The sequence below is a fragment of the Arctopsyche grandis genome, chromosome 3 (assembly GCF_051622035.1).
Source record: "Arctopsyche grandis isolate Sample6627 chromosome 3, ASM5162203v2, whole genome shotgun sequence".
In the NCBI taxonomy this organism is placed as follows: domain Eukaryota; kingdom Metazoa; phylum Arthropoda; class Insecta; order Trichoptera; family Hydropsychidae; genus Arctopsyche; species Arctopsyche grandis.
Window position 1 is genome coordinate 36,625,164 of NC_135357.1, and position 70,372 is coordinate 36,695,535.

Here is a 70,372-nt window from a genome sequence, read left to right on the forward strand (position 1 = left end):
ACATTGATATATATAATTGGAAAGAATGTTGATGTAATGTCTGAGATTTTAAATATAGAATTAAATTATGTGAATGACTGGTTGTGTGAAAATAAATTAAAGTTGAATGTGAATAAAACAAAAATGATGTGGTTGAATGGTAAAAATAAAAATATATTGAATGAAATTAGAATTGATGATAAGTTAATTGAAAAAGTTGAAAATATAAAATACTTAGGTGTATACATAGATTCAGGACTAAATTTTAAAATGCACGCTGACTATATAATAAAAAAAATGGCTAGAAAAGTTGGTGTATTATGTAGATTAAGAAATATTTTAAGTAAAAAAAGTAAAATTTTAGTGTTTAATTCAATTGTCTTGCCACATGTGGTTTATTGTGCCACTGTGCTTAATTTGTTTAGTGGCCAAGATTTAGAAAAAATGCAAAAAATACAGAATAAAGCTATGAGAGCTATTTTGAATGTGAGTAGATTTAAGAGTATTGGAAGTATGTTAGATGAATTAGGATGGATGAGTATTAGAATTAGTCTAAATATTAGTACATTGTCTTTTGTTTATAAGTTAGATCATAAGTTATTACCTAAGTATTTTGATGATTATATAATAAGGAATAGAGATAAACATAGTTTTTATACTAGAAATAAGGACAAACTAGTTGTAAGTAGAGTAAGAAAGAATAAGACGGCTGGGGGTGTTTTTCACAGGGGTGTGCTCATGTATAATGCCCTCCCTGAGTGCGTCAGGTCTGCTAAAAACATGGATGCATTCCTGCGAGGTGCAAAGAGACACCTCTGTGAGGGACAGTACATATAAGTTAATTATAAATTTTAGAGTTAAGTATAATAATTAAGATGTATTTTTAAATTAGCTTGATAGCTAAAATATATATAAATAAATAAATAAATAAATAGAAGGAAAATTAACGATATTTCAGTTCTGTGTGGTCTTCTTAATGGCACTATTAAATGCTCTGACTTGGTGAGTTTAGTGTGCTTCCATGTGCCGGGTAGATCAATTAGATGTAACCATCTTTTTGATATGCCCAGGTTTACCACTAATTACTCATTGAACTCAGCTATGTTGAGACTGCACAGAGTTGGAAACGATTTGTCCATGGTCGATTTATTCATTGTTAGTAAATATAACATGAAATCTATTTTATTTAAATATTTTTTTAATATAATGTAATTTATTTTGTAGTATATGAATGTATGTGTATTTTTCTTTTATATTTCATTTTAATTTTTTTTTTTTTTCTTTTTCTTTCTCTATTTCCAACATGTAAAATGGTCAATTTTTTCTTGACCGTAAAATAAAATAAATAAATAAATATAAAATAATAAATAACATTCATTTTCAGGTGCGTACACAGGATATTTTTCTCGCGGCAGTCAAGTCAAGAGCGAACAGGGTTCTAGTTTATATATCTAGTCACATACTTATGTATATTATAATAGGAAAAATATTAAATTCCTTTTAATGTACATATGTATCTACATTATTTAAATACTGTCTTTTTAAAATTTAAAGCTTCCTCTTATTATCGATATTCCATCAAATGCACAACTTTTTGCTTATTTATTTCTTATTATTTAAGAATGTATAAATTAAGACATAATATAATCAAATTTTTCAAATTACATCAATATTTTTTATACAGCGGTAGCTGTTGATAAGCAATTATATTATAACTAAATTTGTCACTGATGTTAGGTATTTTAAATTTTAAAGTCGAGTCGGACCACAGCTGTCTCTGAGAACTGTCGTTTCCTTTGGACTCCCATCTCTGCTGGTCTTTCCCTGTTCAGTCAAAGCCACCCACTTCACCCCCACGTTACACTGGTGTCAGAAGTGTTTGACCTGAGCCGCAAAAGGAATACACCACGCAAAGATGCCCCCAAAAAGGAGACAGGCATCTCCTCACCAGTTGGACGAACCATCACGTGTGGAACGACTGGAGGAGCAGATGGCGCGACTCGTCGCGCTTCTCGAGAGGGACACCACAACACGCACGCCAGCGATTCCGGCAAGCCCTTCAACGAGGGTCCCAGCAGTTCCGGCGAGCACACTGAGTCCCTCGTCATCAGTATGCAGAAATGACGCTACTCCACGACCTGTCACCGACCCCATGCTAGGAAGCACCATCCACAAGAAACCGACCGAGCTTCCTGTTTTGACGGAACGGATTCATTCGCGAATTTGAAATCGTGTCACGAGCCCTACGCTGCGAACCGACGGCAAACTCACTCATTCTCGCTCTACGAGGTCAAGCGAGAATATTCCTCATCGATGAAGTACCAAAAGAAGCGTACGAGGAGCTGAGGGAGAGGCTGGTGAAGCGGTTCAAATCTTCGCCACATCCGTACGACGCATTCCGTGACCTAATTTCCCCGTCGATCCGCAACAACGACGACATAGAAGCTCGGTTCGCGGACATCCGTCGAAAAAGGATGGAGGCCTTTCCAGAGCCTATCCCGTTGGACGTCCTGGAAAAGATACTCCTCATATTGTCATTTCACGACGAAGAAATCCACACTGCCTTCATCACCGCAGATCCGAAGACCCCACTGCAGGAGCTGTTACGACTCGCAAAACACGCGAGGGATGCAAAACGGCTGAGGAGTCAAGGGAGGGGGGCGGCCAACAGACCATCCCAAGACCACCAGCCTCACTTCAACACCGCAGCTCGAAACGCCAGCGGAACTGCCGAAACTGCGGAAGCCCACAATGTCGCAGGCGGAACTGTCCGAATGTACGGGCAGTCGAGAACGCCTCCGACGAGGAAGAGGTACGAACCCAGTCGGGAAAAGAATAATGGTCAGTTCCACACGGGCAGGAATGATCATCGAAGATGAAGAAAAGCCCGTCCCAGTGTAAGGGAGCGTCGGCGACTCACCTTTCATATTGGACACCGAAGGCGAGATCGGAGGAGTACCATGTAGGGTACCGTCGCCATCGTCGACGCAGTAGAGCACTTCCACCACTACCTGTACGGAAGCCCCTTCACACTCCAAACCGATCACGCCGCACTGACGTGGCTCCGCAGCTTCAGAAAACCTGAAGGTCAATGGGCCCGCTGGTTGCAACGACTGGGACAGTACCACATGGACGTACAGCATCGAGCAGGGAAGAAACACGGCAACGCCGACGCCCTCTCGAGACGTGCAGGTGACCCAGACTGCCCGAAATGCGCGAAAATAGAGCAAATAACACCCGAAGCCAAACTCGTCACTCTAGGGAACCCACAAAGTCCCCGGGCCGCCGACTCCACAATCTCACGCTTCATCGCCTGGAAAGAGTCCGGGAGACGACCACTGTGGGAAGAAGTGTCGGCAGAAGAACCCGAAGTTCGGATTCTATGGGCCCAGTGGGACGCCCTAACTGTCGACCAGGGTCAGCTCTTCCGGCGATGGGAAAGCCCAAACGGCGAGCGTCAGATCCTGCAATTGGTCATTCCCGAGAGCCACGTAAACGAAATCCTGTGGGAGATGCACAGTTCTCCGACTGGCGGACACTTCGGCGTCAATAAGACGCTAAAGAATGTCCACCGCCGATACTACTGGCCAACATGCCGCCCCGATGTTATAAAATGGTGCGAAAAATGCCCTAGGTGTGCAGCGCAAAACGGGCCACATACGAGAAACAAGGCGGCCATGCGGCAATACGTGTCAGGGGCACCGATGGACCGAACGGCGATCGACATTTGGGACCACTACCGGTTACCAATAGGGGGAACCGTTACGTGCTAGTGGCCGCTGATTACTTCACAAAGTGGCCAGAAGCCATTCCCTTACCGGACCAAGAGGCGGAAACGGTAGCGGAAGCCCTAGTTATCCATGTCTTCGCCAAACTGGGCACACCTCGAGAACTGCACTCCGATCAAGGCCGTAATTTTGAAGCCCGAGTCTTTGCCGAAACGCTAGATAAATTGGGCATCTGCAAAACTCGGACGACCCCTTACCACCCTCAGTCGGACGGGATGATCGAGAGGTTAAACCGCACTCTACTGGGATACCTCCGGAAATTCCTGTCCTACTACGACGAGGAGGCAGAACGAGACTCGGACACGATGCTGTCCCCGTTCCTCATGGCTTACCGCTCAACCCCACACGACGCGACAGGAGAGTCGCCAGCCCTGATGATGTTCGGCAGGTAGATGCGCCTTCCGCCCCAACTTATCTACGGCGGACCCCCGGACAGTATACCCGAGCAATCAGCCCACAAATACGTCCAAAATCTCATAGAAGGGATGGCGGAAACGCACAAATTCGCTCGGAAACACCTCCAGAAGACGCACAAAAGAATGAAAGCGGCTTACGACGGGAGGATCTGGGAACCACGATACGAAGAGGGCGATCGCGTTTGGTTGCACAACCCAGCCAAGAAGCCCGGTCGCACCCTTAAACTCCAACCCCCTTGGGAAGGTCCGTTCCGGATTATTAAGAGGATCAGCGACGTGGTCTATCGGATCCGCCGGGAAACAGGGAACTCCCGGTATTTGGTGGTACACGTCAACAGATTAGCGCGATACCTCGCAACACCGGATCTGATCTAGAATTAAAAACCCACCTTGTATTTTCATCCGTATTGTATTTCTTTGCATTTGTTTATTTTGTATTTGTATATGTTTGTATATGCTTTTGTATATTAATAAATCGCTCGAGACGACCGATCCTGAAGGAGAGGGCAGTGTAACGTACGCCCCCGCAGCCGAAGGAGTGGGGGGGGAAACTACCCCCGCCCTCGGATGCTGGGGAGTGGGAGAAAGTACCGCTACTTTCTCCAGTATAAAAGGAGCGCCCTTTTCCTTCGGAAGTCGAGTCGGACACAGCTTTCTCCGAGAACTGTCGTTTCCTTTGGACTCCCATCTCTTCTGGGGTTTCCCTGTTCAGTCAAAGCCACCTACTTCACCCCCACGTTACAATTGTTTATTAATTAAAATAAATATTATTACAAAATTAAGTAATAAATTTAAAAATGGTTTTAAAAATACATGTCTAATGATGATCTTTTTTTCTTTATCTATTTTGTATGCTCATATTATGTGTTAAGTTATGAAGAGAGACGGCCGTAGACCGATGACGTCATGGTAACGCCGACCAATGGTGGAGTCGGGCGTTGCGGCCAATGGCTGCGCCAGACTTCTTGACCAATGATAATACGTGTATGCGCTGAGCGCTCTATGATATAAGAATGGTACGCTCTCGATCGGTGGCATTGAAGCGTCCTCTCGTATCGATTCGCTCGCCGTCCCTCGCAGTGCACGGACGTACCCCAAACCGCCTCGGCCTCAGCTGCGCTGTAGTTGTCGTTTCCCACGTTACAAACAGCTGTGTCGTTAACAGCTGCTTCGCCGAAACCGCGATGTAACTACGACTCGATTCTTCGAACGTGTCCTAACAGTAAAAAAAAAAAAAAAAAAAAAAACACAGTGATAGTGACAGTGACAAGTGACAAGTGACAGTGACACAAAAAAAAAAAACAAACCCACCCACAAGATGGGTAACCCACCACAACGTGATAGTCGTAGTGACAAGGACACTAATACACAAACACAAAAACAAAAAAAAACAATCACTAGAGACGACTTCAATGAACTATTGGAGGCGTTTCGAACCGTGAAGGAAGAAAACGCTTCCCTCAAAAAGACTATCGAGTCGATTCTCGCGACTCACGCAGCCCAACGAGCTGCTGACCAAGCAGCCCACTCCGCCAAACTGGGAAACCTGGCGTCAAACAAGACGCAGTCCCAGTCGATGATGACCACGAAGGACATGGCCACATCCCCCCAGACGTCACCTAAAAAAAAAAGCGGTAAGCGTAGAATGATAAGCCCGCCCAACACCACACGCACACAACCACAGTCGCCCCCACACAATAGCAACAGATACGCGCCACTCGCGGAACTCGACTCCGACTCCGATTTCGATTCCGAATCCAACTCCATGCAGTCAAACAAAATGGAGGTTACCGCTTCTGCCAAGTCCCCACCTACATCAGCAGCTGTACCCGCACTTACAAAAACCCCGGCACCACCACCGGAAGACTACTTATTCCCTGTTGGCATAATCCGTAACAGGAATGTTACACAAAAGCGTCCAACTCGCGACGTGCCCACCCAACAAGCGGCCCCCAGCGCCCCGTCGGCAAATACGCCCCAAACCCCTCGCACAGCACAAATTCGTGCACCCCCTCAAACCGCAAGACCCGCTCACCCATCCGGAAACACCGTCTCGGACACTCCTTCACAAAATGTCCACAGAGCAAAGGTTGCTCCAATCTTCCTTAGGTTGCCATCGGACTACAAGGTAGTTCAAAGGAAACTCAAACAACGTGACTACAATTTCACAGCCGTCTACTCTGAAAACAGAGTAAAAATCTCCCCTCTCACCATCGATGATTACCGTAATATCACCAAATTGCTCCAAGAGGAACAATTTCAGTATTATGCCCACCCTCTAACGGAAGACAAACCGCTCAAAATAGTCATTAGAGGCATTAACCCCAACTACTCCGAATCAGAAGTCCTCGCCGAGCTGGCCAAACTTGGCTATAAAGCCAGTAAAGCCACCGTCATGAAATCACGACGTGACAAGCGCAACATGCCCATGTTCACAGTCGAGACCACACGCGACGAAGAGGGGAATAAATTGTTCAACCTCTCCAGCATTTTCGGCCAACTGGTTCGCATCGAATCACTTCGTCGTGGTGACACTGTACCGCAGTGCCACCGCTGCCAAGGCTTTGGACATGGCTCCTACAACTGCAATGTCGCTCCCTTATGCATCAAATGTGCAGGACCCCATTTGACCACTGACTGTGCGTCAACAGCCTCCACCCCAACCTGCACCAGCTGCAGAGGCCCTCACGTTTCCAGCTACAGAGGCTGCCCTTCAAACCCGAACAACAAAACAAAGAAGAACTCCAGTCAACCCCGAAACCCCAACCCCTCCCACCCCCAACCAAAGAAGACCAACGTACCGCAATGCTGACACGAAAACACAAATTTCCCTCCCCTAACCCCACCCACCCAACAAACCAACATCAACACCAGCTGGAACCCAAATCAAAACCAAGACCTTTCAAATCGGATGAGCAAAATCGAACAGTCCATTGAGTCGATAAATGCCATCCTGATCATGCTCACCCGACAGAAAAAATGACTTGTTACCTCAAGATCGTTTACTGGAACGCTTGCAGCATACTCTGCAAGCGTGTCGAATTCGAGCAATTTCTGCTCCAACACTCCATTGATATCGCACTAGTAAACGAAACTTGGCTCAAACCCGGTAATAGACTACACTTCTCAAACTACACTACATACAGAAACGACAGAATAGGCAAAGCCGCCGGCGGCACTGCCATATTCATCAAAACACGATCCAACACAACTTGGCCCCGCGGCCGATCACCGCAGGAATAGAACTGACGTCGGTAGAAGTTTGGACCAACACCGGCACCCCACTCATCCTCCACGCAGTCTACAACCCTCCAAATCAACACTTACTCACCACAGACTTAGACAACATATTCAACACCAACAAAGCCACCATTGCCGCAGGCGACCTTAACGCCAAACATTCCAGATGGAACAGTCGAGCCACTAACAAAAATGGGAAAACTCTCCTAAGTTATTCCCAAGTCTCAAACCCAAAAGTCTCCGTCACGGCCCCAGATGAACCCACAAGAATCCCCATTAACTTCAAAGGCAGACCTGATCGGAAGAGAGATCATTTACTACAGTCCTTAACTGTAGTAAATGATCTCTCTTCCGACCATCACCCGGTCATACTAGAACTCACCAACACCCCCGTAACTATAAACCCCATCCTCCGAAGTACCACATCTTGGGAGAAATTCTCAACTCTCCTTCATCACACCGTCACTTACCCCCACTCGATTCACACCACCCAAGATATAGACTCGGCTATTAACGTACTCACTGACGAAATACAGTCAGCCCTAGAAGCCAGCACCACCACCACTCCCCACTCTCCCCTGCACCCGCAAGCTTTACCACCCGACATTCGCGATCTTATTCGCCTTAAGAATAGAGCTAGGAAGGCATTCCAAAGAAATAAGGACCCAATCCTCAAACAGCGAATGAACAGACTTCAACAAGACGTTAAAAACGCCTTGTGGCAACTACGAAACGACAACTGGGATACCAAACTCAGAGCGCTAGAAGACGGACATAACGGTTTCTGGAAACTGTCAAAAATCTTCAGAAGCAACGGCAATAGGATCGTCAGGATCAAAGTTGGAGATAAGTTTGTCTACTCCACCGCCGACAAAGCGGAAGCCCTAGCCGACAGTCTCCAGGACCAATTCTCGCTCTCAAACTCTAATCTGCAAAGCGACTTTTGCCAAATGGTTGAAAGCTCCGTCAATAGCTACCTCGAAAACCCAGCCCCAGTACCCATTGTCGCCACTTCGCCGCTTGAAGTCCTAAATATTATCAAAAGCATCGCCGCCAAAAAGGCCCCTGGCCCTGACGGAATCTCCAACAAAGCTCTAAAAGAACTCCCTCAAAAAGCCATCGCTGCACTCACAGCTATACTAAATGCCACCAACAGAATCTGCTATTTTCCGAGTCAATGGAAACTCGCCAATGTCATTCTCATCAGAAAACCCTACTCGAACCCCTCCCTCGCAACAAGTTACCGACCAATCAGCTTGCTATCCTCACTGAGTAAGATCCTGGAACGGATCCTAATCTCAAATCTCAACAGCGAAATCGCAAAAATTGACCTTCTTCCCAAAACACAATTTGGTTTTAGACCCCAACATTCTGCCGTTCACCAGATTCACAGACTTGTTGAAACCGTTATAGACGGTTTTGACCACAACATGTCTACTGGAGCAATCTTCCTAGACATTTCCAAAGCCTTCGATAAAGTCTGGCACTCTGGCCTCCTTTACAAAATGATCGCTGCCAACATCACCCCCCACTCAATACGATCCATCGCATCCTTCCTAAGAGAAAAGAGATTTCAGGTCAAACTCAAGGACCGCATTTCAACTCAGCGAGACATCTCCGCTGGCGTACCCCAAGGCTCCATCCTCGGCCCCACGCTATTCAACCTTTACACACTCGACATACCCACTCCTACACATAGGTACACAAACATTGCACAGTATGCCGATGACACGGCCATCTTAGCGAGCTCCGTCGGCCCCAAGGGAGTCTCGCTCGCCCTCCAGAAGTACTCGGACCAACTGGTAGCGTGGTACGATAAATGGCTGATGAAAATCAACCCGGATAAAAGTCAGGCAATATTCTTCTCCAGACGCAAAAAACGGTGCAAACCAGCCAAGCCAGTCATTATAAACGACCAACCAGTCAACTGGGCCACGTCTACCTGCTACCTGGGGGTAATAATCGACCGCAAATTAACCTGGAGACCCCACATCACTAACGCAGTGCGTAGAGCTAGGGCAGTTGCGTCAAAGCTTTACCCACTATGCAAACCCAACAGCAAGCTCTCGCTTAAAAACAAGTGCTTGCTGTATAAATCTATCATCCGCCCACAAATCACGTACGCGAGCCCCGTGTGGGCCCACACTACCCCGTGTGGGCCCACTCCAACAGATCCATACTCAAACTACAGACAGTTCAAAACAAATTCTTGCGTGCCGCGGGCAACTACGACTGATACACAAGAAACACTATAATTTACAATGACCTAAACATTGACTACCTTGACAAACACGTACACAAACTTGCCGTGAACTATTTCAAGTCTCTCGGCAAGATAGACAACCCTCTGATAAATTCCCTCAGTGAGACCAAACTCATGTCCAATCAAAGGCCCATCGACATCTTGAAGATGGGTATAGGCTTAACTAGGATAGATATAATTAATCTGTAAATATACATTTATAACAACAATAACCATAAGTTAAGTTTACCAAACCACTAACATAATACTATAGCCTCTACCCACTACTACTTGACGTTGGCCCGTACCAAGCAGACTGCCCGTAAATCCACTGGAGGAAAGGCTCCCCGCAAACAACTGGCCACGAAAGCCGCTCGCAAGAGTGCGCCCGCCACCGGAGGAGTGAAGAATTTATGCATCTACCGATTGTAATTGTTTTGAACGGGACCAAATAGTACATGTTTTTACACGTTTTTAATGTAATACCAGTTTTTATTATTTTTACAAAATGATATTGTGATGATTATTGAAATATTTGTATGAATGTTATTTATTATTGAGAATTGATTCTCCGATGTAGTTGTTTTGTGCATGTTTTGACTTGTATTTTATGAAACAATTGTAATAGAATTTATTTTAAAATAATGATAATAAATAATTAACAGTTTTCGACAAACGACATTTATTTTATATCTTTACGAGCCTGTTCTAAAATTCTTCTTTTCCAAGTTTCATAATCTTCGACAAACGTGCTCTGTTCTTTAACTGTTTGATTCATTTTATTTGCTAGAAAAACAATAGATCATCCCTTTATATTTGTAACAAAACGTTTATAAAATTTATACATATATATATATATATTAGATTTCATACCCTTATCGATATCTTTGATCGATGTTGTGTCGTCTTTTTTCTTCATTTTACAACCTTCCGTCCTGGCATGAAAGTTGCCTTTTTCGATGACTTTAGTCCACTTTGCATCGAGATCATTCCACTGGGCAGACTTCAAACGACTGCTAACTAAAAATTTACTTTTCGAAATTTTCACCTTCTCTAATCTGTAAATATAAGTCAAATTTACATCGATTCTAATACTCACATTGTTTGAATTGATAACAATACTAACTTGCAAGCTTTATAAACTGCCATACATGGATACTGCGGATGATTCCAATCACAGTTCTACGCAATCGAATAAAATTATAAGTATATTATATGTAAGTATTGTACATATTTCAAAATTTACATATCCGAATCACCTCAACGGTATTGTCTTGGTAGTATTTTAGAATATCAACGGCGAGATCTTGGATGTTATTGCTGCATCCGTATTGAACGCATAGGCTATTAACACTGACAATGTCGTCAATGCCTAGAAGCTTCCCGACAGTTCGTTTGTAATTACCATAAACAGCCTTTCTCACTCCGGCTAATTTGAGAGCCAAATCCTGTGAAGGCCATTGATACATATAAAGAAACTATTATTTAATGTCAAGTAAAAATTCAAATGAAATTTTGATACCGAGTCGAATGAATCGTTGAATTGAAGTGCGGCGAAATCCAAACATATGATCGCTTGAACGGAATCGCTTATTTTATTATTGCCAATTAGCTTTAGTTTCAATAGTCTTTCGTACTCGTTGGCTTTCCTGGAAACGGAAGGTCGTTAGTGCCAAGAGTTATTTGATATGCTGATGATGGATAGTACTGACCTGATCAGAGGTTGCTCACGAAGGCCAAGCCGCAAGGCCATACGTTCCAAAGCCAAACCACTCATATCTGAAGTCAATTCTCAACTGTCAAATATACGATCTCGCGCTCTTCTTAAGGTGGCTGTAACAACTAGTTTGACAGCCATCAAAATAAAGTTTTTTTTTTTTTTTCGTATTGTAGATTTTTTTATGTATGTACTTACAAATTAAATACGACTCTTATTTTAAAATGGGATAATAATTTTGGCACGGCTGTAAAATAAATTATACGACAAATTTCAAAACGAAATTTAATGTCAAATCGACATATCTAAAATGATTGTGGCTATTTGCAGGTACTATATCTGCGACTGCAACTGTCACTGTCAGCGTGTTTACTGTTAAAATATTGATTTAAACCTCTTAAAATTTAGTTCGAACTCATAAAGTGACGTAGAGTAAAAAATATAATCCAAATTAGTTAATATTATTATTTGATAGATAATTATTATCACATACAACGTATAAAGGTCTGTTCATACTTAACAGCACTGCACGACTCCGTTTAAAATATGTCATTTTATTAAATTTCTATTCATATCTGCCTACACGTCGCGGTCACGTCACGTTTACAGCAATTTGGCCGAGTGCAAGGCAAAATCGGCTTACTTATACACTAGAGGCCATGACGATACGGCGCAATATTGCTTACGTCGTATTGTCGAGTACTTACAATATGAATGCATACACGTGCATTCGTAGCTACGCGTCAGAATACAAGTCAGCACAAATATTTCGACGTTTATCGAACGAAAAATTATGTATAATCGCGCTGTTGTTGGAAGAAGAAGCTCAAGAAGGCAATAAAAAAGCACGGATGCGTTTTGATGTGCATCCTATGTTAAAAAATAGAAAAACCGAAGGAGAGTTTTGGAGACTGTATAAGGAGCTTGTGGATGATGGACAAAATTTTTTTAAATATTTCCATAAAAAAATTTAATTTTTTTTTTTAATATTTGCGCCAAAACCTTGTCGAAAGATTGAACAGCTGTCAACTGTCACTATCGATAATTGGTTCAAAACAGCAAAGCGGCAGACTCATGGCACGTAATTCGCGTGTATATTTCCACGATGGCCAAAAAAACGGATACGATACGTTGGCGGATGTTGCTGTAAGGTATGAACAGGAAATGTCGGGTACAGCTGTAAGCCTGCCGTGGCGTAAACGTGACGGTTGGTATGAATATACCCATACAAAATATACCAAAGAATACTTTTCGTACGGCCGGATACCTGCCGAAGTCGGTACGTGCTGACTAGGTATGAACAGACCTTAATACCTACATACAGTGCCGGCCTTACACCCGATGGCGTCCTCGGGCATTTTTTTCTAAACACCCTTAGAAAGAACTTTCGCCTTTGGCGCTTTAATCTAAAATTTTGAATGGCTTTTGGCGCTCTAATTTTAAATTTTAAAGCGCCCTTAGCGCATCGTTCGGCGCCCTCGGGCGCCGCCCGACCCAGCCCCCCCCCCCTAAAACTGGCACTGCCTACATACAAGTACAAGCCGCAAATTAGCTAAATTATATAAATCGAAATTTATTTGCCTCGTGTATAATGAACGATTGATTAAACAAGTCTAGCATACATTAAATGTAAGAAATTATAATCGGATAATAAGCATGCGCAGAAGGCTTTGCTCCTGTCGCAGATATAGTACCTCCAAATAACCACAACCTATCTAAAATAGCCCGCCCAATAATAGCTGAAGTCGAGTTGGAACACAGCTTTCTTTGAGGACTGTTGTTTCCTTTGGACTCCCATCTCTGCTGGTCTTTTCTTGTGCAGTCAAACCCACCCACTTCACCCCCACGTTCAGTGCCGGTTTTAGGGGGGGGGCTGGGTCGGGCGATGCCCGAGGGCGCCAAATAAGTTAGGGCGCCGCTTGATGCGATAAAAGCACTATAAAATTTAAAATTAGAGCGCCAAAGGTGCCTCTACTTTCTAAACTCAAGCATTTGTACTCGGAAAATTCTATTCATTGGGTGAAGGCGCATTCCCTTTTGTTTACAATTAACGTTTCCCTGTGGCAGCCACAATTTAAATCTTGTGCTATGCGACGTTGCGAAATCTATAGTAACATTGCAAACTTTTTTCGATATTCTCCAAAGATCGTTTACACTATTTTCAGCTTCAATATATCGCTTGAAGATTCTAACTGTTTACGTGCAATTATGATCCTAAAAAAATATCTTAAATTCGAACAGTTAAACGAATATTCAAAGATGTGGGGTTTTTTGTATGTTGTAAACAATACTGGAAAGAGACAATCTTCAAATTAAGCTCACCTTGAATTCAAAATCTGATATTATTATCAATGAAATTATCAATTTAAAAGCTTTTGATTCGGTTAGCGGTTTGGGAGATAATTGAATTCAAAAACTTAAAAAATAAGAGGACACACCTAAAAGGGGAGGTACCATTTCCGGTCGACTTAAAAATTCCGTTGTATCGATAAGAATTTCAGTTACCGATACTTTTTCAGTTCGATAGGACTAACGGTGTTCAAAATATTGTGTTATTATTTTTCGAAAATAACTCAAAAAGTCAGGTTTCAGAAATTCATTAACTGACGAATCTACATATGTAGTTGGGCATGAACATATATTCTAGAAAGATAATTAAAAAATTAAAAATAATGCTTTCTTTTTGAAACCATTATTTTTCTTTACAGCAACAAAGATCTCATTGATAAATAATTATTTTCTATTTTTTTATATTCCTCTCTGTATTTTAATTCTATTTTTTACTGTTTTTTTTACAAAAGTTTCACTGTAAACTTGACCCGACATTTAGCAAATAAATTTTCAGAAATATTGGCACGCGACCGCAAAAAGGTTCGCTACCCCTGCACTAGAGTTCATTTGGATTCTTTCCGCATATTATAACTTATAATTTATAATATGTGGACCGGACAGAAGAATATCTAAAGTACAGATCTGTGGAAATCCATTTAAAACGCAGTCATACAACACTAGTGTACATTTTTCAAAAGGGCTTTTATTCAAGGAAACACGTAGGGGTAACGTCCCCTATTGCAATGTCCGCAACGCACATTAGCTAGAAAGAGAAGTAGCATTCAGAATTGGCCGCTTACGACAGACCTTCATAATTCTGAACAGCTTTACAGATTACACGTGCAATACATCTAACATTCAGGCACCGACTTTCTTAATTTTAATATTTATTTCGTGAAAATTCTTATTTTAATGTCAATGTAAATTCTAAAAAAAAATGCATGTACGTCTAGTACAACCGAAAATATAGCAGGTGGTGGCCCTGAAAAGGGCCTTTTGTAAATCGGAAGATGAATTAATCGGCTCGACAATCCAGACGCTGGGCGTCTTTTTCGTCGTAGGATGATGTGTTTATGCTTTCTTTTCAGTCTTCTTGGGCAACAAGACGGCTTGGATGTTGGGCAGCACGCCTCCTTGAGCGATGGTCACTCCGGAGAGCAATTTGTTCAACTCCTCGTCGTTGCGGATGGCCAGTTGGAGATGGCGAGGGATAATTCTGGTCTTCTTGTTGTCGCGAGCGGCGTTTCCGGCCAACTCGAGGACTTCAGCGGCCAAATATTCCATGACGGCGGCCAAGTAGACGGGGGCTCCGGCTCCCACGCGCTCCGCGTAATTGCCTTTCCTCAGCAGACGATGGATCCTGCCCACGGGGAACTGCAGACCAGCTCGGCTGGAGCGCGACTTTGCCTTTCCCTTCACCTTGCCTCCTTTTCCACGGCCGGACATGACGAGTTGGAGTTGTGTGTAGCGACGGAGTGAATGCGAGCACGGTGCGGACTAGCGCACGGTGCGAGAGACGGCGAGCGAATGACAAAAATTTGTTTCGACCTGTATTTATGAACACGACCATGACGTTCATGCAGTTGCGCAAACAGACACATCTGCCGTCGACGCGGAGGGGCGAAGTAACGACAAGGGAAATTTTGCAGTTTGAAGCTCAGATTCAGGCCCACGCACTTGCAGTGAACGGTCGTGCTCCGCAAAAACCAGCCGTGTCGCCGCAACAGCTACCTGCGCCGGTCATACTGTCGCAACCGCCAGAACCCAAAACATCAACCGAGTCGTCACAGCTACACATTCTAGCTGACGTCACTACTCGCTACCGGCATCAACCATGTCGGTAGCGACGTCGACGGACAGCGAAGGGAGCTCCCGGAGGAGCTCCGACAGCGAATACACCAGTGACGCCAGCAATGACAGCTCCAACAGAACTAAGGCTGTCATAAAAAAACTTAGAGCTCAAAACAATGAGCTGAAGGAGCGACTCTCCGCTCTCGAGAGTGCTTTCGAGGAAGCACGTGATGCCTATACGGCAGACCGCTTGGCTTTCGTAGCCGACAGGGCTGCATTACTCCAGCAGCTGAAGGACAAGGAGACTCCAGCAAAACAGCAGTCCGAGAAGTCTGCCACAGCCACGCCCCCCCCCACACCTCCAGCAATGGTGAAGAAGCGCCGTCTGGAATCATCTATCCCGCAGCCGCTACCACGTAGCACCACGCCCCCACCCCGCCCCGCTTCACCCATGCAAGTGGATAGCCCGGGGAAAAAAGAAAAAGTCAAAGGTAAGTCCACACCTACCCCACATATTCAAACTCCTCACAAAGTCGAGGAGAAGTCTCGCCCAGTTGGCATCAGGCGAATTGATGCCAACACACAACGCCGACTTTCACAACTCAACACGCCAACGCCAACAACAACACACACCCGCTCTAAACCACTCACTCAATTGACAGCCCCTAGCGCTTCATCCTCAACACCCCCCACCCCCTCAGTCCCCGCTCCACCTACAACTCGTGCCGCAACCCCCGCACCACCGGCGACTCGCCCCGCCCCATCAAGTTCGAGCGCAGCCCCCAGAGCAGCTCCAATTGCCACAAACGCCAAACCCAAGGTAGCCCCGGTTTTCCTCAAAAAGCCCTCTGACTACCCAACCGTTTACCGCAAACTCAAGGGGCGAAATCTGAAATTTGAATCTGTCTACAACAGTAGCACCGCCAAAATCACCCCCCTTACCATTGCCGATTACCGAGACATCACGAAATTTCTTGAAACAGAGAAATTCCAATTCTACGCCCATCCCCTAACTGAGGACAAACCTCTAAAAATTGTCATTCGAGGCATTAATCCCAGCTTCACTGAAACTGAAGTCCTCGAAGAAATAATTCACCTTGGCTACAAAGCCACTAAAGCCACCGTCATGAAATCACGACGTGACAAGCGCAACATGCCCATGTTCACAGTCGAGACCACACGTGACGAAGAGGGGAAGAAATTGTTCAACCTCTCCAGCATCTTCGGACAACAGGTTCGTACTGAATCGCTCCGTCGCGGAGACACTGTACCCCAGTGTCACCGCTGCCAGGGCTTCGGACACGGCTCCTATAACTGTCACATTGACCCCCTATGCATTAAATGCGCAGGCTCACACTTGACCACCCAGTGCGACTCCAATATTACTACCCCAGTCTGTACTAGTTGCAATGGTGCACACGTTTCCAGCTATAGAGGCTGCATCCTCAACCCTAACAACAAGAGCAAGAAAAGCACCCGCCAACCCCGAAACCCCACACCCCCCCAACCTCCAAAACCACACCACCCACATTACTCATATTCTCAATCAAACTTCCCGCCTCTAATTTCCACCACCCCAGACCCCCTGCCTAAAATAGTAGCCCTCCCTAAACAAACCAAAACAATCCAGAACCAAAACTCAACACCCTGGACGACTGAAAGCTTCAACCATATGCAGACGATGATGTCGACCATCCTAGCCCTACTTACACAACAACAAAAATGACTCGATACCTCAAGATCGTTTACTGGAACGCTTGCAGCATACTCAGCAAGCGGGTCGAATTCGAGCAATTCTTGCTCCAACACTCTATTGATATCGCACTAGTAAACGAAACTTGGCTCAAACCTGGCAATCGACTACACTTCCCAAACTACACTACATACAGAAACGACAGAATAGGCAAAGCCGCCGGCGGCACTGCCATATTCATCAAACACACAATTCAACACAACTTGGCCCCGCGGCCGATCACCACAGGGATAGAACTGACATCGGTAGAAGTCTGGACTAACACTGGCACCCCACTCATCCTCCACGCAGTTTACAACCCACCGAAACAACACTTACTCACCACAGACTTGGACAAAATATTCAACACTAACAAAGCCACCATTGCCGCAGGCGACCTTAACGCCAAACATTCCAGATGGAACAGTCAAGCCACTAACAAAAATGGGAAAACTCTCCTAAGTTATTCCCAACTCTCAAACCCAAAAGTCTCCGTTACGGCCCCAGACGAACCCACAAGAATCCCCACTAACTTCAAAGGCAGACCTGATATCTTAGACATCGTTCTAACTCAAAATTTTCCAGGTGCGCAGTCCTTGACTGTAGTAAATGATCTCTCTTCCGACCATCACCCGGTCATACTAGAACTCACCAACACCCCCGTAACTATAAACCCCATCCTCCGCAGTACCATATCTTGGGAGAAATTCTCAACTCTCCTTCATCACACCGTCACTTACCCCCACTCGATTCACACCACCCAAGATATAGACTCTGCTATTAACGTACTCACTGACGAAATACAGTCAGCCCTTGAAGCCAGCACCACCAGCACACCCCACTCTCCCCTGCACCCGCAAGCTTTACCCCCCGACATTCGCGATCTTATTCGCCTTAAGAATAGAGCTAGGAAGGCATTCCAAAGGAACAAGGACCCAATCCTCAAACAGCGAATGAACAGACTTCAACAAGACGTTAAAAACGCCTTGTGGCAACTACGAAACGACAACTGGGATACCAAACTCAGAGCGCTAGAAGACGGACATAACGGTTTCTGGAAACTGTCAAAAATCTTCAGAAGCAACGGCAATAGGATCGACAGGATCAAAGTTGGAGACAAGTTTGTCTACTCCACCGCCGATAAAGCGGAAGCCCTAGCTGACAGTCTCCAGGACCAATTTTCTCTCTCAAACTCTAACCTGCAAAGCGACTTTTGCCAAATGGTTGAAAGCTCCGTCAATAGCTACCTCGAAAACCCAGCCCCAGTACCCATTGTCGCCACCTCGCCGCTTGAAGTCCTAAACATCATCAAAACCATCGCTGCCAAAAAGGCCCCTGGCCCTGACGGAATTTCCAACAAAGCTCTAAAAGAACTCCCTCAAAAAGCCATCGCTGCACTCACAGCTATACTAAATGCCACCAACAGAATCTGCTACTTTCCGAGTCAATGGAAACTCGCCAATGTCATTCTCATCAGAAAACCCTACTCGAACCCCTCCCTCGCAACAAGCTACCGACCCATCAGCTTACTATCCTCACTGAGTAAGATCCTGGAACGGATCTTAATCTCAAATCTCAATAGCGAGATCACAAAAATTGACCTTCTTCCCAAAACACAATTTGGCTTTAGACCCCAACATTCTGCCGTTCACCAGATTCACAGAGTCGTTGAAACCGTGATAGACGGCTTCGACCGCAACATGTCTACTGGAGCAATCTTCCTAGACATTTCCAAAGCCTTCGATAAAGTTTGGCACTCTGGCCTCCTTTACAAAATGATTGCTGCCAACATCACTCCCCACTCAATACGATCTATCGCATCCTTCCTAAGGGAAAGGAAATTTCAGGTCAAACTCAAGGACCACATATCAACCCAGCGAGGCATCTCCGCTGGGGTACCCCAAGGCTCCATCCTCGGCCCCACGCTATTCAACCTGTACACACACGACATACCCACTCCTACACATAGGTACACAAACATCGCACAGTATGCCGATGACACTGCCATCTTAGCGAGCTCCGTCAGCCCCAAGGGTGTCTCGCTCGCCCTCCAGAAGTACTCGGACCAACTGGTAGCGTGGTACGATAAATGGCTGATGAAAATCAACCCGGACAAAAGTCAGGCAATATTCTTCTCCAGACGTAAAAAACGGTGCAAACCAGCCAAGCCAGTAATTATAAACGACCAACCAGTCAACTGGACCACGTCTACTCGCTACCTGGGGGTAATAATCGACCGCAAATTAACCTGGAAACCCCACATCACTAACGCGGTGCGTAGAGCTAGGGCAGTTGCGTCAAAGCTTTACCCACTATGCAAACCAAACAGCAAACTCTCGCTTAAAAACAAGTGCTTGCTGTATAAATCCATCATCCGCCCACAAATCACGTACGCGAGCCCCGTGTGGGCTCACACTACCATCTCCAACAGATCCATACTCAGACTGCAGACAGTACAAAACAAATTCTTGCGTGCCGCGGGCAACTACGACTGGTACACAAGAAACACTATAATTCACAATGACCTAAACATTGACTACCTTGACAAACACGTACACAAACTTGCCGTAAACTACTTCAAGTCTCTCGGCAAGGTAGACAATCCCTTAATAAATTCCCTCAGCAAGACTAAAATAATAATTAACCAAAGGCCCATCGACATTCTGAAGATGGGTATAGGCTAAAATTAGCATCCATTTAACTAACCAGACTCAACCACCTCCAAACGGTCCATACCCGTTAACCACCCACTAACACACTAACCCCGACAGTATCCCACAGATGTTGCACTAATTTTGCTTAGTGTTCCAGATCGACAAACACTCCACAAGCGAGCAGCCGCCAGCCCGCACCACAAACATCACCGAGAGTCCGATCCCATACAACTCGTTCGATAGATAGGTTAAGGGAGTGTCACTACCCTATAAACTATCGTTAAAACGCAGCCACAAAGAAGGTTTGAAGCTCATTCTGAAGCGTTCTCTCGTATCGACAGCGTCCCTTTGGATCACTGCGATACACGATGCCACCCAAGGGGAGTGGAAAAGCCGCGAAGAAATCTGGAGGCAAAGCCCAGAAGAATATCTCCAAGGGGGATGGAAAGAAGAAGAACAAGCGCAGGAGGAAGGAGAGCTACGCCATCTACATCTACAAGGTGTTGAAGCAGGTGCACCCCGACACCGGCATCTCGTCGAAGGCGATGAGCATCATGAACAGCTTCGTCAACGACATATTCGAGCGCATCGCAGCCGAGGCTTCTCGTCTCGCCCACTACAACAAACGCTCCACCATCACTTCTCGGGAAATCCAGACCGCAGTCCGTCTCCTGCTTCCAGGAGAGTTGGCCAAGCACGCCGTCTCTGAAGGCACCAAAGCCGTCACCAAGTACACCAGCTCCAAGTAGACGTCAACGTTCTAACGTTGAAGAACATCAAAAGGCCCTTTTCAGGGCCACCAATACTCTTTACAAATAAAAATTTGGTTTAAAATGAACAATTTCATTATTTGCATGTTGGTAATTTTTTACTGCACTTTATTTGAGTAATCATCCTTTTATTCTAAGATCGGTCCCAACTACAGGCGGACCTCAACTTTCGCACATTCGACTTTCGCACAATTCGCTATTTCGCACATTTTTAAAAAATCGTTTTTTTTTTTGGTGATAATGCAAAAATGTTTGTTTGCGTGCAATTGTTTCCCTTTCCTCCATTCCCTGTTGCACTATGAAATGCGTATGAACGAGCCCGTACTGTGAAAAGTGTTACATCCTGCACGGCATAGTGATGGATGAAATGGAGAAATCTTTGTCTTATTGGATAAGTGACCAAAATCAAAAAACATCCCTCTGAGTACTTCAATAATTCAAGCTAGAGCTCTTAGTTTGCATAAGGATTGGAAGGCTAGACTAAAAGAAGATTCTAACACGGTGTTTCATGCAAGTCACAGCTGGTTTTCAAATTTAAAAACAAGATATTCTTTACACAATATTAAATTCACTGGAGAATCATCTGATGCGGATGAAGATGCTGCAAAAGACTTTATTTCCTCATTGTCCAAAATTATTGAAGATGATGAATATTCCTCTAGTCAAATATTCAATGTAGATGAGACTGGTTTATTTTGGAAGAAGATGCCTAATCGTACATTCTTATCAAAGGAAGAATCAGTTGCCCCTGGTCATAAACCTTCTAAAAACCGATTGTTTCTTGGTGGAAATTTAGCTGGTGATTTAAAATTGATGCCAATGTTAATTTATCAAGCAGAAAATCCTAGAGCATTGAAAGGGAAAGATAAAAATTGCTTCCAGTAATTTGGAAATCAAATAAAAAAGCCTGGGTTACTGCTTTAATATTTGAAGATTGGTTCACTTCACATTTCGTACCAGCAGTAAAGCAATATTGTGAAGTTAATAATTCACCATTTAAAATATTATTAATCTTAGATAATGCTACAGGACTCTCATACAACCCATGGACCAAACAGTGATAGCTATGTTTAAACGATATTATATGAGGTCGATAATGAATCAGGCCATCAAGACAACTGACATGGAAGGTGGGCCCACATTAAAAGATTTCTGGAGGAATTATAACATATGGAACGCAATAAATAATATTGGAGACGCGTGGACTGAAATAAAAGAGTCAACAATGAAAGGTTCATGGAGAAAACTATGCCCACAAATGATGGGTGATATAAATTTTGATGAAACTCCAGAAACTATCACACTTGAAATAGTTCACTTAATGAACGAACTTAACCTAGATGTGAAAATATTAATGAGATGATTGAATCTCATTCTGAACCCATGACCAATGAATTTCTAATGGACTGACAAGAGAACGAGAATGATATACATATTGAAAGTGAGGAAGAAGAACCAGAAGAAATCATTAATACCTTAACTATAAAAAATATGAACGAAGCTTTTACGCATCTCGAAAAGTTTTTGAACATTATGGAAGACTGTGATCCCAATGGAGAACGAATATCTCAAGTACGTAGGATTATTCATAAGAGTACTGTCTGTTACAGAACACTCTATGAAGAAAAAAAAATTGTCATATTCAACTAACTCTTGACAAGTTCATTACGAGATTATAATTTGCCGTGCCTGAATGCGATATTTTCCACCTAAGTGAGTGTAGATGTATCTGGCAGCCTGCGCTCATCATTATTCTCTTAATTTGAATGTGATGTATGTGTGGAATCTTAATCTACTCTCTTCCATTTGGGCCTCGCTGTGATTTTTTTTTACTATTTTTCTTTTGCAGAATGTAAAACTAAGAATAGGATTTGAGTATTTTATTTACGTGTTATTTTTCTTTTGTTTTTATTTTTTATTTTATCGTGTTTTTCTGCTTTTGCTTTTTTGCTTTTTATTTTATGTATTTACTTTACTTTTTAATGTATATAAATAATTTTTATTTAATACATATATTTTTTGCTTTTTTTTTTTACATCCCTCTACTTTCGAACATTTAACTTTCGCACACATTTTCAGGAACCAATTATGTGCGAAAGTTGAGGTCCGCCTGTACCTACTTTTTTTGTTATGCTATATTTTTTCGTACCTGCTCAGTCCTAATGCGTTTTTTTATCTTTCTTTTTTAAGTAGTTTTATAACCGCTTCTCATAATTCTACCTTTTTTTAGATTTACAACGCTTTTTTTTCAGTTTGCCACCTAATTATATATTGTGATCAACACGATATAATAAACCGCCGCGATTATTTTCACATCTCTTCCGACATGAGCATTTTTTACTTCAATTTCAGGGGTTCCCTGCGAAACATCAATTCCTTTTTTGTAGGTCTCGTCGACTAGGCATATATGAAAAAAAAAATGTTTAATTGAAATTAATAAAATACATGTGCATGTGGCTGTAATAATAATTAATCGAAAATTAGAAACGGAGTTCATTTAACGAAAAACCAGGCCCACCGCAATTGGCGATTCCATATTCGAGAAGTTACACCTGAATTACTGGTGACTAATAATAAAGACCTTTTAAATCCTTTGAAATGGAAAATGAAAGTTTGCGATTATACCACGGATAAATTCCAAAAAAACGTTGCTTTTTGATTATGACAAAATATTAACCAACTTTATGTAAAAGAGTTTGGTAGCCCTGAAAAGGGCTTTTTAAATTGAGTTTTACGTCAATAGGCGATGGTCGTAGTAATGCTGCGAGATTACTTCTTAGCGGCCGTCCTCTTGATGGCCTTGCTCTTGGCGGCGACTCCGGCCTTCTTGGGTTTGGGCGCTTTGGGCTTCTTTGTCGGGGGCTTCGTGGTGGTCTTGGCCTTGGTGGGGGTTTTAGACTTGGCGGCCTTCTTAGCCGGAGAAGCGGCGGCAGTCGTTTTCTTGGCAGCGGCTTTCTTGGGCTTGGCTGCTGCGGCTGTAGTTTTCTTAGCTGCGGCGGGTTTGCGCTTCTGCACGCGTCCGGCTGCCTTGGCGGGGCTCTTAGCGGCGGCTGCGACTTTCTTGGGGGCGGCTTTGGTCTTCTTAGCGGCGGGGGCGCCCTTCGCTTTGGCCTCCAGTTTGAAACTTCCAGCAGCGCCTTTGCCTTTGGTGCGAACCAGAGCGCCAGAGTCGACCGCGCCCTTCAGGTACTTTCTGATGAAAGGAGCCAGCTTGTCGGCGTCCACCTTGTAGTTGGCCGAAATGAACTTCTTGATGGCCTGGAGTGAGGATCCACCCCTTTCCTTGAGACCCAAGATAGCGTTGTTGACCATTTCCGAGGTCTTGGGATGAGTGGGCTTCTTCTGCGGCTTCTTGACGGCTGCGGTTTTGGACTTCTTGGCCGGAGTCACCGGGGCGGGAGAGGCCGCGACTGGAGATGCGGTGTCTGCCATCTTAGTACTTCACGATTCGAGGATTGAAGAGAACGGTTTGAGAGCGAGCGTGTCGAGCTGAGACGCGAGTGAATTTCGTCGTTGCACGATCGAGGCATTGAGCGCTCGACGGAGCTCGCCGAACTTACGCGTTCGCCCTGTTCAGTTTATTCATCAAATCGTTCTCATTTCTGCTTCGCTTGGTCCCAAAATTGCCAATTTTCTAAAAAAGTATTTAAATGAATCGATATATTTAAAACAGAAATCGTAAATTAGGATTATATCATCTAAAAATATTAAAATTCTTTATATAATTCACGTTAGCACACGAGCAATGACAAATTCAATTTAAGAATGAGTACGCAACGTCACGTGGAGCGTCGTTAAAAATGAAATATTAATGTATTTTAATAGTTTACATCTATAATCAATGTTGAATATTATTCTTAAACATTTTAACAATTATTTAAAAGTCATCTTTAATACATTAGTATGTTAATAAATGAATTAGATGATATTGAAACAACCAATCGTAACACACAGAACGATCACTATTATGAATGACGCCTTTAATCTTTTCCTTCATCTAAAAATATCATTTATTAATTCTTAGTGCTTATATATTATAGACTAAAATATTATTATTGAAAATTCAGAAGATTCTTTAAATAATTTCCGATCAGTCACATCGATTTGACCTTACTTATATTTTAAAACAGGAATGATTCAAATGGCGTGCAGATTTTAAATGTTTAAAATTAGTCCGAGTGTCCCTAATCTATCTTCAATATCTTCAATCACGTATCTTCCATAATTTTCAAAAACATACTTTGTAATGAATTACTGTGTTATTTAATTTTGAACTTATTCGTACTCTACATATTATCCGTTAAGCCTTTCCAGGTAGCAATGAAAAAAATGCATTCAACATGGGCCGTGTAATCCATGTTAATTAATGTTCATAAAGACAATTTTACACCAGAATTTCTGAATTTATAACAATAGCAGAATTTCTTAATGGAAATCCTTATCTGTTGAGAATTTTAGATTGTGAGCATTTCATTTTAAAAACAATGAGGAATGAACTAGTTTTGGAAAAATACATTCATTAATAGACTTCTTTTGTTTATTTTATATTGTTGATACATTAGAGTCTAAACACATCTTTACAAAACTCGAAATCTTCAACGGTACGTGTCTAAGGTAGAGATCTAGGGTTTGTTTGTGGATTAGCTACAATATTAATACCTGCTTTCTGTTGGATTTCTAAATAATTCTAGTTGGAAATGTTGACGAAATTTTTAGCGTGGCATTCAAAGGGTTAATAAATGGTCAACATGCTATTTACTAATGTAAATATTCGTTCAATGAAGGAATTAGATCCAAGAAGACAAGGAAAATTCAACATTTTTACTATCGGTTAATTTCTCAACCCACCTATGTACATACATTCTTCAATCTTTTCGTGTGACATAACATTAAATACACGAAACTTCATCGAATAATTCGCTAAGTATCAGGGCAATTTTAGAATATAAACAGATGCGAAGCACATATAAGCAGAAATATGTTATATTAATAGAAGTGGCTTTCGGCGTCAAATTGTTGTTAAGTGACGATTGTCCTCAGACAATTCTAAATAATTTTAGCATCCGTCGTATTTGATAAAAATTTCTCTGTTTGTATATATTACTCGCAAGATGGGCAAACATCGGTAAATTTTTCACAATACAAACAATAAACAACATGGGATACATTTATACGTAAGTAAATTGATCCGATTGTATTCCGAGCGTTGTTGCGTATTTATAGACGTACCGCGTAATATATTATTTTTATTATAAATATTTGCAATCGACCCGTCGGTCATAAGGAAAATTTATCACTGGTCAATTTTATTTTAGAAGATTTGGCAATCCAATAATTGCCAGCTTTTTATCAATTATTCGAGCATCTGCGGCGCTTTAGTCTAGTGTCTTTTGCACTAGACTTTATAAAAGCTTTTGTCAGCTCGTTTGAGTGGGTTTCGAGTACAGCCAATAAATATGGTTCAAATGTTGTAAATGTATTGTAAAAGAATTTACAACAATTGAACAATAAACGGCACGTTTCCGGTCCTACCTCTAGTTTCGAGTTTTCGCTTGTAGTTCCTTATATAAATATTTATTTCAGTTTTAATTAATCGTAAAGATACATGTTTTTGAATTTCAATGTTTCTCGCAAACCATGGGGCATTTGATATCATTCTAAGAGCTTTATTTTGGAATCGTATGATTTCCACGTTAGAATTACTACTCGTTCCCCATAGTTGGATGCCATATGTCCAGACTGGCTTTAAGATTGACTTATATACTAAAATTGTATTTCCACGTAATACTGACAATTATTTATTCATAAGAGCCCTCTATCATTACATTTTTCTGCGTTTAAGTACATAATGAAAAAATATGTGTTGCGTAGGGGTGGGTGGAGGATCCAAGTAAAAGGCCAACAGTCGTTTCACAGCATTTATTGATGATTCAGGAGATAGATACACGTATTGCCAGTGTTCAGTCCAGAATGCCCTGAGATTATTTTGTGGCTGCGTTTTATCGATAGTTTATAGGGAAGTGACACTCCCTTAACCTATCTATCGAACGTGTTGTATGGGATCGGACTCTCGGTGATGTTTGTGGTGCGGGCTGGCTGCTGCTCGCTTGTGGAGTGTTTGTCGATCTGGAACACTAAGCAAAATTAGTGCAACATCTGTGGGATACTGTCGGGGTTAGTGTGTTAGTGGGTGGTTAACGGGTATGGACCGTTTGGAGGTGGTTGAGTCTGGTTAATTAAATTGGGTGCTATTTAAGCCTATACCCATCTTCAGAATGTCGATGGGCCTTTGGTTAATTATTAGTTTAGTCTTGCTGAGGGAATTTATTAAGGGATTGTCTACCTTGCCGAGAGACTTGAAGTAGTTTACGGCAAGTTTGTGTACGTGTTTGTCAAGGTAGTCAATGTTTAGGTCGTTGTGAGTTATAGTGTTTCTTGTGTACCAGTCGTAGTTGCCCGCGGCACGCAAGAATTTGTTTTGTACTGTCTGTAGTCTGAGTATGGATCTGTTGGAGATGGTAGTGTGAGCCCACACGGGGCTGCCCTGAGATCGCTTACGTACCGCCTTATAAGGGGTAGATCTCTCAGGACGTCTAATCTGTTTACCTACTGTATAGTCACGTATTCGGATATGTATTCCCACGGTATGAGAAGTGCAATCATTGCTTCATGCACTTAGCTTGTCGCTAATCCTTAAAACCCACTTATACCAGTCGCACGGTATGCATTTAGTTAATCCGTTACAGTTAATCTTTGAACGGTCACAGTCTCTGGGATTCTATTCGCTTAATCCGCGGCGTACGTTACATATGCTAAAATGAAACTGAGAAGTTGTTCGTCCACCACTAAGTAAACAGTCAACGTCATTATAATCATATCAAATATATAGCTCAGATGAAAGTCTATAACCGAAAACTTTGTAAATGGTGTGGTGGCCCTGAAAAGGGCCTTTGTTTTTGTTGTCGATGGAAATTGATTTGTTTGTTTAACCGCCGAATCCGTAGAGGGTGCGTCCTTGTCTCTTGAGAGCGTAGACCACGTCCATGGCAGTGACGGTCTTGCGCTTGGCGTGCTCGGTGTAGGTGACGGCATCCCTGATCACGTTTTCCAGGAACACCTTGAGGACGCCTCTGGTCTCCTCGTAGATCAGACCCGAGATACGCTTGACTCCTCCACGACGAGCGAGACGTCTGATGGCAGGTTTGGTGATGCCCTGGATGTTGTCTCGCAACACCTTCCTGTGACGCTTAGCGCCCCCTTTTCCCAACCCCTTTCCTCCCTTTCCACGACCAGTCATCTTGAATCAGTGAAGTGTTGGTGGAACGAGAGTGAGAGCTAGACAGACGTCCGAACGGGGCGAACTCTGGCGAGCGAATGAGTCTCGAGTAGTTGTGGCTGCGTTTTAACGATAGTTTATAGGGAGTGCCACTCCCTTAACCTATCCATCGAACGTGTTGTATGGGATCGGACTCTCGGTGATGTTTGTGGTGCGGGCTGGCGGCTGCTCGCTTGTGGGGTGTTTGTCGATCTGGAACACTAAGCAAAATTAGTGCAACATCTGTGGGATACTGTCGGGGTTAGTGTGTTAGTGGGTGGTTAACGGGTATGGACCGTTTGGAGGTGGTTGAGTCTGGTTAATTAAATTGGGTGCTATTTTAGCCTATACCCATCTTCAGAATGTCGATGGGTCTTTGGTTGGACGTGAGTTTGGTCACACTGAGGGAATTGATCAGGGGATTGTCTATTTTGCCGAGAGACTTGAAGTAGTTCACGGCAAGTTTGTGTACGTGTTTGTCGAGGTAGTCAATGCTTAGGTCATTGTGAATTATAGTGTTTCTTGTGTACCAGTCGTAGTTGCCCGTGGCACGCAAGAATTTGTTTTGAATTGTCTGTAGTCTGAGTATGGATCTGTTGGAGATGGTAGTGTGAGCCCACACGGGGCTCGCGTACGTGATTTGTGGGCGGATGATGGATTTATACAGCAAGCACTTGTTTTTAAGCGAGAGCTTGCTGTTTGGTTTGCATAGTGGGTAAAGCTTTGACGCAACTGCCCTAGCTTTACGCACCGCGTTAGTGATGTGGGGTCTCCAGGTTAATTTGCGGTCGATTATTACCCCCAGGTAGCGGGTAGACGTGGTCCAGTTGACTGGTTTGTCGTTTATAATGACTGGCTTGGCTGGTTTGCACCGTTTTTTACGTCTGGAGAAGAATATTGCCTGACTTTTATCCGGGTTGATTTTCATCAGCCATTTATCGTACCACGCTACCAGTTGGTCCGAGTACTTCTGGAGGGCGAGCGAGACTCCCTTGGGGCCGACGGAGCTCGCTAAGATGGCCGTGTCGTCGGCGTACTGTGCGATGTTTGTGTACCAATGTGTAGGAGTGGGTATGTCGTGTGTGTAAAGGTTGAATAGCGTGGGGCCGAGGATGGAGCCTTGGGGTACCCCAGCGGAGATGCCTCGCTGAGTTGATATGCGGTCCTTGAGTTTGACCTGAAATCTCCTTTCTCTTAGGAAGGATGCGATAGAACGTATTGAGTGGGGGGTGATGTTGGCGGCAATCATTTTGTAAAGGAGGCCAGAGTGCCAGACTTTATCGAAGGCTTTGGAAATGTCTAGGAAGATTGCTCCAGTAGACATGCTGTGGTCGAAACCGTCTATAACGGTTTCAACAACTCTGTGAATCTGGTGAACGGCAGAGTGTTGGGGTCTGAAGCCAAATTGTGTTTTGGGAAGAAGGTCAATATTTGCGATTTCGCTGTTGAGATTTGAGATTAAGATCCGTTCCAGGATCTTACTCAGTGAGGATAGCAAGCTGATGGGTCGGTAACTTGTTGCGAGGGAGGGGTTCGAGTAGGGTTTTCTTATGAGAATGACATTGGCGAGTTTCCATTGACTCGGAAAGTAGCAGATTCTGTTGGTGGCATTTAGTATTGCCGTGAGTGCAGCGATGGCTTTTTGAGGGAGTTCTTTTAGAGCTTTGTTGGAAATTCCGTCAGGGCCAGGGGCCTTTTTGGCGGCGATAGTTTTGATGATGTTTAGGACTTCAAGCGGCGAAGTGGCGACAATGGGTACTGGGGCTGGGTTTTCGAGGTAGCTGTTGACGGAGCTTTCAACCATTTGGCAAAAGTCACTTTGCAGGTTGAAGTTTGAGAGAGAGAATTGGTCCTGGAGACTGTCGGCTAGGGCTTCGATGAGTCTCGACACTAAAACGCCCGTATTTATACTTTCGGTGGCAGTCTCTCATTATCACCAATTTTCCCAATAAATGCATACGGTGATTTTCTTAAAAGAAACTTGCGACAGGGAATAGTAATATTTATTACACTTTATACGTGATTAATCAAAATTATAAGATATAATAAAAAATCAATCGGGATTTCACTAGTTTTCAAACACGATGTGAATATCAGTGTTTCCCAACGTTTTCAACTTATTTATTTATTATTTACAAACATATGTAGATTTTGTTATTATAAACCTCTTGTATATTTCACTTCGCTCATTGGTTTGACAAGATATGTATATTATTTATTTATATAATTTTAGCTATTTACATAGATAAATATATCCTACACTCTTCCGATAGTTTTCAAATTTTACCCTTTTTCGCGGTTTTATCAACAATAAATATTAGTGAACAATAATCGTAATAGGCACGTTTAACTCATTGAGTGCTGACGTCTTTTCTGTTGAAATCATTTCCAACTAGAGTTATTTAGAAATCCAATAGAAAGCAGGTATAAAAACCCTAAATCGCCACTCAAAATAACTATCGCCGAGTATTTCGAGTTTTGTAAAGGTGTGTTTAGACTCTCTAATATACATATCTTGCAACAATATAAAATAAACAAAAGAAGTCTATTAATTAATGTATTTTTCCAAAACTAGTTCCATCTTCTTTATTGTTGTTAAAATGTAATGCTCACAATCTAAATGCCAAACCACAATCTAAAATACTCGACAGTTAGGGATTTCCATCGAGAAATTCTGCTATGGATATAAATTGAGAAATTCCGGTCTAAACCGGTATTTATAAACATTGACACCGATTACACGACCCATGTTCAATACTGCCTGGAAAGGCTTTTAGCTAAAAAAACAAAGCCTATCGGCGTGTTTCGAGCTGATGGACTTATTGTAAAAACGCCGATTGGCGTTGCTCAGCATTCAAAGAGTTAATACAAATCGGAAAAAAAAAAAGTTTAATTGAAACATCTAGGACATAAAACGTATAATTTAATATCTAAGCAGATGCTGTATTTTGTTCATATTGTTAAAATATAAATATATTTTATTATTGAATGAAAAATAAATTCTGCATAATGTGACTTCTCAGTTTGAGAGATACTGTAAAAACGCACCAGGTGGTAGCGTTTGCCGCCAAAACTGACCAATCGCTGCACTCGCACAAGCTATAAATATATGTGCAAAGCGTCCGAGACCGCATTCGACGTTCGTCCTTCGCTCGGACAAGACGCTCTTCAACGCAATTGACGATGGCTCGCACCAAGCAGACTGCCCGCAAGTCCACCGGAGGAAAGGCTCCCCGCAAACAACTGGCCACGAAAGCCGCTCGCAAGAGTGCGCCCGCCACCGGAGGAGTGAAGAAGCCCCATCGTTATCGGCCCGGAACTGTCGCGCTCCGAGAGATCCGTCGCTACCAGAAGAGCACTGAACTCCTCATCCGCAAACTGCCTTTCCAGCGCCTGGTTCGTGAAATCGCCCAAGATTTCAAAACCGACCTGCGTTTCCAGAGCTCTGCTGTTATGGCTCTCCAGGAAGCTAGCGAGGCTTACCTCGTCGGTCTCTTTGAAGATACCAACTTGTGCGCAATCCACGCCAAGCGCGTCACCATCATGCCCAAAGACATCCAATTGGCCAGACGTATCCGCGGAGAACGCGCCTAAATATCTACTGACTTACTATCAAAACAAAACGGCCCTTTTCAGGGCCACCACAAATATAATTCGGATTTATTTCTCATGATTTTACAAATATTATTTTCAACTAGATCCTTCACCGCCTCGGTACCTACATATGTATAATGCGTATGTTTTTGGCAGGGTAGGGATCGACTCGAAGCGATTTCAGTAAAGTTGATTGTCGACGTATGAAATTGTAATGAAAAAATCAGTATGTACATTCACATGCAGAGTTGTATGTGTATGAATTTCACGCATTGAAATCAGCTATGAAACAGGCAATAACGTCCGAATACGTGCATTTCATATGTACGTACGTATGTCTCATTCAAATTCGTGATTTGGTTAAGAGATTATTAAATATAAATTTATTAGTGGATTTTAGTTCAACATTATTGGAGACTAATAGTTAGCACGTACTATTAATTAAAGAAAATCTTAAAAAAAAAAAAAAAAAAAAATTGGTGGATCTTTATTTACAACTTTGATTCCACTTGAAATGCTTTCGCTTAATAGCGGCTATTTTTTCTTTATTTTAAATACATCAACATATTTATATGTAATTTAAAACTAAGATGAAAGTATTACAAATCATGATAATTTAAAAAAAGAGCCTTGTAAATAAAAATAGGAGAGACACAATCGGAAAAAACGTGTAATTTAAAATAAAACAACATCAACACTTCGACGGATAAACTGCGATATGCCAGTATATCAAAAGGTTCTAAATTACATTTTATATTTTCTAAATTATCTGAAGAGTGGTATTCATATCCCTCTAAGTGTTGAGTCTCTTATTGTGAAAATGATTCTAACTAATACCATCTATGCAATTTTTGAACCGGCTGGAATGAATTATAATAAAAAAATGGCTGTAATCAAGATCGAAGTATTGGGATTTTAAAATTTGATACCAGTTGTATGGTTCCTGTAACGAATTATGTAACTCGTTCAGCACCATTTTTTACACTTTTGCATTTCACATGGTTTTCGTGTAAGTGGTAATTTTTTTTATCTTTTATTAAAAATGATATCCATAATGAACGGGCAAAAGGAATGTGATCTTATAAGGTATATATACGTATAATTTTGATTGGATTGACTAGTTTTACATTACGTTATAATGTGACGATTTTAACAAATATCCTCATCTATTTCGAATTAAATACAATTTTTTTTTTTTTTAATTGCAGTAGTGGAAATATTGTCATGACCGAACAGACGCTCAAAAATATTGGTGGCCCTGAAAAGGGCCGTTTTTGATTGTGGGAAAACAGACTCGTTTGTCTTTTATGCTTTCTTTTCGGTCTTCTTGGGCAGCAAGACAGCTTGGATGTTGGGCAGAACGCCTCCTTGAGCGATTGTCACTCCGGAGAGCAATTTGTTCAACTCCTCGTCGTTGCGGATGGCCAGTTGGAGATGGCGGGGGATGATTCTGGTCTTCTTGTTGTCGCGAGCGGCGTTTCCGGCCAACTCGAGGACTTCAGCGGCCAAATATTCCATGACGGCGGCCAAGTAGACGGGGGCTCCGGCTCCCACGCGCTCCGCGTAATTGCCTTTCCTCAGCAGACGATGGATCCTGCCCACGGGGAACTGCAGACCAGCTCGGCTGGAGCGCGACTTTGCCTTTCCCTTCACCTTGCCTCCTTTTCCACGGCCGGACATGACGAGTTGGAGTTGTGTGTAGCGACGGAATGAAAACGAGCACGGTGCGGACTTGCGCACGGTGCGAGAGACGGCGAGCGAATGACAAAAATTCGGATCCGCCTGTATTTATCAACACGACCGCAACGTACACGCGTTTGCGCAAAACAGACACATCTGCCGTCGACGCGGAGGGGCGAAGTAACCACAAGGGAAATTTTGCAGTTTGAAGCTCGCCTTCGATAAAGTTTGGCACTCTGGCCTCCTTTACAAAATGATTGCTGCCAACATCACTCCCCACTCAATACGATCTATCGCATCCTTCCTAAGGGAAAGGAAATTTCAGGTCAAACTCAAGGACCACATATCAACCCAGCGAGGCATCTCCGCTGGGGTACCCCAAGGCTCCATCCTCGGCCCCACGCTATTCAACCTGTACACACACGACATACCCACTCCTACACATAGGTACACAAACATCGCACAGTATGCCGATGACACTGCCATCTTAGCGAGCTCCGTCAGCCCCAAGGGTGTCTCGCTCGCCCTCCAGAAGTACTCGGACCAACTGGTAGCGTGGTACGATAAATGGCTGATGAAAATCAACCCGGACAAAAGTCAGGCAATATTCTTCTCCAGACGTAAATATCGGTGCAAACCAGCCAAGCCAGTAATTATAAACGACCAACCAGTCAACTGGACCACGTCTACTCGCTACCTGGGGGTAATAATCGACCGCAAATTAACCTGGAAACCCCACATCACTAACGCGGTGCGTAGAGCTAGGGCAGTTGCGTCAAAGCTTTACCCACTATGCAAACCAAACAGCAAACTCTCGCTTAAAAACAAGTGCTTGCTGTATAAATCCATCATCCGCCCACAAATCACGTACGCGAGCCCCGTGTGGGCTCACACTACCATCTCCAACAGATCCATACTCAGACCGCAGACAGTACAAAACAAATTCTTGCGTGCCGCGGGCAACTACGACTGGTACACAAGAAACACTATAATTCACAATGACCTAAACATTGACTACCTTGACAAACACGTACACAAACTTGCCGTAAACTACTTCAAGTCTCTCGGCAAGGTAGACAATCCCTTAATAAATTCCCTCAGCAAGACTAAAATAATAATTAACCAAAGGCCCATCGACATTCTGAAGATGGGTATAGGCTAAAATTAGCATCCATTTAACTAACCAGACTCAACCACCTCCAAACGGTCCATACCCGTTAACCACCCACTAACACACTAACCCCGACAGTATCCCACAGATGTTGCACTAATTTTGCTTAGTGTTCCAGATCGACAAACACTCCACAAGCGAGCAGCCGCCAGCCCGCACCACAAACATCACCGAGAGTCCGATCCCATACAACTCGTTCGATAGATAGGTTAAGGGAGTGTCACTACCCTATAAACTATCGTTAAAACGCAGCCACAAAGAAGAAGAAGAAGGGTTTGAAGCTCATTCTGAAGCGTTCTCTCGTATCGACAGCGTCCCTTTGGATCAGTGTGATACACGATGCCGCCCAAGACTAGTGGAAAGGCCGCCAAGAAATCTGGGGGCAAAGCCCAGAAGAACATCTCCAAGGGGGATGGAAAGAAGAAGAACAAGCGCAGGAGGAAGGAGAGCTACGCCATCTACATCTACAAGGTGTTGAAGCAGGTGCACCCCGACACCGGCATCTCGTCGAAGGCGATGAGCATCATGAACAGCTTCGTCAACGACATATTCGAGCGCATCGCAGCCGAGGCTTCTCGTCTCGCCCACTACAACAAACGCTCCACCATCACTTCTCGGGAAATCCAGACCGCAGTCCGTCTCCTGCTTCCGGGAGAATTGGCCAAGCACGCTGTCTCTGAAGGCACCAAAGCCGTCACCAAATACACCAGCTCCAAGTAGACGCCAACGTCCTAGCGTTGACGAACATCAAAAGGCCCTTTTCAGGGCCACCAATATACTTTACAAGACAAAAATTTGGCTTAAAATGAACAATTTCATCATTTGCATATTGATATTTTTTTACTGCACTTAGTGTAATATAACGATTAGCAGTCCCAACTTCCTTGTTTTTTTTAGCTTGCAAACGATTTTTTGTTATTGTACTTTATTTTTTCATACCTGATATTTAAAAATAATAATGCCTACTCAGCTTAGTGCGTTATTTTTAAGTAGTTTCATGATCGCTTCTCACAATTCTACCTTTTTTTTGCTAAACAAGTACTGTATTTTTTTTCTACCTGACTAATTTATATATTGTGGTCAGCACGATGATTCAACTGAATAATAAACCACTGCAATTGTTGCCATTACTTGTATGGATTTCACATTTCTTCTGTCACCATCAATTCCGTTTCTATACGTCTCGTCGGCTTGGTACTAGGCATACATAACAAAATGTTCAATTGAAATTAATAAAATACATATGCAATAATAATTAGAAACGTAGAGTTCACATAACGAGAATTGGCGAAAAACCGGACCCACCGTAATTCGTAATTTCACATTCGAGAAGTCACACCTAAATTATTGTAATACTGTTGACGTGTTAATGTCGCACATATATAGCATATTTGAATCCTTTTTATTGTAGTTAATATGAAAAATAAAAGTTTGCGAAACAAACTAATGCCCTTAGTAAATGTATATACATATAGCATGGACAAATTCCATTTCATCATTGCAGATCACGAAATGCTACTGAGAGCGTGAGTCTTTAACATGATTTACATGTGATTTCAAACGAAACCGATACGTTTATTGAAGTTTGATGCTCCTGAAAAGTTCGTTCACTGAGGTAAACGAAGGTGAAACAAACATTGCCCACATGGTAGTAGTTGAAATAATAAATTCTATTAAGCGTAATTATGTATTTGCTATACAAATGTCAAATATATATGCAGCTCAGATGAAAGTCTAGAACCGAAAACTTTGTAAATGGTTTGGTGGCCCTGAAAAGGGCCTTTTTGTTGGTGTCGATGTCAATAAATGAGTTCGTCTAACCGCCGAATCCGTAAAGGGTGCGTCCTTGTCTCTTGAGAGCGTAGACCACGTCCATGGCAGTGACGGTCTTGCGCTTGGCGTGCTCGGTGTAGGTGACGGCATCCCTGATCACGTTTTCCAGGAACACCTTGAGGACGCCTCTGGTCTCCTCGTAGATCAGACCCGAGATACGCTTGACTCCTCCACGACGAGCGAGACGTCTGATGGCAGGTTTGGTGATGCCCTGGATGTTGTCTCGCAACACCTTCCTGTGACGCTTAGCGCCCCCTTTTCCCAACCCCTTTCCTCCCTTTCCGCGACCAGTCATCTTGAATCAGTGAAGTGTTGGTGGCACGAGAGTGAGAGCTAAACAGACGCCCGAACGGGACGAACTCTGGCGAGCGAATGAGTCGCGACACTAAAACGCCCGTATGTATACTTTCGGTGGCGCCTATATTTATAGCAGTGCATGTGGTCAGGGGTTAAATACCTTTTCCAAAGAGATAAAAAAAATTATTACAAAATGTAATGTAAAAAAGTTTTTTAATGGAACAAATATTAAATAGAAAATAAGACGATTAAATAAACATAAATAATATGATTATACTCACGTTTTATGAAAATAATTCATATATGACCAATCCATAAATTTATTTATCAATGAATTTAAGGAATATGCATAAGAATTTGCAAAAACAAAATGCTATACAATTGAACGGTGAACGGTGAAATTATAGCAGTGTATGTGATCAGGAATAACACACTTTTACAAATTAGACAATAAAATGTGCTGCAAAAAGAAACGAATTCAATTTCAAATACAGTACACTCTCGATTATCCGGGCTAATGTTGGGGAGGAAGGGCATGGATAATTGAAAAACACGGACAATCCGAATCATTAAATTTTGACTTAGTTTCGAATATCTAATATATAATTTCGAAAGAGACTTATTCGATTTCTTTTTGCGATTCGAAGATAATTTTGAAAGAGGCAGTATATGTGTTTGTTTGTTCGTGAAAGTCAATTTGATAAAAAAAAACAAACGAGTTTTCAAATTAATTTATAGAAAATAAAACTATTCAAATAAATTTAATAAAATGTTTACTATTAGATTAGTCATGTTTAAGCGGTTTATATTACAAATACCGAACGAAGCCGGGTAAAACCACTAGAAATATCATATTTACAACACAAATGTTTGTTTTATAATTTTAATACTCATTATTTATTAAGAAAAACGCTTATGGTTAAGCAGATAAGTGGCCGTTAGTAGTTAGTACTATGTAGTGTTGCCAAAATATAATTAATCTAGTCTACCAGCCAGACGAAGCATTGAAGTTGTCTTCTAATCCTAATTTCTCATGGAAAAATTTGGCTGTTTCCATACACATTTGACCGCTAATTGGTATTCCTTCTACTGGTTTTTGATTAAACTATATGAGCATAGTTGCATCCAAATCTTCGAATGTTGACATTTTCATACTTTTTCGTTTCGAAGGACCTGCGGAACTATTACAATCTCTCGCGAACGCCTCTAAATTATTTTTTTGTTTAACTATATCTCGAACAGGTATGTCAATCTGTAATATTTTCTGAAAATAATTGATAATAATTGAATATACGTATGTTACGAAAACATCTGCTCTGAATACACGCACTTGTTAGTTCTTCACTGATCAAAAGCGACTGAAATACATAATTAACGCAATAGTAAAAGACATTTGAAAAGGAAACTAAAATCGTTTTTGTTTAACATCATTTGTTTCAAATAAATCGCGTGTTTACGGTCGCAATCAATCGATGCGTCTCATAGTCATATAAGAAAAAAAAAAAAAATTAAATGAATTCATATTTTTCAAGCACGGATAATCCGCAAGCCGGATAATCTGCACGTCTATGAGAATTACCATATCAATTATTAAATTTACATAGACTTGCAGATTATCCGGTTTGCGGATTATCCGTGCTTGCAAAATATTAATTAATTTAATTTTTTTCTTATATGACTATGAGCCGCATCGATTAATGAAAAAATAATTAAAATTAATTAAGTTGTAACGTGGGGGTGAAGTGGGTGGTTTTGACTGAACAGGGAAAGACCAGCAGAGATGGGAGTCCAAAGGAAACGACAGTTCTCAGAGAAAGCTGTGGTCCGACTCGACTTCCGAGTAGTAGTAGTGGGTAATATTTTATAGATAGTTCCATGGAGTTTACTCCATGCCTATCGATCTAGCGAATTATCTGGGATCCGATTCGCGGTGATGTTGTGGTGCGGGCTGGCGGCTGCTCGCATTGCTGATTTGGATGGCTAGAACACTAAGCATAGGTTAGTGCATTAACTATGGGATACTGTTACGGTTAGTATGGTTAGTTTTATATTTAGAGGCTATAGTATTATGTTAGTGGCTTGGTTAACTTAACTTATGGTTACTGTTGTCATAATATATATTTACAGATTAATTCTATCTATCCTAGTTTAGCCTATACCCATCTTCAAGATGTCGATGGGCCTTTGATTGATCGTGAGTTTGGTCTCACCGAGGGAATTTATAAGAGGGTTGTCTATCTTGCCGAGAGACTTGAAGTAGTTCACGGCAAGTTTGTGTACGTGTTTGTCAAGGTGGTCAATGTTTAGGTCATTGTGAATTATAGTGTTTCTTGTGTACCAGTCGTAGTTGCCCGCGGCACGCAAGAATTTGTTTTGAACTGTCTGTAGTTTGAGTATGGATGTATTGGAGATGGTAGTGTGAGCCCACACGGGGCTCGCGTACGTGATTTGTGGGCGGATGATAGATTTATACAGCAAGCACTTGTTTTTAAGCGAGAGCTTGCTGTTGGGTTTGCATAGTGGGTAAAGCTTTGACGCAACTGCCCTAGCTCTGCGCACCGCGTTAGTGATGTGGGGTCTCCAGGTTAATTTGCGGTCGATTATTACCCCCAGGTAGCGGGTAGACGTGGTCCAGTTGACTGGTTGGTCGTTTATAATGACTGGCTTGGCTGGTTTGCACCGTTTTTTGCGTCTGGAGAAGAATATTGCCTGACTTTTATCCGGGTTGATTTTCATCAGCCATTTATCGTACCACGCTACCAGTTGGTCCGAGTACTTCTGGAGGGCGAGTGAGACTCCCTTGGGGCCGACGGAGCTCGCTAAGATGGCCGTGTCATCGGCGTACTGTGCGATGTTTGTGTACCTATGTGTAGGAGTGGGTATGTCGTGTGTGTAAAGGTTGAATAGCGTGGGGCCGAGGATGGAGCCTTGGGGTACGCCAGCGGAGATGCCTCGCTGAGTTGAAATGCGGTCCTTGAGTTTGACCTGAAATCTCCTTTCTCTTAGGAAGGATGCGATGGATCGTATTGAGTGGGGGGTGATGTTGGCAGCAATCATTTTGTAAAGGAGGCCAGAGTGCCAGACTTTATCGAAAGCTTTGGAAATGTCTAGGAAGATTGCTCCAGTAGACATGTTGTGGTCGAAGCCGTCTATAACGGTTTCAACAACTCTGTGAATCTGGTGAACGGCAGAATGTTGGGGTCTAAAACCAAATTGTGTTTTGGGAAGAAGGTCAATTTTTGCGATTTCGCTGTTGAGATTTGAGATTAGGATCCGTTCCAGGATCTTACTCAGTGAGGATAGCAAGCTGATTGGTCGGTAACTTGTTGCGAGGGAGGGGTTCGAGTAGGGTTTTCTGATGAGAATGACATTAGCGAGTTTCCATTGACTCGGAAAATAGCAGATTCTGTTGGTGGCATTTAGTATAGCTGTGAGTGCAGCGATGGCTTTTTGAGGGAGTTCTTTTAGAGCTTTGTTGGAGATTCCGTCAGGGCCAGGGGCCTTTTTGGCGGCGATGCTTTTGATAATATTTTGGACTTCAAGCGGCGAAGTGGCGACAATGGGTACTGGGGCTGGGTTTTCGAGGTAGCTATTGACGGAGCTTTCAACCATTTGGCAAAAGTCGCTTTGCAGATTAGAGTTTGAGAGCGAGAATTGGTCCTGGAGACTGTCGGCTAGGGCTTCCGCTTTATCGGCGGTGGAGTAGACAAAATTATCTCCAACTTTGATCCTGTCGATCCTATTGCCGTTGCTTCTGAAGATTTTTGACAGTTTCCAGAAACCGTTATGTCCGTCTTCTAGCGCTCTGAGTTTGGTATCCCGGTTGTCGTTTCGTAGTTGCCACAAGGCGTTTTTAACGTCTTGTTGAAGTCTGTTCATTCGCTGTTTGAGGATTGGGTCCTTGTTTCTTTGGAATGCCTTCCTAGCTCTATTCTTAAGGCGAATAAGATCGCGAATGTCGGGTGGTAAAGCTTGCGGGTGCAGGGGAGAGTGGGGAGTGGTGGTGGTGCTGGCTTCTAGGGCTGACTGTATTTCGTCAGTGAGTACGTTAATAGCCGAGTCTATCTCTTGGGTGGTGTGAATCGAGTGGGGGTAAGTGACGGTGTGATGAAGGAGAGTTGAGAATTTCTCCCAAGATATGGTACTTCGGAGGATGGGGTTTATAGTTACGGGGGTGTTGGTGAGTTCTAGTATGACCGGGTGATGGTCGGAAGAGAGATCATTTACTACAGTCAAGGACTGCGCACCTGGAAAATTTTGAGTAAGAACGATGTCTAAGATATCAGGTCTACCTTTGAAGTTAATGAGGATTCTTGTGGGTTCATCTGGGGCCGTGACGGAGACTTTTGGGTTTGAGAGTTGGGAATAACTAAGGAGAATTTTCCCATTATTGTTAGTGGCTCGACTGTTCCATCTGGAATGTTTGGCGTTAAGGTCGCCTGCGGCAATGGTGGCTTTGTTGGTGTTGAATATGTTGTCTAAGTCGGTGGTGAGTAAGTGTTGATTTGGAGGGTTGTAGACTGCGTGGAGGATGAGTGGGGTGCCGGTGTTGGTCCAAACTTCTACCGACGTCAGTTCTATTCCTGTGGTGATCGGCCGCGGGGCCAAGTTGTGTTGGATCGTGTGTTTGATGAATATGGCAGTGCCGCCGGCGGCTTTGCCTATTCTGTCGTTTCTGTATGTAGTGTAGTTTGAGAAGTGTAGTCTATTACCGGGTTTGAGCCAAGTTTCGTTTACTAGTGCGATATCAATGGAGTGTTGGAGCAGGAATTGCTCGAATTCGACACGCTTGCAGAGTATGCTGCAAGCGTTCCAGTAAACGATCTTGAGGTAACAAGTCATTTTTTCTGTCGGGTGAGCATGATCAGTTGATCAGAGGCTGTTGACGCACAGTCAGTGGTCAAATGGGGTCCTGCACATTTGATGCATAAGGGGGCGACATTGCAGTTGTAGGAGCCATGTCCAAAGCCTTGGCAGCGGTGGCACTGCGGTACAGTGTCACCACGACGAAGTGATTCGATGCGAACCAGTTGGCCGAAAATGCTGGAGAGGTTGAATAATTTCTTCCCCTCTTCGTCGCGTGTGGTCTCGACTGTGAACATGGGCATGTTGCGCTTGTCACGTCGTGATTTCATGACGGTGGCTTTACTGGCTTTATAGCCAAGTTTGGCCAGCTCGGCGAGGACTTCCGATTCGGAGTAGTTGGGGTTAATGCCTCTAATGACTACTTTGAGCGGTTTGTCTTCCGTTAGAGGGTGGGCATAAAACTGAAATTGTTGCTCTTGGAGCAATTTCGTGATTTTACGGTAATCATCGATGGTGAGAGGGGAGATTTTTACTCTGTTTTCAGAGTAGACGGCCGTGAACTTGTAGTTATTGAAGAGTATTCAAAGGTAAGTGGAGTCAGGTCGAGGTACAAGAAAACACGCAGGCAGGTTCCAGTTCTTTATTGCTGCTCGTCCGGTGGAGGTCAGGATCCGAATGCCACCGATCGAGAGCGTACCGTTCTTATATCATAGAGCGCTCAGCGCATACACGTTTATGACACGTCAACAAGTACAGTCATTGGTCAAGGAGTCGGGTGTAGCCATTGGCCACAACGCCCGACTCCACCATTGGTCGGCGTCACCATGACGTCACTGGTCCACGGGGCGTCTCCCTATGCAACGCTACACAACCCCCCTCTTAAGAGAGATCGTCCCGATCGACCCACCAATTTACACCTTAATTTACACATTAATTTACACATTAATTTACACATTAATTTACAATTACAAAACAGTTACACATAATTACAGTTGCATGAACTTATTCATCTATACGTCGACTTATTATCTGGTGTTTCTTCCGTTTAAATGCCAACGTGGTCGGTCCATCTCGCACGTGTCACCAACGTCCAACTTCGTCTCGACAGCTTCGTCTTCTTCCATCATGTTGGTTCCAGCATCACAACTGCAAAACCAAACGTTCAACCCAGAACGCGCACCCGTGCTCATGACCCTGAAGAGAGGCTTCGTCCCTGGAAATCTACGCAGTGAACCCCGTCGAGGTACCGCCAACATTTAGCGTCTCTGCTAAATGTGCCTCTGCCGTTGCATTGTTTACGAAACGAAACCCATTTCATTTCGTGGAAGTAGCGACACTAACGCGATGATTCATGCCTTCGTACTGCGAATGCTGTGTAGCTGGTGACGACTCCTTCTGAACGGTCTCTCGCCCTTGAAATATCTCCCCATGTTGAAAACAGTGGACGCAGATCAACAACCATCGATCGCTGCGCTGAATTTCGATGACATCGAGTATTGAATGTAGACATTACGGGAGCGGTGGTGAACTCGTAATCGACGTATCCCATTCTACGTCGCAACAGCTCCTTTTCTGACGACGACATCACCAAAAGTCGTCGTCGACCCGGCTGGCTGCTAGTCTTCGATAAGTTCGACGATCGTAGCCCGGTGCACTGCTTCTGGTTGACCCTGGCTCTCGTTCTCCGGATGACTCCGCTTCTGCTGGTTGCCTTTCCCTGCAACCTTCCGGGGTGGTCCTCTCTCGCCTTCGGCAGCATGACGCAATCCAGTTTTGATAGCGCGTGTGTGGAACGCCATCCTGGCTTCTAGGCGCCAAATGACAACACGCATCAACCCAATTGAATGAGCTGAGAGCTCGTCGCAGTGAGAACTGCGTTTTTCTCGTAGAAGGCGTGAATTGGCATCTCCAGCTCCCGCAAGCAGCATCTCGATCGCCGCTATGCTCGTTTCCGATTCGGCTCCATGTCTTCCGGCGGCGATGAAGACCTCGAATCCGCACCTTTGTGGCTCCTTGTCCCAACCATATAGATCCCACTTCTGACACCAGTGAAGAGTATTCAAAGGTAAGTGGAGTCAGGTCGAGGTACAAGAAAACACGCAGGCAGGTTCCAGTTCTTTATTGCTGCTCGTCCGGTGGAGGTCAGGATCCGAATGCCACCGATCGAGAGCGTACCGTTCTTATATCATAGAGCGCTCAGCGCATACACGTTTATGACACGTCAACAAGTACAGTCATTGGTCAAGGAGTCGGGTGTAGCCATTGGCCACAACGCCCGACTCCACCATTGGTCGGCGTCACCATGACGTCACCGGTCCACGGGGCGTCTCCCTATGCAACGCTACATTATGTTGGTTGAGTTTCCTTTGAACTGCCTTGTAGTCCGATGGCAACCTAAGGAAGATTGGAGCAACCTTTGCTCTTTGGACATTTTGTGAAGGAGTGTCCGAGACGGTGTTTCCGGATGGGTGAGCGGGTCTTGCGGTTTGAGGGGGTGCACGAATTTGTGCTGTGCGAGGGGTTTGGGGCGTATTTGCCGACGGGGCGCTGGGGGCCGCTTGTTGGGTGGGCACGTCGCGAGTTGGACGCTTTTGTGTAACATTCCTGTTACGGATTATGCCAACCGGGAATAAGTAGTCTTCCGGTTGTGGTGCCGGGGTTTTTGTAAGTGCGGGTACAGCTGCTGATGCAGGTGGGGACTTGGCAGTGGCGGTAACCTCCATTTTGTTGGAGTTGGATTCGGAATCGAAATCGGGGTCGGAGTCGAGTTCCGCGAGTGGCGCGTATCTGTTGCTATTGTGTGGGGGCGACTGTGGTTGTGTGCGTGTGGTGTTGGGCGGGCTTACCATTCTACGCTTACCGTTTTTTTTTTTTAGGTGACGTCTGGGGGGATGTGGCCATGTCCTTCGTGGTCATCATCGACTGGGACTGCGTCATGTTTGACGCAAGGTTTCCCAGTTGGGCGGAGTGGGCTGCTTGGCCAGCAGCTCGTTGGGCTGCGTGAGTCGCGAGAATCGACTCGATGGTCTTTTTGAGGGAAGCGTTTTCTTCCTTCACGGTTCGAAACGCCTCCAATATGAGTCGCGACACTAAAACGCCCGTATTTATACTTTCGGTGGCGCCTATATTTATAGCAGTGCATGTGGTCAGGGGTTAAATACCTTTTCCAAAGAGATAAAAAAAATTATTACAAGCAACTACGAAATGACAACTGGGATACCAAACTACCAGACTTGGACAAAATATTCAACACTAACAAAGCCACCATTGCCGCAGGCGACCTTAACGCCAAACATTCCAGATGGAACAGTCAAGCCACTAACAATAATGGGAAAACTCTCCTAAGTTATTCCCAACTCTCAAACCCAAAAGTTTCCGTCACGGCCCCAGACGAACCCACAAGAATCCTCATTAACTTCAAAGGCAGACCCGATATCTTAGACATCGTTCTAACTCAAAATTTTCGACGCCAGCACCACCACCACACCCCACTCTCCCCTGCACCCGCAAGCTTTACCCCCCGATATTCGCCTTAAGAATAGAGCTAGGAAGGCATTCCAAAGGAACAAGGACCCAATCCTCAAACAGCGAATGAACAGACTTCAACAAGACGTTAAAAACGCCTTGTGGCAACTACGAAACGACAACTGGGATACCAAACTCAGAGCGCTAGAAGACGGACATAACGGTTTCTGGAAACTGTCAAAAATCTTCAGAAGCAACGGCAATAGGATCGACAGGATCAAAGTTGGAGACAAGTTTGTCTACTCCACCGCCGATAAAGCGGAAGCCCTAGCTGACAGTCTCCAGGACCAATTTTCTCTCTCAAACTCTAACCTGCAAAGCGACTTTTGCCAAATGGTTGAAAGCTCCGTCAATAGCTACCTCGAAAACCCAGCCCCAGTACCCATTGTCGCCACCTCGCCGCTTGAAGTCCTAAACATCATCAAAACCATCGCTGCCAAAAAGGCCCCTGGACCTGACGGAATTTCCAACAAAGCTCTAAAAGAACTCCCTCAAAAAGCCATCGCTGCACTCACAGCTATACTAAATGCCACCAACAGAATCTGCTACTTTCCAAGTCAATGGAAACTCGCCAACGTCATTCTCATCAGAAAACCCTACTCGAACCCCTCCCTCCCAACAAGCTACCGACCCATCAGCTTACTATCCTCACTGAGTAAGATCCTGGAACGGATCTTAATCTCAAATCTCAATAGCGAGATCACAAAAATTGACCTTCTTCCCAAAACACAATTTGGCTTTAGACCCCAACATTCTGCCGTTCACCAGATTCACAGAGTCGTTGAAACCGTGATAGACGGCTTCGACCGCAACATGTCAACTGGAGCAATCTTCCTAGACATTTCCAAAGCCTTCGATAAAGTTTGGCACTCTGGCCTCCTTTACAAAATGATTGCTGCCAACATCACCCCCCACTCAATACGATCTATCGCATCCTTCCTAAGGGAAAGGAAATTTCAGGTCAAACTCAAGGACCACATATCAACCCAGCGAGGCATCTCCGCTGGGGTACCCCAAGGCTCCATCCTCGGCCCCACGCTATTCAACCTGTACACACACGACATACCCACTCCTACACATAGGTACACAAACATCGCACAGTATGCCGATGACACTGCCATCTTAGCGAGCTCCGTCAGCCCCAAGGGTGTCTCGCTCGCCCTCCAGAAGTACTCGGACCAACTGGTAGCGTGGTACGATAAATGGCTGATGAAAATCAACCCGGACAAAAGTCAGGCAATATTCTTCTCCAGACGTAAATATCGGTGCAAACCAGCCAAGCCAGTAATTATAAACGACCAACCAGTCAACTGGACCACGTCTACCCGCTACCTGGGGGTAATAATCGACCGCAAATTAACCTGGAAACCCCACATCACTAACGCGGTGCGTAGAGCTAGGGCAGTTGCGTCAAAGCTTTACCCACTATGCAAACCAAACAGCAAACTCTCGCTTAAAAACAAGTGCTTGCTGTATAAATCCATCATCCGCCCACAAATCACGTACGCGAGCCCCGTGTGGGCTCACACAACCATCTCTAACAGATCCATACTCAGACTACAGACAGTACAAAACAAATTCTTGCGTGCCGCGGGCAACTACGACTGGTACACAAGAAACACTATAATTCACAATGACCTAAACATTGACTACCTTGACAAACACGTACACAAACTTGCCGTAAACTACTTCAAGTCTCTCGGCAAGGTAGACAATCCCTTAATAAATTCCCTCAGCAAGACTAAACTAATAATTAACCAAAGGCCCATCGACATTCTGAAGATGGGTATAGGCTAAAATTAGCATCCATTTAACTAACCAGACTCAACCACCTCCAAACGGTCCATACCCGTTAACCACCCACTAACACACTAACCCCGAAAGTATCCCACAGATGTTGCACTAATTTTGCTTAGTGTTCCAGATCGACAAACACTCCACAAGCGAGCAGCCGCCAGCCCGCACCACAAACATCACCGAGAGTCCGATCCCATACAACTCGTTCGATTGATAGGTTAAGGGAGTGTCACTACCCTATAAACTATCGTTAAAACGCAGCCACAAAGTAGTTGAAGCTCATAACGTACTCACTGACGAAATACAGTCAGCCCTTGAAGCCAGCACCACCAGCACACCCCACTCTCCCCTGCACCCGCAAGCTTTACCCCCCGACATTCGCGATCTTATTCGCCTTAAGAATAGAGCTAGGAAGGCATTCCAAAGGAACAAGGACCCAATCCTCAAACAGCGAATGAACAGACTTCAACAAGACGTTAAAAACGCCTTGTGGCAACTACGAAACGACAACTGGGATACCAAACTCAGAGCGCTAGAAGACGGACATAACGGTTTCTGGAAACTGTCAAAAATCTTCAGAAGCAACGGCAACAGGATCGACAGGATCAAAGTTGGAGATAAGTTCGTCTACTCCACCGCCGATAAAGCGGAAGCCCTAGCCGACAGTCTCCAGGACCAATTCTCTCTCTCAAACTTCAACCTGCAAAGTGACTTTTGCCAAATGGTTGAAAGCTCCGTCAACAGCTACCTCGAAAACCCAGCCCCAGTACCCATTGTCGCCACTTCGCCGCTTGAAGTCCTAAACATCATCAAAACTATCGCCGCCAAAAAGGCCCCTGGCCCTGACGGAATTTCCAACAAAGCTCTAAAAGAACTCCCTCAAAAAGCCATCGCTGCACTCACAGCCATACTAAATGCCACCAACAGAATCTGCTACTTTCCGAGTCAATGGAAACTCGCCAATGTCATTCTCATCAGAAAACCTTACTCGAACCCCTCCCTCGCAACAAGTTACCGACCCATCAGCTTGCTATCTTCACTGAGTAAGATCCTGGAACGGATCTTAATCTCAAATCTCAACAGCGAAATCGCAAAAATTGACCTTCTTCCCAAAACACAATTTGGCTTCAGACCCCAACACTCTGCCGTTCACCAGATTCACAGAGTTGTTGAAACCGTTATAGACGGTTTCGACCGCAACATGTCTACTGGAGCAATCTTCCTAGACATTTCCAAAGCCTTCGATAAAGTTTGGCACTCTGGCCTCCTTTACAAAATGATTGCTGCCAACATCACCCCCCACTCAATACGATCTATCGCATCCTTCCTAAGAGAAAGGAAATTTCAGGTCAAACTCAAGGACCACATATCAACCCAGCGAGGCATCTCCGCTGGGGTACCCCAAGGCTCCATCCTCGGCCCCACGCTATTCAACCTGTACACACACGACATACCCACTCCTACACATAGGTACACAAACATCGCACAGTACGCCGACGACACTGCCATTTTAGCGAGCTCCGTCAGCCCCAAGGGAGTTTCGCTCGCCCTCCAGAAGTACTCGGACCAACTGGTAGCGTGGTACGATAAATGGCTGATGAAAATCAACCCGAACAAAAGTCAGGCAATATTCTTCACCAGACGTAAATATCGGTGCAAACCAGCCATGCCAGTAATTATAAACGACCAACCAGTCAACTGGACCAAGTCTACCCGCTACCTGGGGGTAATAATCGACCGCAGATTAACCTGGAAACCCCACATCACTAACGCGGTGCGTAGAGCTAGGGCAGTTGCGTCAAAGCTTTACCCACTATGCAAACCAAACAGCAAACTCTCGCTTAAAAACAAGTGCTTGCTGTATAAATCCATCATCCGCCCACAAATCACGTACGCGAGCCCCGTGTGGGCTCACACAACCATCTCTAACAGATCCATACTCAGACTACAGACAGTACAAAACAAATTCTTGCGTGCCGCGGGCAACTACGACTGGTACACAAGAAACACTATAATTCACAATGACCTAAACATTGACTACCTTGACAAACACGTACACAAACTTGCCGTAAACTACTTCAAGTCTCTCGGCAAGGTAGACAATCCCTTAATAAATTCCCTCAGCAAGACTAAACTAATAATTAACCAAAGGCCCATCGACATTCTGAAGATGGGTATAGGCTAAAACCAGCATCCATTTAACTAACTAGACTCAACCACCTCCAAACGGTCCATACCCGTTAACCACCCACTAACACACTAACCCCGACAGTATCCCACAGATGTTGCACTAATTTTGCTTAGTGTTCCAGATTGACAAACACTCCACAAGCGAGCAGCCGCCAGCCCGCACCACAAACATCACCGAGAGTCCGATCCCATACAACACGTTCGATAGATAGGTTAAGGGAGTGTCACTTCCCTATAAACTATCGATAAAACGCAGCCACAAACAAACATTTGAAGCTCATTCTGAAGCGTTCTCTCGTATCGACAGCGTCCCTTTGGATCAGTGTGATACACGATGCCGCCCAAGACTAGTGGAAAGGCCGCCAAGAAATCTGGGGGCAAAGCCCAGAAGAACATCTCCAAGGGGGATGGAAAGAAGAAGAACAAGCGCAGGAGGAAGGAGAGCTACGCCATCTACATCTACAAGGTGTTGAAGCAGGTGCACCCCGACACCGGCATCTCGTCGAAGGCGATGAGCATCATGAACAGCTTCGTCAACGACATATTCGAGCGCATCGCAGCCGAGGCTTCTCGTCTCGCCCACTACAACAAACGCTCCACCATCACTTCTCGGGAAATCCAGACCGCAGTCCGTCTCCTGCTTCCGGGAGAATTGGCCAAGCACGCTGTCTCTGAAGGCACCAAAGCCGTCACCAAATACACCAGCTCCAAGTAGACGCCAACGTCCTAGCGTTGACGAACATCAAAAGGCCCTTTTCAGGGCCACCAATATACTTTACAAGACAAAAATTTGGCTTAAAATGAACAATTTCATCATTTGCATATTGATATTTTTTTACTGCACTTAGTGTAATATAACGATTAGCAGTCCCAACTTCCTTGTTTTTTTTAGCTTGCAAACGATTTTTTGTTATTGTACTTTATTTTTTCATACCTGATATTTAAAAATAATAATGCCTACTCAGCTTAGTGCGTTATTTTTAAGTAGTTTCATGATCGCTTCTCACAATTCTACCTTTTTTTTGCTAAACAAGTACTGTATTTTTTTTCTACCTGACTAATTTATATATTGTGGTCAGCACGATGATTCAACTGAATAATAAACCACTGCAATTGTTGCCATTACTTGTATGGATTTCACATTTCTTCTGTCACCATCAATTCCGTTTCTATACGTCTCGTCGGCTTGGTACTAGGCATACATAACAAAATGTTCAATTGAAATTAATAAAATACATATGCAATAATAATTAGAAACGTAGAGTTCACATAACGAGAATTGGCGAAAAACCGGACCCACCGTAATTCGTAATTTCACATTCGAGAAGTCACACCTAAATTATTGTAATACTGTTGACGTGTTAATGTCGCACATATATAGCATATTTGAATCCTTTTTATTGTAGTTAATATGAAAAATAAAAGTTTGCGAAACAAACTAATGCCCTTAGTAAATGTATATACATATAGCATGGACAAATTCCATTTCATCATTGCAGATCACGAAATGCTACTGAGAGCGTGAGTCTTTAACATGATTTACATGTGATTTCAAACGAAACCGATACGTTTATTGAAGTTTGATGCTCCTGAAAAGTTCGTTCACTGAGGTAAACGAAGGTGAAACAAACATTGCCCACATGGTAGTAGTTGAAATAATAAATTCTATTAAGCGTAATTATGTATTTGCTATACAAATGTCAAATATATATGCAGCTCAGATGAAAGTCTAGAACCGAAAACTTTGTAAATGGTTTGGTGGCCCTGAAAAGGGCCTTTTTGTTGGTGTCGATGTCAATAAATGAGTTCGTCTAACCGCCGAATCCGTAAAGGGTGCGTCCTTGTCTCTTGAGAGCGTAGACTACGTCCATGGCAGTGACGGTCTTGCGCTTGGCGTGCTCGGTGTAGGTGACGGCATCCCTGATCACGTTTTCCAGGAACACCTTGAGGACGCCTCTGGTCTCCTCGTAGATCAGACCCGAGATACGCTTGACTCCTCCACGACGAGCGAGACGTCTGATGGCAGGTTTGGTGATGCCCTGGATGTTGTCTCGCAACACCTTCCTGTGACGCTTAGCGCCCCCTTTTCCCAACCCCTTTCCTCCCTTTCCGCGACCAGTCATCTTGAATCAGTGAAGTGTTGGTGGCACGAGAGTGAGAGCTAAACAGACGCCCGAACGGGACGAACTCTGGCGAGCGAATGAGTCGCGACACTAAAACGCCCGTATGTATACTTTCGGTGGCGCCTATATTTATAGCAGTGCATGTGGTCAGGGGTTAAATACCTTTTCCAAAGAGATAAAAAAAATTATTACAAAATGTAATGTAAAAAAGTTTTTTAATGGAACAAATATTAAATAGAAAATAAGACGATTAAATAAACATAAATAATATGATTATACTCACGTTTTATGAAAATAATTCATATATGACCAATCCATAAATTTATTTATCAATGTGTAACGTACGCCCCCGCAGCCGAAGGAGTGGGGGGGAAACTACCCCCGCCCTCGGATGCTGGGGAGTGGGAGAAAGTACCGCTACTTTCTCAGCTATAAAAGAAGCGCCCTTTCCTTCGGAAGGAGAAAACAGAGTAAAAATCTCCCCTCTCACCATCGATGATTACCGTAAAATCACGAAATTGCTCCAAGAGCAACAATTTCAGTTTTATGCCCACCCTCTAACGGAAGACAAACCGCTCAAAGTAGTCATTAGAGGCATTAACCCCAACTACTCCGAATCGGAAGTCCTCGCCGAGCTGGCCAAACTTGGCTATAAAGCCAGTAAAGCCACCGTCATGAAATCACGACGTGACAAGCGCAACATGCCCATGTTCACAGTCGAGACCACACGCGACGAAGAGGGGAAGAAATTATTCAACCTCTCCAGCATTTTCGGCCAACTGGTTCGCATCGAATCACTTCGTCGTGGTGACACTGTACCGCAGTGCCACCGCTGCCAAGGCTTTGGACATGGCTCCTACAACTGCAATGTCGCCCCCTTATGCATCAAATGTGCAGGACCCCATTTGACCACTGACTGTGCGTCAACAGCCTCCACCCCAACCTGCACCAGCTGCAGAGGCCCTCACGTTTCCAGCTACAGAGGCTGCCCTTCAAATCCCAACAACAAAAGCAGGAAGAACTCCAGTCAACCCCGAAACCCCAACCCCTCCCACCCCCAACCAAAGAAGACCAACGTACCGCAATACAGACACGTAGACACAAATTTTCCTCCCCTAACCCCACCCACCCAACAAACCAACATCAACACCAGCTGGAACCCAAATCAAAACCAAGACCTTTCAAATCGGATGAGCAAAATCGAACAGTCCATTGAGTCGATAAATGCCATCCTGATCATGCTCACCCGACAGAAAAAATGACTTGTTACCTCAAGATCGTTTACTGGAACGCTTGCAGCATACTCTGCAAGCGTGTCGAATTCGAGCAATTTCTGCTCCAACACTCCATTGATATCGCACTAGTAAACGAAACTTGGCTCAAACCCGGTAATAGACTACACTTCTCAAACTACACTACATACAGAAACGACAGAATAGGCAAAGCCGCCGGCGGCACTGCCATATTCATCAAACACACGATCCAACACAACTTGGCCCCGCGGCCGATCACCACAGGAATAGAACTGACGTCGGTAGAAGTTTGGACCAACACCGGCACCCCACTCATCCTCCACGCAGTCTACAACCCTCCAAATCAACACTTACTCACCACCGACTTAGACAACATATTCAACACCAACAAAGCCACCATTGCCGCAGGCGACCTTAACGCCAAACATTCCAGATGGAACAGTCGAGCCACTAACAATAATGGGAAAATTCTCCTTAGTTATTCCCAACTCTCAAACCCAAAAGTCTCCGTCACGGCCCCAGATGAACCTACAAGAATCCCCATTAACTTCAAAGGTAGACCTGATATCTTAGACATCGTTCTTACTCAAAATTTTCCAGGTGCGCAGTCCTTGACTGTAGTAAATGATCTCTCTTCCGACCATCACCCGGTCATACTAGAACTCACCAACACCCCTGTAACTATAAACCCCATCCTCCGAAGTACCATATCATGGGAGAAATTCTCAACTCTCCTTCATCACACCGTCACTTACCCCCACTCGATTCACACCACCCAAGAGATAGACTCGGCTATTAACGTACTCACTGACGAAATACAGTCAGCCCTAGAAGCCAGCACCACCACCACTCCCCACTCTCCCCTGCACCCGCAAGCTTTACCACCCGACATTCGCGATCTTATTCGCCTTAAGAATAGAGCTAGGAAGGCATTCCAAAGAAACAAGGACCCAATCCTCAAACAGCGAATGAACAGACTTCAACAAGACGTTAAAAACGCCTTGTGGCAACTACGAAACGACAACTGGGATACCAAACTCAGAGCGCTAGAAGACGGACATAACGGTTTCTGGAAACTGTCAAAAATCTTCAGAAGCAACGGCAATAGGATCGACAGGATCAAAGTTGGAGATAATTTTGTCTACTCCACCGCCGATAAAGCGGAAGCCCTAGCCGACAGTCTCCAGGACCAATTCTCGCTCTCAAACTCTAATCTGCAAAGCGACTTTTGCCAAATGGTTGAAAGCTCCGCCAATAGCTACCTCGAAAACCCAGCCCCAGTACCCATTGTCGCCACTTCGCCGCTTGAAGTCCAAAATATTATCAAAAGCATCGCCGCCAAAAAGGCCCCTGGCCCTGACGGAATCTCCAACAAAGCTCTAAAAGAACTCCCTCAAAAAGCCATCGCTGCACTCACAGCTATACTAAATGCCACCAACAGAATCTGCTATTTTCCGAGTCAATGGAAACTCGCTAATGTCATTCTCATCAGAAAACCCTACTCGAACCCCTCCCTCGCAACAAGTTACCGACCAATCAGCTTGCTATCCTCACTGAGTAAGATCCTGGAACGGATCCTAATCTCAAATCTCAACAGCGAAATCGCAAAAATTGACCTTCTTCCCAAAACACAATTTGGTTTTAGACCCCAACATTCTGCCGTTCACCAGATTCACAGAGTTGTTGAAACCGTTATAGACGGCTTCGACCACAACATGTCTACTGGAGCAATCTTCCTAGACATTTCCAAAGCTTTCGATAAAGTCTGGCACTCTGGCCTCCTTTACAAAATGATTGCTGCCAACATCACCCCCCACTCAATACGATCCATCGCATCCTTCCTAAGAGAAAGGAGATTTCAGGTCAAACTCAAGGACCGCATTTCAACTCAGCGAGGCATCTCCGCTGGCGTACCCCAAGGCTCCATCCTCGGCCCCACGCTATTCAACCTTTACACACACGACATACCCACTCCTACACATAGGTACACAAACATCGCACAGTACGCCGATGACACGGCCATCTTAGCGAGCTCCGTCGGCCCCAAGGGAGTCTCACTCGCCCTCCAGAAGTACTCGGACCAACTGGTAGCGTGGTACGATAAATGGCTGATGAAAATCAACCCGGATAAAAGTCAGGCAATATTCTTCTCCAGACGCAAAAAACGGTGCAAACCAGCCAAGCCAGTCATTATAAACGACCAACCAGTCAACTGGACCACGTCTACCCGCTACCTGGGGGTAATAATCGACCGCAAATTAACCTGGAGACCCCACATCACTAACGCGGTGCGCAGAGCTAGGGCAGTTGCGTCAAAGCTTTACCCACTATGCAAACCCAACAGCAAGCTCTCGCTTAAAAACAAGTGCTTGCTGTATAAATCTATCATCCGCCCACAAATCACGTACGCGAGCCCCGTGTGGGCTCACACTACCATCTCCAATACATCCATACTCAAACTACAGACAGTTCAAAACAAATTCTTGCGTGCCGCGGGCAACTACGACTGGTACACAAGAAACACTATAATTCACAATGACCTAAACATTGACCACCTTGACAAACACGTACACAAACTTGCCGTGAACTACTTCAAGTCTCTCGGCAAGATAGACAACCCTCTTATAAATTCCCTCGGTGAGACCAAACTCACGATCAATCAAAGGCCCATCGACATCTTGAAGATGGGTATAGGCTAAACTAGGATAGATAGAATTAATCTGTAAATATATATTATGACAACAGTAACCATAAGTTAAGTTAACCAAGCCACTAACATAATACTATAGCCTCTAAATATAAAACTAACCATACTAACCGTAACAGTATCCCATAGTTAATGCACTAACCTATGCTTAGTGTTCTAGCCATCCAAATCAGCAATGCGAGCAGCCGCCAGCCCGCACCACAACATCACCGCGAATCGGATCCCAGATAATTCGCTAGATCGATAGGCATGGAGTAAACTCCATGGAACTATCTATAAAATATTACCCACTACTACTCGGAAGGAGAGTCGGACCACAGCTTTCTCTGAGAACTGTCGTTTCCTTTAGACTCCCATCTCTGCTGGTCTTTCCCTGTTCAGTCAAAGCCACCCACTTCACCCCACGTTACAAATGAATTTAAGGAATATGCATAAGAATTTGCAAAAACAAAATGCTATACAATTGAACGGTGAACGGTGAAATTATAGCAGTGTATGTGATCAGGAATAACACACTTTTACAAATTAGACAATAAAATGTGCTGCAAAAAGAAACGAATTCAATTTCAAATACAGTACACTCTCGATTATCCGGGCTAATGTTGGGGAGGAAGGGCATGGATAATTGAAAAACACGGACAATCCGAATCATTAAATTTTGACTTAGTTTCGAATATCTAATATATAATTTCGAAAGAGACTTATTCGATTTCTTTTTGCGATTCGAAGATAATTTTGAAAGAGGCAGTATATGTGTTTTTTGTTCGTGAAAGTCAATTTGATAAAAAAAAACAAACGAGTTTTCAAATTAATTTATAGAAAATAAAACTATTCAAATAAATTTAATAAAATGTTTACTATTAGATTAGTCATGTTTAAGCGGTTTATATTACAAATACCGAACGAAGCCGGGTAAAACCACTAGAAATATCATATTTACAACACAAATGTTTGTTTTATAATTTTAATACTCATTATTTATTAAGAAAAACGCTTATGGTTAAGCAGATAAGTGGCCGTTAGTAGTTAGTACTATGTAGTGTTGCCAAAATATAATTAATCTAGTCTACCAGCCAGACGAAGCATTGAAGTTGTCTTCTAATCCTAATTTCTCATGGAAAAATTTGGCTGTTTCCATACACATTTGACCGCTAATTGGTATTCCTTCTACTGGTTTTTGATTAAACTATATGAGCATAGTTGCATCCAAATCTTCGAATGTTGACATTTTCATACTTTTTCGTTTCGAAGGACCTGCGGAACTATTACAATCTCTCGCGAACGCCTCTAAATTATTTTTTTGTTTAACTATATCTCGAACAGGTATGTCAATCTGTAATATTTTCTGAAAATAATTGATAATAATTGAATATACTGTAACGTGGGGTGAAGTGGGTGGCTTTGACTGAACAGGGAAAGACCAGCAGAGATGGGAGTCTAAAGGAAACGACAGTTCTCAGAGAAAGCTGTGGTCCGACTCGACTTCCGAAGGAAAGGGCGCTTCTTTTATAGCTGAGAAAGTAGCGGTACTTTCTCCCACTCCCCAGCATCCGAGGGCGGGGGTAGTTTCCCCCCACTCCTTCGGCTGCGGGGGCGTACGTTACACTGCCCTCTCCTTCAGGATCGGTCGTCTCGAGCGATTTATTAATGTACAAAAGCATATACAAACAAATACAAGGAAATACAATAAATAAACAAATACAAGGAAATACAATACGGGGTTTTAATTTTAGATCGGATCCGGTGTTGCGAGGTATCGCGCTAATCTGTTGACGTGTACCACCAGATACCGGGAGTTCCCTGTTTCCCGGCGGATCCGATAGACAACGTCGCTGATCCTCTTAATAATCCGGAACGGACCTTCCCAAGGGGATTGGAGTTTAAGGGTGCGACCGGGCTTCTTGGCTGGGTTGTGCAACCAAACGCGATCGCCCTCTTCGTATCGTGGTTCCCAGATCCTCCCGTCGTAAGCCGCTTTCATTCTTTTATGCGTCTTCTGGAGGTGTTTCCGAGCGAATTTGTGCGTTTCCGCCATCCCTTCTATGAGATTTTGGACGTATTTGTGGGCTGATTGCTCGGGTATACTGTCCGGGGGTCCGCCGTAGATAAGTTGGGGCGGAAGGCGCATTTCCCTGCCGAACATCATCAGGGCTGGCGACTCTCCTGTCGCGTCGTGTGGGGTTGAGCGGTAAGCCATGAGGAACGGGGACAGCATCGTGTCCCAGTCTCGTTCTGCCTCCTCGTCGTAGTAGGACAGGAATTTCCGGAGGTATCCCAGTAGAGTGCGGTTTAACCTCTCGATCATCCCGTCCGACTGAGGGTGGTAAGGGGTCGTCCGAGTTTTGCAGATGCCCAATTTATCTAGCGTTTCGGCAAAGACTCGGGCTTCAAAATTACGGCCTTGATCGGAGTGCAGTTCTCGAGGTGTGCCCAGTTTGGCGAAGACATGGGTTACTAGGGCTTCCGCTACCGTTTCCGCCTCTTGGTCCGGTAAGGGAATGGCTTCTGGCCACTTTGTGAAGTAATCAGCGGCCACTAGCACGTAACGGTTCCCCCTATTGGTAACCGGTAGCGGTCCCAATATGTCGATCGCCATTCGGTCCATCGGTGCCCCTGACACGTATTGCCGCATGGCCGCCCTGTTCCTCGTATGTGGTCCGTTTTGCGCTGCACACCTGGGGCATTTTTCGCACCATTTTATAACGTCGGGGCGGCATGTTGGCCAGTAGTATCGGCGGCGGACATTCTTTAGCGTTTTATTGACGCCGAAGTGTCCGCCAGTCGGGGAACTGTGCATCTCCCATAGGATTTCATTTGTGTGGCTCTCGGGAATGACCAATTGCAGGATCTGACGCTCGCCGTTTGGGCTTTCCCATCGCCGGAAGAGCTGACCCTGGTCGACAGTTAGTGCGTCCCACTGGGCCCATAGAATCCGAACTTCGGGTTCTTCTGCCGAAACTTCTTCCCACAGTGGTCGTCTCCCGGACTCTTTCCATGCGATGAAGCGTGAGATTGTGGAGTCGGTGGCCTGGGGACTTTGTGGGTTCCCTAGAGTGACGAGTTTGGCTTCGGGTGCTATTTGCTCACTCTCTATTTTCGCGCATTTCGGGCAGTCTGGGTCACATGGACGTCTAGAGAGGGCGTCGGCGTTGCCGTGTTTCTTCCCTGCTCGATGCTGTACGTCCATGTGGTACTGTCCCAGTCGTTGCAACCAGCGGGCCCATTGACCTTCAGGTTTTCTGAAGCTGCGGAGCCACGTCAGTGCGGCGTGATCGGTTCGGAGTGTGAAGGGGCTTCCGTACAGGTAGTGGTGGAAGTGCTCTACTGCGTCGACGATGGCGAGCAGCTCTTTCCGGGTGACGCAGTAGTTCCGTTCCGGTGCCTTCAAGGTGCGACTATAGTACCCGATCACCTTCTCCTCGCCGTCTTGAACTTGGGAGAGCACGGCTCCGATGGCATGTTGACTGGCATCCGCGTCCAGAATATAGATTCCCTCGGGTCGGGGGAATGCCATTGTTTCCGCATTTGTCAGAGCGTTTTTGAGGGCATTGAAGGCATGCTCACAGTCTTGGTCCCACGTGAAGACTGTTTTCTCCTCCGTGAGACGATGCAGTGGTTTCGCCGTTTGTGCAAACCCTTGCACAAACCTCCGGTAATAGGTGCAGAGGCCTAAGAAGCTGCGGAGTTGTGCCTTCGATTTGGGGGTGGGCCACTCTCTCACGGCTTTTGTCTTCTCTGGATCCGTGCAGACGCCGTGGGAGCTGATTTTATGGCCAAGGAAGCAGACCTCATTCCTAAACAGCTGGCACTTCCGCGTATTTATTTTGAGTCCGACCGCAAGTAGGCGTTTGAGGACCGTCTGGATGTGTTCCAAGTGGGCCTCTGGGGTCGGACTATATATGATGATGTCGTCGAGATATACCAAGGTTGATCCGGTCAGGTCGCCGAGAATGTCTTCCATTAGCCGGGAGAATGTGGCAGGCGCGTTGCAGAGGCCGAAAGGCATGACACGGAATTGGAACAGACCAAATTCAGTGGTAAAGGCGGTTTTTGGTCGGTCTTTCTCTTCGACTGGGACTTGCCAAAAACCACTCTGCAGGTCCAACGTCGAGAAAAATTTGGCACCCGCGAGTCTGTCCAGAACGTCGTCCATTCGTGGCATCGGGAACGAATCTTTCGTTGTCACGGCGTTTAACCGACGATAGTCAACGCAGAGGCGCAACTCGCCGGTCTTTTTCGTGACCAATACGATGGGGGAGGCCCAGGGACCGGCTGCTGGTTCGATGATTTGTCTTGTCAGCAAGTCGTTGATGAGGGACCGTACCTCTGTCTTCTTGTGCAGCGGTATTCTGCGATGGGCCTGTTTGATGGGGGCGGCGTCGCCGCTATTTATTCGATGGCTCCCTTTATGGACTTGGCTTAAGTCCCGTTCGCTTTGGGCGAAGGCTTGTCGATGCTGGAGGAGGGAGTTGACGATCGTCGACCGTTTTCCAGGTGGTAGGTCGATGATAGCAGCGTCCAGTTGGCGGGGCAGGTCGTCTTGTCGCTTTCCGTTCAGTTCGTGTCTTTTTATTTCCTGACACGAATGGACTGAACTTACTGGTCGATGGGGCGCAATTTCGTTCCGGAAAGTGACCCTTGTCGTGGTTCCTCCCAGTTCGACGATCGTATTGAGGTGGCGCAGGAGATCCATCCCCATGATGACCTCTGAGGAGAAATCAGTGACGGCAAATTTCCATCTCGCTTGTGTGCCTTTAATTGCCAACGTAGTCTCGGCCCATACGTAGATCGCTACGTGTCGACCGTCTGCGACTCGTATTCTTTCCCTTTTGTCGTTCACCCTTTTTCTATGTTCGCGGGGAATTTTGGCGAACAGTTTGCTGGAGATAACGGAGACGCTTGCCCCGGTATCCAACAGTACCCTACATGGTACTCCTCCGATCTCGCCTTCGGTGTCCAATACGAAAGGTGAGTCGCCGACGCTCCCTAACACTGGGACGGGCTTTTCTTCATTTTCGATGATCAGTCCTGCCCGTGTGGAACTGACCATTATTCTTTTCCCGACTGGGATCGCACCTCTTCCTCGTCGGAGGCGTTCTCGACTGCCCGTACCTTCGGACAGTTCCGCCCGCGACATTGTGGGCTTCCGCAGTTTCGGCAGTTCCTTTGCCCTTGCCAGGGCGGTCTGTTGCCGTTACGGCCCTCCGCTTGCCAGGGAGGTCTGCTGGCGTTTCGAGCTGCGGTATTGAAGTGAGGCTGGTGGTCTTGGGCTGGTCTGTTGGCCGCCCCCCTCCCTTGACTCCTCAGCCGTTTCGCATCCCTCGCGTGTTTTGCGAGCCGTAACAGCTCCTGCAGTGGGGTCTTCGGATCTGCGGTGAAGACGGCAGCGCGGATATCCTCGTCGTGAAACGACAATATGAGGAGTATCTTGTCCAGGACGTCCAACGGGATAGGCTCTGGAAAGGCCTCCATCCTTTTTCGACGGATGTCCGCGAACCGAGCTTCTATGTCGTCGTTGTTGCGGATCGACGGGGAAATTAGGTCACGGAATGCGTCGTACGGGTGTGGCGAAGATTTGAAGCGCTTCACCAGCCTCTCCCTCAGCTCCTCGTACGCTTCGTACGCTTCTTTCGGTACTTCGTCGATGAGGAATATTCTCGCTTGACCTCGTAGAGCGAGAATGAGTGAGTTTGCCGTCGGTTCGCAGCGTAGGGCTCGTGACACGATTTCAAATTCGCGGATGAATCGTTCTACGTCGCCCGTTCCGTCGAAAACAGGAAGCTCGGTCGGTTGCTTGTGGATGGTGCTTCCTAGCATGGGGTCGGTGACAGGTCGTGGAGTAGCGTCGTTTCTGCATACTGATGACGAGGGACTCAGTGTGCTCGCCGGAACCGCTGGGACCCTCGTTGAAGGGCTTGCCGGAATCGCTGGCGTGCGTGTTGTGGTGTCCCTCTCGAGAAGCGCGACGAGTCGCGCCATCTGCTCCTCCAGACGTTCCACACGTGATGGATCGTCCAACTGGTGAGGAGATGCCTGTCTCCTTTTTGGGGGCATCTTTGCGTGGTGTATTCCTTTTGCGGCTCAGGTCAAACACTTCTGACACCAGTGTAACGTGGGGTGAAGTGGGTGGCTTTGACTGAACAGGGAAAGACCAGCAGAGATGGGAGTCTAAAGGAAACGACAGTTCTCAGAGAAAGCTGTGGTCCGACTCGACTTCCGAAGGAAAGGGCGCTTCTTTTATAGCTGAGAAAGTAGCGGTACTTTCTCCCACTCCCCAGCATCCGAGGGCGGGGGTAGTTTCCCCCCACTCCTTCGGCTGCGGGGGCGTACGTTACAATACGTATGTTACGAAAACATCTGCTCTGAATACACGCACTTGTTAGTTCTTCACTGATCAAAAGCGACTGAAATACATAATTAAAGCAATAGTAAAAGACATTTGAAAAGGAAACTAAAACCGTTTTTGTTTAACATCATTTGTTTCAAATAAATCGCGTGTTTACGGTCGCAATCAATCGATGCGTCTCATAGTCATATAAGAAAAAAAAAAAAATTAAATGAATTCATATTTTTCAAGCACGGATAATCCGCAAGCCGGATAATCTGCACGTCTATGAGAATTACCATATCAATTATTAAATTTACATAGACTTGCAGATTATCCGGTTTGCGGATTATCCGTGCTTGCAAAATATTAATTAATTTAATTTTTTTCTTATATGACTATGAGCCGCATCGATTAATGAAAAAATAATTAAAATTAATTAAGTTGTAACGTGGGGGTGAAGTGTGTGGTTTTGACTGAACAGGGAAAGACCAGCAGAGATGGGAGTCCAAAGGAAACGACAGTTCTCAGAGAAAGCTGTGGTCCGACTCGACTTCCGAGTAGTAGTAGTGGGTAATATTTTATAGATAGTTCCATGGAGTTTACTCCATGCCTATCGATCTAGCGAATTATCTGGGATCCGATTCGCGGTGATGTTGTGGTGCGGGCTGGTGGCTGCTCGCATTGCTGATTTGGATGGCTAGAACACTAAGCATAGGTTAGTGCATTAACTATGGGATACTGTTACGGTTAGTATGGTTAGTTTTATATTTAGAGGCTATAGTATTATGTTAGTGGTTTGGTTAACTTAACTTATGGTTATTGTTGTCATAAATGTATATTTACAGATTAATTCTATCTATCCTAGTTTAGCCTATACCCATCGTCAAGATGTCGATGGGCCTTTGATTGATCGTGAGTTTGGTCTCACTGAGGGAATTTATCAGAGGGTTGTCTATCTTGCCGAGAGACTTGAAGTAGTTCACGGCAAGTTTGTGTACGTGTTTGTCAAGGTAGTCAATGTTTAGGTCATTGTGAATTATAGTGTTTCTTGTGTACCAGTCGTAGTTGCCCGCGGCACGCAAGAACTTGTTTTGAACTGTCTGTAGTTTGAGTATGGATGTGTTGGAGATGGTAGTGTGAGCCCACACGGGGCTCGCGTACGTGATTTGTGGGCGGATGATAGATTTATACAGCAAGCACTTGTTTTTAAGCGAGAGCTTGCTGTTGGGTTTGCATAGTGGGTAAAGCTTTGACGCAACTGCCCTAGCTCTACGCACCGCGTTAGTGATGTGGGGTCTCCAGGTTAATTTGCGGTCGATTATTACCCCCAGGTAGCGGGTAGACGTGGTCCAGTTGACTGGTTGGTCGTTTATAATGACTGGCTTGGCTGGTTTGCACCGTTTTTTGCGTCTGGAGAAGAATATTGCCTGACTTTTATCCGGGTTGATTTTCATCAGCCATTTATCGTACCACGCTACCAGTTGGTCCGAGTACTTCTGGAGGGCGAGCGAGACTCCCTTGGGACCGACAGAGCTCGCTAAGATGGCCGTGTCATCGGCATACTGTGCGATGTTTGTGTACCTAGTTTGTGTAAAGGATGCGATGGATCGTATTGAGTGGGGGGTGATGTTGGCAGCAATCATTTTGTAAAGGAGGCCAGAGTGCCAGACTTTATCGAAGGCTTTGGAAATGTCTAGGAAGATTGCTCCAGTAGACATGTTGTGGTCAAAGCCGTCTATAACGGTTTCAACAACTCTGTGAATCTGGTGAACGGCAGAATGTTGGGGTCTAAAGCCAAATTGTGTTTTGGGAAGAAGGTCAATTTTTGCGATTTCGCTGTTCAGATTTGAGATTAGGATCCGTTCCAGGATCTTACTCAGTGAGGATAGCAAGCTGATTGGTCGGTAACTTGTTGCGAGGGAGGGGTTCGAGTAGGGTTTTCTGATGAGAATGACATTAGCGAGTTTCCATTGACTCGGAAAATAGCAGATTCTGTTGGTGGCATTTAGTATAGCTGTGAGTGCAGCGATGGCTTTTTGAGGGAGTTCTTTTAGAGCTTTGTTGGAGATTCCGTCAGGGCCAGGGGCCTTTTTGGCGGCGATGCTTTTGATAATATTTAGGACTTCAAGCGGCGAAGTGGCGATAATGGGTACTGGGGCTGGGTTTTCGAGGTAGCTATTGACGGAGCTTTCAACCATTTGGCAAAAGTCGCTTTGCAGATTAGAGTTTGAGAGCGAGAATTGGTCCTGGAGACTGTCGGCTAGGGCTTCCGCTTTATCGGCGGTGGAGTAGACAAAATTATCTCCACCTTTGATCGTGTCGATCCTATTGCCGTTGCTTCTGAAGATTTTTGACAGTTTCCAGAAACCGTTATGTCCGTCTTCTAGCGCTCTGAGTTTGGTATCCCAGTTGTCGTTTCGTAGTTGCCACAAGGCGTTTTTAACGTCTTGTTGAAGTCTGTTCATTCGCTGTTTGAGGATTGGGTCCTTATTTCTTTGGAATGCCTTCCTAGCTCTATTCTTAAGGCGAATAAGATCGCGAATGTCGGGTGGTAAAGCTTGCGGGTGCAGGGGAGAGTGGGGAGTGGTGGTGGTGCTGGCTTCTAGGGCTGACTGTATTTCGTCAGTGAGTACGTTAATAGCCGAGTCTATCTCTTGGGTGGTGTGAATCGAGTGGGGGTAAGTGACGGTGTGATGAAGGAGAGTTGAGAATTTCTCCCAAGATATGGTACTTCGGAGGATGGGGTTTATAGTTACAGGGGTGTTGGTGAGTTCTAGTATGACCGGGTGATGGTCGGAAGAGAGATCATTTACTACAGTCAAGGACTGCGCACCTGGAAAATTTTGAGTAAGAACGATGTCTAAGATATCAGGTCTACCTTTGAAGTTAATGGGGATTCTTGTGGGTTCATCTGGGGCCGTGACGGAGACTTTTGGGTTTGAGAGTTGGGAATAACTAAGGAGAATTTTCCCATTATTGTTAGTGGCTCGACTGTTCCATCTGGAATGTTTGGCGTTAAGGTCGCCTGCGGCAATGGTGGCTTTGTTGGTGTTGAATATGTTGTCTAAGTCTGTGGTGAGTAAGTGTTGATTTGGAGGGTTGTAGACTGCGTGGAGGATGAGTGGGGTGCCGGTGTTGGTCCAAACTTCTACCGACGTCAGTTCTATTCCTGTGGTGATCGGCCGCGGGGCCAAGTTGTGTTGGATCGTGTGTTTGATGAATATGGCAGTGCCGCCGGCGGCTTTGCCTATTCTGTCGTTTCTGTATGTAGTGTAGTTTGAAAAGTGTAGTCTATTACCGGGTTTGAGCCAAGTTTCGTTTACTAGTGCGATATCAATGGAGTGTTGGAGCAGAAATTGCTCGAATTCGACACGCTTGCAGAGTATGCTGCAAGCGTTCCAGTAAACGATCTTGAGGTAACAAGTCATTTTTTCTGTCGGGTGAGCATGATCAGGATGGCATTTATCGACTCAATGGACTGTTCGATTTTGCTCATCCGATTTGAAAGGTCTTGGTTTTGATTTGGGTTCCAGCTGGTGTTGATGTTGGTTTGTTGGGTGGGTGGGGTTAGGGGAGGAAAATTTGTGTCTACGTGTCTGTATTGCGGTACGTTGGTCTTCTTTGGTTGGGGGTGGGAGGGGTTGGGGTTTCGGGGTTGACTGGAGTTCTTCCTGCTTTTGTTGTTGGGATTTGAAGGGCAGCCTCTGTAGCTGGAAACGTGAGGGCCTCTGCAGCTGGTGCAGGTTGGGGTGGAGGCTGTTGACGCACAGTCAGTGGTCAAATGGGGTCCTGCACATTTGATGCATAAGGGGGCGACATTGCAGTTGTAGGAGCCATGTCCAAAGCCTTTGCAGCGGTGGCACTGCGGTACAGTGTCACCACGACGAAGTGATTCGATGCGAACCAGTTGGCCGAAAATGCTGGAGAGGTTGAATAATTTCTTCCCCTCTTCGTCGCGTGTGGTCTCGACTGTGAACATGGGCATGTTGCGCTTGTCACGTCGTGATTTCATGACGGTGGCTTTACTGGCTTTATAGCCAAGTTTGGCCAGTTCGGCGAGGACTTCCGATTCGGAGTAGTTGGGGTTAATGCCTCTAATGACTACTTTGAGCGGTTTGTCTTCTGTAGAGGGTGGGCATAAAACTGAAATTGTTGCTCTTGGAGCAATTTCGTGATTTTACGGTAATCATCGATGGTGAGAGGGGAGATTTTTACTCTGTTTTCAGAGTAGACGGCCGTGAACTTGTAGTTATGTTGGTTGAGTTTCCTTTGAACTGCCTTGTAGTCCGATGGCAACCTAAGGAAGATTGGAGCAACCTTTGCTCTTTGGACATTTTGTGAAGGAGTGTCAGAGACGGTGTTTCCAGATGGGTGAGCGGGGCTTGTGGTCTGAGGGGGTGCACGAATTTGTGCTGTGCGAGGGGTTTGGGGCGTATTTGCCGACGGGGCGCTGGGGGCCGCTTGTTGGGTGGGCACGTCGCGAGTTGGACGCTTTTGTGTAACATTCCTGTTACGGATTATGCCAACCGGGAATAAGTAGTCTTCCGGTTGTGGTGCCGGGGTTTTTGTAAGTGCGGGTACAGCTGCTGATGCAGGTGGGGACTTGGCAGTGGCGGTAACCTCCATTTTGTTGGAGTTGGATTCGGAATCGAAATCGGGGTCGGAGTCGAGTTCCGCGAGTGGCGCGTATCTGTTGCTATTGTGTGGGGGCGACTGTGGTTGTGTGCGTGTGGTGTTGGGCGGGCTTACCATTCTACGCTTACCGTTTTTTTTTTTAGGTGACGTCTGGGGGGATGTGGCCATGTCCTTCGTGGTCATCATCGACTGGGACCGCGTCATGTTTGACGCAAGGTTTCCCAGTTGGGCGGAGTGGGCTGCTTGGTCAGCAGCTCGTTGGGCTGCGTGAGTCGCGAGAATCGACTCGATGGTCTTTTTGAGGGAAGCGTTTTCTTCCTTCACGGTTCGAAACGCCTCCAATAGTTCACTGAAGTCGTCTCTAGTGATTGTTTTTTTTTGTTTTTGTGTTTGTGTATTAGTGTCCTTGTCACTACGACTATCACGTTGTGGTGGGTTACCCATCTTGTGGGTGGGTTTGTGGGTGGGTGGGTGTCACTGTCACTTGTCACTGTCACTATCACTGTGTTTTTTTGTTACTGTTGTTAGGACAGCATCTCGTTCCCAGAGGGACACGTTCGAAGTATCGAGTCGTAGTTACATCGTGGTTTCGGCGATGCAGCTGTTAACGACACAGCTGTGTGTAACGCGGGAAACGACAACTACAGCGCGGCTGACGCCGAGGCGGTTTGGGGTACGTCCGTGCACTGCGGGCGCTGGGCGCGGACTATATGAGTCGCGACTTACTTTGTGGCTGCGTTTTAACGATAGTTTATAGGGTAGTGACACTCCCTTAACCTATCTATCGAACGAGTTGTATGGGATCGGACTCTCGGTGATGTTTGTGGTGCGGACTGGCGGCTGCTCGCTTGTGGAGTGTTTGTCGATCTGGAACACTAAGCAAAATTAGTGCAACATCTGTGGGATACTGTCGGGGTTAGTGTGTTAGTGGGTGGTTAACGGGTATGGACCGTTTGGAGGTGGTTGAGTCTGGTTAGTTAAATGGATGCTAATTTTAGCCTATACCCATCTTCAGAATGTCGATGGGCCTTTGGTTAATTATTAGTTTAGTCTTGCTGAGGGAATTTATTAAGGGATTGTCTACCTTGCCGAGAGACTTGAAGTAGTTTACGGCAAGTTTGTGTACGTGTTTGTCAAGGTAGTCAATGTTTAGGTCATTGTGAATTATAGTGTTTCTTGTGTACCAGTCGTAGTTGCCCGCGGCACGCAAGAATTTGTTTTGTACTGTCTGTAGTCTGAGTATGGATCTGTTAGAGATGGTTGTGTGAGCCCACACGGGGCTCGCGTACGTGATTTGTGGGCGGATGATGGATTTATACAGCAAGCACTTGTTTTTAAGCGAGAGTTTGCTGTTTGGTTTGCATAGTGGGTAAAGCTTTGACGCAACTGCCCTAGCTCTACGCACCGCGTTAGTGATGTGGGGTTTCCAGGTTAATTTGCGGTCGATTATTACCCCCAGGTAGCGGGTAGACGTGGTCCAGTTGACTGGTTGGTCGTTTATAATTACTGGCTTGGCTGGTTTGCACCGATATTTACGTCTGGAGAAGAATATTGCCTGACTTTTGTCCGGGTTGATTTTCATCAGCCATTTATCGTACCACGCTACCAGTTGGTCCGAGTACTTCTGGAGGGCGAGCGAGACACCCTTGGGGCTGACGGAGCTCGCTAAGATGGCAGTGTCATCGGCATACTGTGCGATGTTTGTGTACCTATGTGTAGGAGTGGGTATGTCGTGTGTGTACAGTTTGAATAGCGTGGGGCCGAGGATGGAGCCTTGGGGTACCCCAGCGGAGATGCCTCGCTGGGTTGATATGTGGTCCTTGAGTTTGACCTGAAATTTCCTTTCCCTTAGGAAGGATGCGATAGATCGTATTGAGTGGGGGGTGATGTTGGCAGCAATCATTTTGTAAAGGAGGCCAGAGTGCCAAACTTTATCGAAGGCTTTGGAAATGTCTAGGAAGATTGCTCCAGTTGACATGTTGCGGTCGAAGCCGTCTATCACGGTTTCAACGACTCTGTGAATCTGGTGAACGGCAGAATGTTGGGGTCTAAAGCCAAATTGTGTTTTGGGAAGAAGGTCAATTTTTGTGATCTCGCTATTGAGATTTGAGATTAAGATCCGTTCCAGGATCTTACTCAGTGAGGATAGTAAGCTGATGGGTCGGTAGCTTGTTGGGAGGGAGGGGTTCGAGTAGGGTTTTCTGATGAGAATGACGTTGGCGAGTTTCCATTGACTTGGAAAGTAGCAGATTCTGTTGGTGGCATTTAGTATAGCTGTGAGTGCAGCGATGGCTTTTTGAGGGAGTTCTTTTAGAGCTTTGTTGGAAATTCCGTCAGGGCCAGGGGCCTTTTTGGCAGCGATGGTTTTGATGATGTTTAGGACTTCAAGCGGCGAGGTGGCGACAATGGGTACTGGGGCTGGGTTTTCGAGGTAGCTATTGACGGAGCTTTCAACCATTTGGCAAAAGTCGCTTTGCAGGTTAGAGTTTGAGAGAGAAAATTGGTCCTGGAGACTGTCAGCTAGGGCTTCCGCTTTATCGGCGGTGGAGTAGACAAACTTGTCTCCAACTTTGATCCTGTCGATCCTATTGCCGTTGCTTCTGAAGATTTTTGACAGTTTCCAGAAACCGTTATGTCCGTCTTCTAGCGCTCTGAGTTTGGTATCCCAGTTGTCATTTCGTAGTTGCCACAAGGCGTTTTTAACGTCTTGTTGAAGTCTGTTCATTCGCTGTTTGAGGATTGGGTCCTTGTTCCTTTGGAATGCCTTCCTAGCTCTATTCTTAAGGCGAATAAGATCGCGAATGTCGGGGGGTAAAGCTTGCGGGTGCAGGGAAGAGTGGGGTGTGCTGGTGGTGCTGGCTTCAAGGGCTGACTGTATTTCGTCAGTGAGTACGTTAATAGCAGAGTCTATATCTTGGGTGGTGTGAATCGAGTGGGGGTAAGTGACGGTGTGATGAAGGAGAGTTGAGAATTTCTCCCAAGATATGGTACTGCGGAGGATGGGGTTTATAGTTACGGGGGTGTTGGTGAGTTCTAGTATGACCGGGTGATGGTCGGAAGAGAGATCATTTACTACAGTCAAGGACTGCGCACCTGGAAAATTTTTAGTTAGAACGATGTCTAAGATATCAGGTCTGCCTTTGAAGTTAATGGGGATTCTTGTGGGTTCGTCTGGAGCCGTAACGGAGACTTTTGGGTTTGAGAGTTGGGAATAACTTAGGAGAGTTTTCCCATTTTTGTTAGTGGCTTGACTGTTCCATCTGTAATGTTTGGCGTTAAGGTCGCCTGCGGCAATTGTGGCTTTGTTAGTGTTGAATATTTTGTCCAAGTCTGTGGTGAGTAAGTGTTGTTTTGGTGGGTTGTAAACTGCGTGGAGGATGAGTGGGGTGCCAGTGTTAGTCCAAACTTCTACCGACGTCAGTTCTATCCCTGTGGTGATCGGCCGCGGGGCCAAGTTGTGTTGAATTGTGTGTTTGATGAATATGGCAGTGCCGCCGGCGGCTTTGCCTATTCTGTCGTTTCTGTATGTAGTGTAGTTTGGGAAGTGTAGTCGATTGCCAGGTTTGAGCCAAGTTTCGTTTACTAGTGCGATATCAATAGAGTGTTGGAGCAAGAATTGCTCGAATTCGACCCGCTTGCTGAGTATGCTGCAAGCGTTCCAGTAAACGATCTTGAGGTATCGAGTCATTTTTGTTGTTGTGTAAGTAGGGCTAGGATGGTCGACATCATCGTCTGCATATGGTTGAAGCTTTCAGTCGTCCAGGGTGTTGAGTTTTGGTTCTGGATTGTTTTGGTTTGTTTAGGGAGGGCTACTATTTTAGGCAGGGGGTCTGGGGTGGTGGAAATTAGAGGCGGGAAGTTTGATTGAGAATATGAGTAATGTGGGTGGTGTGGTTTTGGAGGTTGGGGGGGTGTGGGGTTTCGGGGTTGGCGGGTGCTTTTCTTGCTCTTGTTGTTAGGGTTGAGGATGCAGCCTCTATAGCTGGAAACGTGTGCACCATTGCAACTAGTACAGACTGGGGTAGTTATATTGGAGTCGCACTGGGTGGTCAAGTGTGAGCCTGCGCATTTAATGCATAGGGGGTCAATGTGACAATTATAGGAGCCGTGTCCGAAGCCCTGGCAGCGGTGACACTGGGGTACAGTGTCTCCGCGACGGAGCGATTCAGTACGAACCTGTTGTCCGAAGATGCTGGAGAGGTTGAACAATTTCTTCCCCTCTTCGTCACGTGTGGTCTCGACTGTGAACATGGGCATGTTGCGCTTGTCACGTCGTGATTTCATGACGGTGGCTTTAGTGGCTTTGTAGCCAAGGTGAATTATTTCTTTGAGGACTTCAGTTTCAGTGAAGCTGGGATTAATGCCTCGAATGACAATTTTTAGAGGTTTGTCCTCTGTTAGGGGATGGGCGTAGAACTGGAATTTCTCTGTTTCAAGAAATTTCGTAATGTCTCGGTA

At 45.0% G+C, this 70,372-nt stretch overlaps 11 protein-coding genes across 11 annotated transcripts; 4 read left to right on the plus strand and 7 right to left on the minus strand.

Moving 5' to 3' along the window:
- Positions 1-10,141: 10,141 nt before the first annotated feature.
- On the minus strand, positions 10,142-11,505 carry LOC143908925 (origin recognition complex subunit 6-like). Its single transcript, XM_077426778.1, has 6 exons — positions 11,378-11,505; positions 11,188-11,314; positions 10,925-11,113; positions 10,792-10,847; positions 10,539-10,723; positions 10,142-10,451 (listed from the first exon to the last, which is right to left on the minus strand). The coding sequence occupies exons 1-6, from the start codon at positions 11,440-11,442 to the stop codon at positions 10,348-10,350; spliced, it is 726 nt and encodes a 241-aa protein (XP_077282904.1). The 5' UTR covers positions 11,443-11,505; the 3' UTR covers positions 10,142-10,347.
- Positions 11,506-14,753: 3,248 nt separating this feature from the next.
- LOC143909023 (histone H2A-like) lies at positions 14,754-15,172 on the minus strand. Its single transcript, XM_077426910.1, has one exon. The coding sequence runs from the start codon at positions 15,157-15,159 to the stop codon at positions 14,785-14,787; it is 375 nt and encodes a 124-aa protein (XP_077283036.1). The 5' UTR covers positions 15,160-15,172; the 3' UTR covers positions 14,754-14,784.
- Positions 15,173-20,258: 5,086 nt separating this feature from the next.
- On the plus strand, positions 20,259-20,669 carry LOC143909483 (histone H2B-like). Its single transcript, XM_077427481.1, has one exon. It carries the CDS (start codon positions 20,259-20,261, stop codon positions 20,637-20,639), a length of 381 nt encoding a protein of 126 aa, XP_077283607.1. The 3' UTR covers positions 20,640-20,669.
- Positions 20,670-23,429: 2,760 nt separating this feature from the next.
- LOC143909357 (histone H1-like) lies at positions 23,430-24,092 on the minus strand. Its single transcript, XM_077427299.1, has one exon. It carries the CDS (start codon positions 24,090-24,092, stop codon positions 23,430-23,432), a length of 663 nt encoding a protein of 220 aa, XP_077283425.1.
- A 3,544-nt stretch (positions 24,093-27,636) lies between these two features.
- On the minus strand, positions 27,637-27,964 carry LOC143909371 (histone H4). Its single transcript, XM_077427317.1, has one exon. It carries the CDS (start codon positions 27,955-27,957, stop codon positions 27,646-27,648), a length of 312 nt encoding a protein of 103 aa, XP_077283443.1. The 5' UTR covers positions 27,958-27,964; the 3' UTR covers positions 27,637-27,645.
- Positions 27,965-31,128: 3,164 nt separating this feature from the next.
- LOC143909363 (histone H3) lies at positions 31,129-31,598 on the plus strand. The gene has a single exon (XM_077427307.1). It carries the CDS (start codon positions 31,159-31,161, stop codon positions 31,567-31,569), a length of 411 nt encoding a protein of 136 aa, XP_077283433.1. The 5' UTR covers positions 31,129-31,158; the 3' UTR covers positions 31,570-31,598.
- Positions 31,599-32,874: 1,276 nt separating this feature from the next.
- Positions 32,875-33,262, minus strand: LOC143909369 (histone H2A-like). The gene has a single exon (XM_077427316.1). It carries the CDS (start codon positions 33,247-33,249, stop codon positions 32,875-32,877), a length of 375 nt encoding a protein of 124 aa, XP_077283442.1. The 5' UTR covers positions 33,250-33,262.
- A 1,448-nt stretch (positions 33,263-34,710) lies between these two features.
- On the plus strand, positions 34,711-35,543 carry LOC143909367 (histone H2B-like). Its single transcript, XM_077427314.1, has one exon. The coding sequence runs from the start codon at positions 34,760-34,762 to the stop codon at positions 35,138-35,140; it is 381 nt and encodes a 126-aa protein (XP_077283440.1). The 5' UTR covers positions 34,711-34,759; the 3' UTR covers positions 35,141-35,543.
- A 693-nt stretch (positions 35,544-36,236) lies between these two features.
- LOC143909372 (histone H4) lies at positions 36,237-36,549 on the minus strand. Its single transcript, XM_077427318.1, has one exon. It carries the CDS (start codon positions 36,546-36,548, stop codon positions 36,237-36,239), a length of 312 nt encoding a protein of 103 aa, XP_077283444.1. The 5' UTR covers position 36,549.
- A 12,604-nt stretch (positions 36,550-49,153) lies between these two features.
- On the plus strand, positions 49,154-49,986 carry LOC143909429 (histone H2B-like). Its single transcript, XM_077427414.1, has one exon. The coding sequence runs from the start codon at positions 49,203-49,205 to the stop codon at positions 49,581-49,583; it is 381 nt and encodes a 126-aa protein (XP_077283540.1). The 5' UTR covers positions 49,154-49,202; the 3' UTR covers positions 49,584-49,986.
- A 693-nt stretch (positions 49,987-50,679) lies between these two features.
- Positions 50,680-50,992, minus strand: LOC143909502 (histone H4). Its single transcript, XM_077427510.1, has one exon. The coding sequence runs from the start codon at positions 50,989-50,991 to the stop codon at positions 50,680-50,682; it is 312 nt and encodes a 103-aa protein (XP_077283636.1). The 5' UTR covers position 50,992.
- Between the last annotated feature and the right edge of the window lie 19,380 nt (positions 50,993-70,372).

Coding starts and splice junctions, on each gene's coding strand:
- LOC143909023 (XM_077426910.1), bottom strand. CDS start 15,159: ATGTCCGGCCGTGGAAAAGGAGGCAAGGTGAAGGGAAAGGCAAAGTCG.
- LOC143909371 (XM_077427317.1), bottom strand. CDS start 27,957: ATGACTGGTCGTGGAAAGGGAGGAAAGGGGTTGGGAAAAGGGGGCGCT.
- LOC143909367 (XM_077427314.1), top strand. CDS start 34,760: ATGCCGCCCAAGACTAGTGGAAAGGCCGCCAAGAAATCTGGGGGCAAA.
- LOC143909502 (XM_077427510.1), bottom strand. CDS start 50,991: ATGACTGGTCGCGGAAAGGGAGGAAAGGGGTTGGGAAAAGGGGGCGCT.
- LOC143909429 (XM_077427414.1), top strand. CDS start 49,203: ATGCCGCCCAAGACTAGTGGAAAGGCCGCCAAGAAATCTGGGGGCAAA.
- LOC143909369 (XM_077427316.1), bottom strand. CDS start 33,249: ATGTCCGGCCGTGGAAAAGGAGGCAAGGTGAAGGGAAAGGCAAAGTCG.
- LOC143908925 (XM_077426778.1), bottom strand. CDS start 11,442: ATGAGTGGTTTGGCTTTGGAACGTATGGCCTTGCGGCTTGGCCTTCGT. Junction 11,315..11,377: donor CGTGAGCAACCTCTGATCAG/GTCAGTACTATC, acceptor TTCCGTTTCCAG/GAAAGCCAACGAGTACGAAA. Junction 10,848..10,924: donor ACCAAGACAATACCGTTGAG/GTGATTCGGATA, acceptor TCGATTGCGTAG/AACTGTGATTGGAATCATCC.
- LOC143909363 (XM_077427307.1), top strand. CDS start 31,159: ATGGCTCGCACCAAGCAGACTGCCCGCAAGTCCACCGGAGGAAAGGCT.
- LOC143909372 (XM_077427318.1), bottom strand. CDS start 36,548: ATGACTGGTCGCGGAAAGGGAGGAAAGGGGTTGGGAAAAGGGGGCGCT.
- LOC143909483 (XM_077427481.1), top strand. CDS start 20,259: ATGCCACCCAAGGGGAGTGGAAAAGCCGCGAAGAAATCTGGAGGCAAA.
- LOC143909357 (XM_077427299.1), bottom strand. CDS start 24,092: ATGGCAGACACCGCATCTCCAGTCGCGGCCTCTCCCGCCCCGGTGACT.